The following is a 69,910-nucleotide window of genomic DNA, read 5'->3' as shown; positions in this document are numbered from 1 at the left end:
TGATGGACTTGTGACAGAGCATCATAAAGGTATACAGTAGATTCAACCTTTTAACCATTTGCCCCTGGACATATATTTAGAGGTTCATGTTATATCTCGATGCTTATAATTCCCACAACCAACTATTATTAGGAACATTTTAATTTTTAATCTCAGTTTAACTTTAATTAGATATAAACACTATGAAATAAAAACATTACAGCCTGCTTCATGACTGCTGAACACACAATCAAATAAGCAACTTAGAGTGCAATTGATGATGGTAATCTGAACTGAAAGAGTGAAATTTATAATGGTAATAGGACTGAATTGAGTCCAATTTGGTCTTTAATCATACGAGTGATTAACAAAATCAGACAACTGAGAAGTGGGAGTCCAATTTGTTAATTACAAGTATGATTACAGACACGATTGGATAACACAAAGTCCTGTTACCAATTAATCAAAATTATGACAAAATTTGTGAAAGAAACTAGACAGCAAGTCCACCTTTTCATAAAAAAAAACAACAGTTAACTCAGCAAAATGCGAGACAACAGCATGTGCACATGACACGTTCTGTCCACTTACACAAGCATGACATGTTAACTGCCCCTTTAACTGTCCTATTACACTGTCCAATTACAAGCATGACATGTACACTATCCTATTAGTGCTTAAATCAGGTAATTTAGTGTTAACAACTGAGTTGAAAATGTAAATTAGCCACCGTAAAGGATAAAAAAGCTGACGTTTTGAGCGTTAGCCCTTCATCAGAGCAATAGAAAATCAGACAACTTCAGTGCTTAAATCAGGCTGGTGATAACCAATCGCGTTGGAGAATTTTTTCATAGTTTTGGTTAGGTCGGAAATCGTATACCTGATTTCAAAATCAAATGAGCACACAGTGCAAATTTGATTTGAAATCACAAAATGATTTCTGGCCAAAATTGCCTGGCATAAAGCTCAAGTACCAATTTGTTACATCCATTTGGAAATCACAATATTTAATCACCCAAATGAAGGATATTAGTCAGAACAATATTTCATGCTTCCTACGTTGCCTCCTTGCCACCATTGAAAACAACTATTGTGACATGTGAGAGGAAACTCCAAAATTATAAATGATTATTATAATAATTGTAATACCTTTGACAAGGTTAACTTTGACTCACCTTGCTTAGCCCATCAAATACATCATTAAAGAATGGCAACACTGAGCCTCTTGCAACCTTTGCAATGTTATAAAGTGCCTCGCAGGCATAGTAACGAACTCGACTGTCTTGATCATAGAAACAGGTTAACACTGGTGGAATAAGACTTTTCAAATATAGACCAGCATCCTAGAAAGAACATTACAAAACACTTCACATTAGCATTATAATCAAAATACAAGGTTAACAAATGTGAAAATTAATAACCGATATGTCTTCCATCACATATCTTTGAAAATGTCTGAGTTGAAATATTTTACTTTAATGCATTGAGAAATCTTTGCACGAGCCTTCTTAAGGGTCTTCATTACAAAGTGTTGTAGAAGGTGAATAGAAAGAAGAATGTTTTCCATAATTGGCTAAAAGTAGCTCAGATCATTGAAATTCAGGAGGAGAATTCTGGGCAGTACATACAAGTTTCTTCTATCTTTGTTGCCTGCTGAACATGGACACAATTGCAAATATGACAATTATTCATTTAAGTGTGAGTGCTGGATACTTGCCAAGCAGCAAAGCTGTGAGGTAAATATCCACCACTTCCAACAAGGCTAATGAGATTAATTGTTTTAGAATACAACACATAAAAACCAAAATATTTGTTTGTTTCTGTCAATATACTAAAAACTGTTGGAAATTAAATTCTTGATGTATGATTTTGTCTCTTAGGCTGTTCAGAGGTACTTGCTAATCACTAGCCAAGCAGCACCTGCAAAAAAGCACTATTCATTGCGTGGTGTATACCAGAAATGAATGTCATTGTTCGTGCTTGTCACTGTTCTTATTATTGTTGTAATCTTTGCTACTAAGGGGTAAAATGAGACCAGTACATGAAACTTCCTTGAACATAAACTGACTTCCAATAACAGTTACAGTAGTGTTTAAGTGCTTGACAATTAACAAACACAAACATCAATCACACATCCGTTAGGAGAAAGCAAATATGGTCACCTTTCCCAGAGCTATAGCTGTGGCAGCGAGTCCAATAAGACCTCCTTTTCTCGAGTGATTATTGTGTGAAACTGCAAATTCGTCAGCGAGCACAGCAGTCAGTCGTTTTATTTGCCTCACGTCGTTACTAGCCACAAATTCTTTTACCATTCTAAAGTAATCAAACAGAAAATTTCAAGACGAGGAAGCAAAGAAAACACAAACATTTCAACACGTGTGAATCGTACTTCATTTACAAACATTTTAGTGCAGTGTCTAATCTGATAGGCGAACTTAGGTTTGGTTTATTACGACTTTTCGCTTTGAAGAAGTATACAGCACATAAATAAACGAAAATAGAGCAGGAGATCTCCAAAAATAATAAAGCGATTTGACGACTCGCAACAAGATCACACGTACGAGTACTTGTTCCGGAAAACAGGTCATGACTTTACATACTTACCGCTCAATTTCCAAAGCCGCTGTTTTACGTTTTTCGTAAAGCTTATCATTCAATCCACGAACAACATTCTGTGTCAACGGTAGAAAGTCCTTTTCCGCCATTACAGCGAGGAATCGGACCACATCTAGGCGATTTCTCCCGCTGAGAAATTGAGATTGAAAGAGAAATTACCCTGTGGCGAATGCTCGCCCCAGTCTTATTTTGTTTTTGGGTCATTTTAACCCGCATACGGTGTCCTCGTGCATTTTCGAGCCTAAGACCTTTTCGATGTACTCGTATTTTATGATATTCGTCTTTAAGATTTCTTTTAATTCTATTTTTTGGATATCTTCAACTAGTTTTAGAGATAAAATAAGCGTTTAATTTTGCATTCAACGATTTTCTCCTTGCGTGACTTAGCGTCAGGTCGATGGCAAAGCATACATGCAATGTTTTGGAGTATTGCGCCAGAAGCACAGATAAAATCAGTTAGTATGCAAGTTTCCTCTCTTGAAAGAGTTAAATTTCAAGCTAATTATAGCGGGTAAAAATTACAGGAAAAAGAGTTCCGCCAAGTTGGAAGCAGCTGTTCAGGATAGGGGTGAATCCGCCTAGTTTTTGTATTCATATGCAAAAAGGTTTGGTTTTGAAGTTTTTCTGTTTAGAATCAGTCTGGATTGATGGATTATAAACCTTACTGTCTCATACTATCCATAAGAAAATTTTGTCCAATTCTCTCGTCTCTCTATTGCGGACGCAGTTTCTCCAAAACGTGGTATACAACGGACAGATTAAAAGTTTATAACCTTAGAGAAAATCTGGATAAGGAACCACGAAAAAGTCTTGCAACATCTGGAAAAATCTACACAACAACAACCTCTCAGTTGCAACAACAAACTTCAAAAGTAACAATGTGCAAAGACAAGAATGAGTTGGCCAGGAAAAGCCCCTCCCCCCCCCCTCCCCCTCTCCATTCCCCTCCCTCCTTTCCATCCCCTTCTTTCTTCCTGATTTCTCAGCATTGAATTGGAGGTCATTATAGGTTTTATAGTTTGTTGAAAATGTTTATTTTTAAGTACATACGGGAAGAATTAAGAGAAAGTGTGGGGTGGGGGGACTTATATTTGTAGAACGAAAGGTGACTTTCCGGGTGGGTCTATGATAAAAATTTGACTTTTTCACTTCCCCTCGACTTATTCGAAGACAAATTTAGTCGATCATCTAATATCCGCGGTAAGATCGAGTTTGTAATGGCATCTCAATGATGACCGATCGGAATACGTCGAATCAGGAAATTCATGAATATACTAAGAATACTACATTGCTTACAGATGCGCAACGCTTTTAGTAAAAATAAGAAAATCAATAAACAATAAATTTTAGCTTTAAGCGGAAGAGGTTCATTGTTCTACCGCCCACGCACATAACCTTTTTGAAACCTCTTCTACAGAGATAGGCCGATATTTGAACTAATCATTAACCACAAACTTAGCAAGAGGACTGCGGTTTGCATGCGGCTCTTACGTTTCGCTTTGTTCTCTTTGCTCCGTTATAAAAGTTGTATCTTGTAGGGGCCACAGCGATCGAAATTCTGGGCTGCACGCGCTTGGAGATATATACATATCCGAACTTGCTCAGTTCAATTTTTGCCGACGGGCTATTTCACTCCCCCCAGCTAACAGCTTCCTAGTGTAAATTTTGGACTCTAAACAACAATTTAAAAAACTCATGACAATATTGCGAGTTCACAAACATTTGTTATCCTTTCCTAACCGCATGGTTCATCGATAAAAGAGATAAATATAGAAAAAAAACTTCTAAAAATTAGCCGCTGAGCAATTCTTCAGCACAAAATTTACTTTTTCCAAGAATCATACATGAAGTGGTTTGAATATAGCGAAATTGATCATGTTATTTTTCTTAAAAAAAAGAGCTTTGTTTTCTTTGTTAAAAGCTCTGCAGGTTAAGCCTGGCCCCTAATTCAATTATCACCTCTTGACTAATGCTTAATTTATTGTAATTGACACTTGTTGAAATTCGCAAACGTGACAATACCAAATATCCATTATTTTCGTCTGAGTGAGCCAATGGCTTCCTATTGTACACAACAGGCCAAGTAGTACGCCAATATCACCCAGTCACGCAAACTTCTCGAGGCCAATACTGACGCGGCAGAACTCTAAGGCACCTCGTACAGCGAAACTCTTTATTTCGCGCGCAGCATTTGATTTTAAGCGAATTTTCCTCGGAAACATTGCACAGAAATGGCTGACTGTCCTATCATGCAGATTGACGAAGACTCTCCTGCTGTACCGATGTCAAATTGGGAAGCCGAAGCGGTCCATGATTATGGAAAAACGTACGCGCAGAAATATTCCGACCTCAGGGATGATCAAGCCACTGTTTGGACGAGCATGTACGAGAAAAACCTTGGGAGGAAGGTCAGTCGCTTACCGCCATGGGAAGTCTCTGAGACCGGTCGAAAAGAGAGTACAGAAATGCACTTCGGTGACCCTACCAAGAAAGACTTCGCTTCGGTCATGTTAGAGAGAGCAGCAGAAGCCGGTGCACTGACCCACAAGAAACATTTCGAGACTGCGGAGCAACGGAGGGAGAGGAGAAAAGGAAAGAAAACTAAAAGCGAAAGTGAATCCAGTAGAGAAGGAGAGGAAGAGAAAAAAGACAAGGAGGGGAACGCAAGGACGTCCTCGCTTTGCCAACATGACGATGAAAACGCTGAAAACGCCACCGGAAAAGAATAACATAACCTGAACCAACACAATACATACAGACCTCTAATGTTCTCCCCGCTGTCCTTGAACTCGGAAATTAAGGTATTTGAGCCTGATTAAAACTACCACAAATACTTGATCTTGGTTGCTGAATGCACATGACTGAGTTTGAATCTTCATTCCGACGACAAAGCTATTTAAAATTGGGTTAATTCACGAACGTTTCATCACAAATACTGGGCGGGAGAATCGATTTGAACTTTTGCTCGAGAAAAAGCGTATGATAGTGTTTAAATTGGCAACATGATGTCTTCATTCAATGTACATTTTTATTTGTTTCTAAAAGCTTTTGAAGGATCTAGATAGTTACTCGTTGTGAAGAAGATGTTATTCATTTCTCGATAAGTTGCTGTATTTAATAAAACCTGATGGATAATTTGATCCACTTCGCGTTACGTGTAAAACAGCCGAAGTGACCTTTATGTCAAAACAAAAGCTTTCAGAGTACTTAGTAAACACCTGCAGAATTTTCATATTTGAGAGAAGTAAAAAGTTTTCTTTCTTAAGTACCTCAATGCAAATATATTTGTCAATATTTCCGTAGCGTGACTGTAGTGTGTTATTTTGCCTTCAGAGCAATAAATGAGGTAGAATATGATGAGATTATTTCAATTTTCGCGATAAACCTTGTAAATGGAGAATTAGTTGTAAATTGATTAGACACATTAGTGTTGTATTAATTCGAAGCTGTACCGAGCACGTTGATTGCTTTCAAAGCTTGACGACTCCACAACCCTGCGATTGCTCTAGTTTCCATTGAAACTAAACGCTGTTTTGGAAACTCTTAGCTCAAAAGCGCTCAAATGCATTCTAATACATTATGCCAGTTCACTCAATTACAATTTCATTAAGTCTCTACTATTACAATAATTCCCGAACTTCGTTGTTGTTGCCTAAATTCAGGAAAGGGCTTGTTTAAAATTTAGCAAAAAGCTTTGTTTAACGGGAAGACTTTGCTATTATTCGTGATAGCTTCTTGAACGGAGCTTCGACGTGAGAAGACTTTTCAAAGCTTGTTTCAACACGCTTTGAATCGATGGACTTGTTTTGATCGCAGTGGCGTACGAACCACTCAAAAAACCCTGTCATCCCCTATTTACACGTACTAAGTTTAATCAAGGGCCACTTTTCATTTCAAACAGTATTCGAAATAATATTGCCTAAGGGGTGCGTTTTGCAAACAACATGTAAGTGCCTTTAAGTTTAATTATGCAATACCTAAATATAGGTCAAGACAGATCCAACCTTTATCAAGACGCACATAAAATCTGTTGAGTGCCGCTCTCGCTAAAAGCAGTCCTCTCGACTTCCCGTCGAAAAAAAGTTTTCTTTTATTTTTGCCCACGAAAAGGGGTTAGGACACAGGTTTCAAAAACAGTTTAGTTGTTCTCCGATTCTCCTTTTTTGCGTCGCCACGGGCCAAAAATGATATTTGGCTAGACCACCCGTGTGGACAGCGATCGAAAAGTGTAAAATTTCACAGATTTTGTCCAGCGCCCAGCGACTGCAATAATATAGCTCACTAAAGTCAAGAGGACCGATCTTAGCGACAGCGGCCCGAAATTGCCTCAACTTCCCGTTAAAACGTGAAGTCCTTGCTCTAGGTTGCCATATTTTAGAAGGATAAACGGACAAATTGCGTAAACAGGATGTGGATCGTAGTCAAGAAAGTTCGCAATTCAATAGCCATTTAATTTTTAGCCGTTCATGCGAGATCGATCGAGCAAAAGGTTAATTGACCGGGGAGACTTAACTCTTTCTGTTCATCAGCAACTCGACCAAAAGCCACCTTTGACAAAAAAATCAGAAACAATCTACAACAAACATTGCACACACCGTAATAAGACATCAGGATGGGAAGACTGTCTCTCTTGTACGTGGGAGTAACAGGCATGCGCATGCTTATCACTTTACTTTCAGCCATTATCATTGTTAGCTATCGTTTGGCGAAAGCAAAGTATGGACTTTAGATTGCGGATCACGGATCATGAACTTTAATATGATAAAAAAAATTTAAGACTGCGCAATAGTTTAAAACGTCATAAGCTTGTTATTCAGAACCAGCTTCTGAGAAATTTATGTGACTTGATTATTTTCGTTTGGTTGATTGTGTGGTTCTTTATTTTTTTTTTTTTTTTAGCAAAATTCTGCTATTATTAAGTCCTTATTGCGAAATAATTTGACACGAAGCCATGACTGATCGTAATTCGTGGTTGTTGAAGGTGCTGCGTCAAGGCTAGGAGATAACTCCGGTTGTATCTATTGAACTAACCAAATTACTAACAAACACTCGACTGAGAAGCCCGTTACATATTTATCATAAAAATCGGTTACCTCTTGTATGGGCAGTCTTAACCTAAAAAAAACTCAAGTTATAATCACAGCTTATACATGATAGATGCACAAATATTGAAACACTAAATTGGCCATAAAATCACGATAGAGAAAACTCCAATAGATATTTATTACAATGTTTGAATTTGGAACGGTCAACAATGATTCTGAAGGTATTATTAATTGGTAAGTTTCTTTTTTGAAATGATAATTACAGTATTCAGGGGGTAATTTTGCCATGCAATAATTTTTCGTTTCACAGCAGGAGGGTGTCTTGCTTTTCTCTGGAACACTCAGAGATCTCCTCACTGATTTAGAGTCCAGTACAAAGAGAAGGAAGTAATTAGGCTCTTACTTGTAATTAGTCTTGGTACAAAAAATAGAACCAAAAATCTCACGCAGAAAATTCGAGAGGTCTGTTTGTCTTCTAATATCTTCCCGCGAAATAGCTCTTGCTTTCATGCAAAATTTCCTCCATAGAAATTAGGAAAGTTAGAAGGTAACGAGTTCGGGTGAATGTTCTTTCTAGTACAGGCGAAATTTTATTCAAAGCTAAACAAAGGCTGTTTTATTAATTTCATATTCGTAAAAAAATGAAAGCAAATTAAATATTTAAAGCAAGTAGTTTTTCAACCAGTCACGTGGTCCTTTGAACACAGCCGATAGATTTCCAGCTATTGGTTCGAAGTGATCTGAACCAGCGCTTCATCAAATGAAAAACCAAGAATTGAAACATGCATGCTGTTATCTCAATCGATTAAAGCTCTAATCTACAATTATTCAAGTTTGAAATTCATCTTCAGGGGCTTTGACTTGTAACATTAACCTTGGGAACAGTTAGAAAGGGAAGCATTTGACACGTGCTTAAAAATCCGCCATGAAGTGACTGCTTTGCCGTCTTCTTTCATTCTGTCAATCCGAGTGCCTTCAATATCAATATTCTTCTCATGAGTAAGCACACCAGCTTTTTTCACCGAGCTAGCCAGTGTAACTCAGGATGACTAAAAGCTAATCAGTCCCCCTTCTTCAGGACATGTTCTAGTTCCAGTTACTACATTAAGAGAAAAGAAATTACGTTCCATTTTTTAATTTCGCTTATCTTTGCCATCCTTTTTTCTTAATCCCGTTCATCCTTATTGTCCCTTGGTTTCTTATTGCTGTATTGTGTTTTCTATCTTGAACTAATGTTTCAGTTGAACACTCCCTAAAAACTAGGACAGTTTCGCTTCTCACCGAACAGATACCAAAAATATCGCAACGCAGCTCTTTAAATTTTTGTTAAATTATCCTCAGTCTATGACAAATTTGGTTGAGCCAAGCCAATTTCTCCATCCTATACGATCGTAGTCCGCAAACATAAATATATAAATATATATATATATATATATATATATATATATATATATATATAAGGATAAGCAAAACATTTAAACAGCAGTTACTGCGTTGGTAGCGGCGAGCTCCACTGGGACAAGCGATGGTTTTATCATTGCCGTCGACATAACTCGTCGCTCAGCCCAATTGTTGATCCTTGTTTTCCCTCTTTCTGTTTGCATTGCACTGTAAGCTATCGTACCTGCCATGGCAAGCTCTACCAAGCGAAAGCTCGACTGAAAAGCCAGCCACGGCCAGGGAGAAGGATGGACGACTTTGCTGTACATACTGTAAACACCTAACATAGAATAAAACTGCAGCCCACACACTGCAAGGCCTAGGAAACTGGTACCAAGTGTAATCTTAGCCACTTTTGTTGTGCTGGCCTTGCTTGTCGTATTCAATGAAGGACGTACACTTCTCTCCATGGCAATAAGTTGCCGCTGAACATTCTCTACGCTGTTCATGACTCGGCATCCACTATAGATGAAGCTACCGGATAGAAACAAACCCCAGATAATGAAGAATGATTGGCACACGATCAGGAGAGGATCCAGTTCTGGTTTTATGGACGCTGATGTCTCTGCGGTGAAGACAATGATAAAATGTAGAACAATGACAGCAGATAAAAATTTCACATTCTGCAACTTGCTTGGGACGATCCGCATTTTAGTGACTTCAAGAAAAGCCAGATGAATTAGAGAAAATGCTGATGTTAGGCAAGGGTAAGCAACTCCAAAAAGAAGTAGTGTCAGCCATTTTGGATCTTCGATACCATTTTGTCTCGACTCGTAAGGATCTAACAACAGATACGCAGATCTAGTAGATCCCAGACCGAACAGCAACAGGTTGATGGCAAGGAACAAAGGCTTTGAGCCGAATCCTTTTCTGCGGTTAGCGAAAGCTACAGCAATAAATGCATGAATGGCGAGGAGGCCAAATAGGATTCCAAACCCAATCCAGTGTAGTTCCCATGCCTGACCCCAAATTTCCCGCGCAACTGGCCAATCAGGACCCGGTTCAGGCAAGGCTTCCGTGGGCAACTTACTGGGATTGTTTGTCACTGTGGAATTTGACATCACCTAAGAGAATATATTATTTTTTATTGAACTTTGAAGGAGTTCACTCAAACCGAAAAAAAATTAACAATCTAATATATCGTTTAATATATCGTAATTAAAAATCGTAACTGACTCAAGGGCAGTTGGGATAGCAAGTATTTTTGCGTGAACTTGCAGAAATTTCAAATACAACGGACGCAAAGAAGTGTCTAAAAGTAGCACAGTTTGGGCGTCTAGAAATGATTTCCTGCTTCTTCACAGCATTAAGAGTTGTTGCTGTAAGGTGCTGATTGGCATTATCTTCAACGTGAAGCCAGTCGGAAAATTCTTGTTTGATTGGGTAGAAAAACACCAAAATAGGATAGTAATACCAATACAGAAAAAGAATTCTGCGGGGATTAAAAAGATTGAGTACTCGCAAATCGGACAAACTTCCTCAATTGTTAAGAGAGCATGATGCAGCGTTTTCAAAAGGCGGATATCTTCAGCCACAAGCAGGTGAAAAAAATTCGTTATCCAATTTTCACGGCATTTTATCTAAGCAAAATAACGTCCGGATACTCCCCCAGCATGATCTTCGAGAAACGGTTCCTTAAGAAAAAAGATTTTTAATTGATTCAGAGCAGTATTTCATACTGCATGAATCATGCCGATCTTGACGCTACATCAAAGAAATACTAATATCTTTTAACACGAATTAGATTCATGTTACAGAAAAGCTATGTTTTCTGTCAGCATTCTAATAAGTAAAAGTAAAAAATTGCAGATTTTGGGTGAAGATCCGTGATTTTCTCTTAGCAAAGAACTCGCATCTTTAAAGAGCTTTGCTCAATTGCACTTCGTTGTAATCTTAGTTACGCTTACCTATCCTCTTTCCTTCATGTTCTAGAAATGCCTATCTTTCTTTATCTTAAAAAGTTTTTCAGAGGCTCAAAAAATGACCAAAAGCAAAGTTCAGCATGATGTTCATGGTAACAGCAAATGGCAAACCTTGAACCTCTTGCTGGCTGCTCTCAGCCGTTTGTACACTGCAGTGAGAGCTGATTTGCCTCAACTGTGAACGAGAAGTTTTTCTCAATTTTTCCACCGTAATTCGGAGGATTACAGGAAAGGTGAGTCTAATCAGAAATATTTTTTTTCCATTTACCTCAAGTGCGATTTTGTCCCCACAAGAACCGCTGTCTATGAGCAAATGAATCCGAAGAATACAGAAACTGTCTGAGTTCTCCTCTACACTTACCAACCATCAAAGTTCTGCGACTCTGACGTTTCCAAAGAGAAACCAGCTGACAGAGTGGTTGTTATTTAGGTTACTGATATCATTTACCAGGTGAGTCAGTTCCTATTTTAATCACATTTCTTCCCCAGCGGGATTTTGATGGGATGAAGCATCATGGGATGTAGGCCATGAATAAAGCATAAAGACAATGGTTTCGCATTTCAATTGAATATTTCACGGCCCATGTAGGATATCTCTTCCAAGAAAATGCATTATTACTTTAACAATTTAGGGCGGGGAAACAAGGAAAAGAGGTGACAATGAACAAGCTAACTAGATTTTCAAGACTTTAGTCTTTGTTATGCGAAAACAAAAAGACACGACATTTATTTTGATATTGACCCACTGCCTTCGCCCCATTACCTATCAACTTTGTTCCCTGCTTAATCAATTCGCCTCACGTCTCACTTGACTGTCATGCAATATAATGTTTTTTAGTGGGAGAGTTACAATCGTTAATTTTCGCATTGCATGTTACAATCACATGCAATAACAAAACTAAGAAATTACTTTAAAAATTCTTAACTGCTGTAGAATTTTCCTGAAACGATTTTTCCAATATACCTCTGAACAAGCCAAAACAGCAGCAGCAGTTGCACTTCTGATGGCTTGAAACCTTGTTCATGTTTATTATAAACGATACTGAAAAATTTCAATTAAGTTAAATCTTATCTCTCAAGTCACAGTCTAATTTCAAATCGTAGAAAGAGTCATTTTCTAGCAAAAACTCATTATCATATACAATATTCAAAAAGTCAAATTTCTTGGAACAGGTGCCATGTCAAATGTAATTTAGTAAATGAAACTTTCGTCAAATTATGACCGCTCAGTTTTGAATTGCGTCTTAAAATTAAGACGAGGAGACAAAGTTATTCTTCCAACAGAAATTTAATGGAAGGTTCTTCTTCGTAAGGTATGCCGATTGACATATTTTGCGTTTAAAGTACACGATTAAATTGTGTCAAATAAGATGATTGACTCCCGTGTCAAAAATGATATGGCTCATCACGTACTAGCGGAATAGTCTGGAATCCTTAATTACTACACAGCAGAATCTCACAATAACCTAAACCAAATGTTCCATTCGTATCTAAGACTCTGCAGGTATAGTATTTTACAAGGGGCCAGTAGATTATGAAGAAATAGCTACCATGGCAACAGTTCGAGCAAAGAAACTAATTGGCCGGAATTATACTTAAAAAGATCAGTCGTTGGTAGTTTCTGAAAATATTTGAGATTCTATGAAATGACATACATCTTAAAGTTAAAGATGATTTCTGGACTCAAGGTACATAAAATCATTACGCCTGGCAGGAAAGTAAGACTCAAAGAATGTTGCCAGCTTCCCCGTGGGGATTCCACCCACAACAATTTCGAATAATCTCACGTTCGGCTAAAGTACGAAATTAGCTGCAGGAAACTCTTTCACGAGCCAGGCTTTACTAGAATCAACAACTTCAAAAGCGTTCGTGTGGGTTTAGAGTTAAAATCTTGATAGTTTCGTACATATAAAGTGTTACTTTCATTCAAACGATGATCGGTTCAGAATTTTGTGGAAAATAAATACATAATATGTGATATAGAAGCTATTTTAACTAACCTACCTGACCTTCTCTTCGATGATGCAGATTAGAAATATTAGCGGAGGAATCCAGCGTTAAGCCTGTATTCGTATGAATGTATTAAGCAGATGAATTAGTTTGTCGTGGCTTATATGCACAATTTACTTAGTTGTGGACTCAGAATTCTGTATTTGCTTTGCTTAATGTAGTTTTTGACGGCCTTTGCGGGCTAACATAAACGACCGTTACTCAGTGTTTCCACGGACAAACATAAGAGCCCAAAATTGATTTCGACGTCGCTTTCAACGGAAGTCTCAACAAAATCTTCTATAGAAAAGGCAGTATTGAAGGACAGTGAGAAAAGGGATGTGGTTATAGAAGGCGGAGGCAAAGACGAGAGGGAATTTCAGGGTTTTTTCATTACGACCGGAGAGAAATGCTTTTCAGAGGAAGAAAACACGAAAGGGCAACTTGTTGAAATGACCGATGCTGCAACGGAGGAGAAGCAACTTTAACACTTCAGTACGAAAAAAAGAACAGCAATGAACAATTATTATCAGAAATGAACAAATATTTTATAGATAAAACATTCATCGTTCAGTTCTGTAAATTAAGAACTGGTTTCTTAAGACATTATGCTATCGTTACTTTGCTTCTTCTTTTTTGATTTAACTTAATTTATGACAGACTTCAGTTAATCGCTTGCAAACGCCATTCCTAGCTAATGGTCGATGATTAGAAGTTTTTGTTTCATCAAATGAGTCAAGTCTTACATTTCCATCGGCAGGCATTACGTTTCACCCCACAAAAATGAAGATGACGATTTTCTTCCCTTTGAAGACTGTTTTTTTACTCTCTGTTCGTTTCTTATAACCTCAAAAATTTCAGCAATGATTGTTTGAAAGGTTTGAAATTCCTTTGATCTCATGTTCTTGATCTACTTGATAACTATGGCTATGAAATGTGTGAAATATTTGTTCCGAACTGCTTCGCTTTTGACCGCATGAGCGGAAATGGACTGATAGGGACGAATATAGCTATCTACTACTAATACACCATGACACCAAAACATCATTATTTTGTGTCAGCAGAGAGTGCTTCAAATGAGCTTTAAGGGTGGCCCTTTGCTTGAAACGTCTGCTTTAAATTCAACTGTAACCCCAAAGCAGAAGTCTGCGTTAAGATAGACACATTCCTTGGAGAAGTTCCTTCCGTGCAGTCCCTTCGAGGCATTACTACTAATATTAACCAGAGCTAACGTTCACCAGTATTTTTCTGCACTTCACCAGTTTTTTAATAAAATATCAGATTGCTTTCCAGGTCTCGACACAATACCACATCACTTTGGTTGGTTCGCAGCCAACCAATCGTAAGCTGAACCTTGCAAGTCAAAAGCTAAGTTTATCACATGCTTAAATGCAGAGTCAACAGTCAGTTTTAATTCAGAAATCGGTATATTTTTTACTTAACATGTAATCGCTTGTGTCAGCGTTAGCATACACCTCAAATTGACAGCACCACTTGCATGACCAGTCAGCGGATACGGGTCGATCTTAGATGCCTCTCAGGCGAATGAATTCCATTTCTTAGATATTAAACCCACGCATTTCTTCTTGCGTGATGTTATTCTTATAAATGAAGCACGTTCCATTTGGATCAAAGAGATGATTCTGTTGTGGAAAGGTATCCCAAAGGACTGAGAGAGTGAGAGAGAAAGAGCTAGAGCTTGAGTGTTCTAAAATGTTTTTATTGAAGGCCTTAAGCGATTACTTAATTATTACAGGGTGCCCCTTTCGGAAAAGCTCAGAAATTTGTCACTTTTAATTTGTTTTTAGGGGAAGTTTTATTAACCTGTGCTAACCTATAAAGAGATGCTCGAAAAAGCGTGTGGGAGGGGCAAAAACTAGTCGCCCGCCTTTCCCGTTGCCTCCACTTAGCTTTTAGTCACTGACTCAGTTGACCAGTTTGCCTGCAGTTGTTGGACACGCATATAGTTCAACTAATGCTGTTGGTGTCATTGCTTACCGAAAAATATTAACCTCATATCGTGAGTTCAATGCAGTTACTTTGTCTTCTGAGCGTAGCTTCTATTTACGTAAAAAAACATAACTCCAGGAGTAGAGCTACGTGAGCTTTGTACAGTGTCGGTTCATCTTCTTTTCTTTGCCAGCCTCGTAAAAACCAGTAGAAGTCTCGGTTTATCCTCACATTATTTCATTTGTTTAGGTACCAAAGTAGAAATTTTCAGTGATACATTTCGATGCAATGTTCTGTGATTTCGAGTTATATTGCATTGCATGATTTCTCACCAAGCAATATCACAATGTCATGTCATGTCGTGTCGTGTAATGTTTATCATGTGGAATTTCAACATGGTTCACTTGGTGCAGTATTTGGACAACCCATTTTGGGCAACAGCTAATGATTGGAAACCATTTTGCATTTGAATTCATGACCCAGGGGCTTAGATAGGGTGGGAGGGGGGCCTGGGGTATCCGTGATTCACTCCCCCCCTCCCCCACAATTTGAAAGCCTTTTTAAAGTAAAACACGGAGTGAAGGTCGACATGACAATCTGGTGAGAACTCCCTGTTTTACATCGTGTGACCCCCCCTCCTTGAAAAATCCTCTTTACGCCCCTGTGTATGCTCAAATGAGAGTACTGCATTCTATTGTGGCTTAATTCTTGAGGACATATTCACTCCCTCGGTCCCACTCACAGCGTTATCTTTCTTCTTTCCACCTTCCCTTTGCATCACACTGTAGGCTATCGTGCCTGCCATGGCAAGCTCAACGAGGCGAAAGCCCGATTGAAAAGCTAGCCAGGGCCAAGGAGAGGGATGAACAACTTTGCTGTACAAACCGTATACGCCCACCATGGAATAGAAATTCAACGCACAAACAGCAATTCCCAGGATGCTCGTGCCAATGGTTATCTTAGCCACTTTAGTTGTGCCAGACTTTACTTTCTTGTTTCGCAGTCGCTCGTTTTTCTCAATCGAATTCAGTTGCTCGTGAACGTTTTCCACTCGCCTGATAACTTTGCATCCGCTGTAGATGAAGCTACCAGAAAGCAGTAAGCCCCAGAGAATGAAGAAAGACTGGCACACGATCAACAAGGGGTCCAGTTCTGGCTTCATGGAGGCGGAGGTCTCTGCGACCAATACAATGATGAAGTGGATCACAATGACAACAGAGATAAATTTCACATTCTGCAGCTTGTTTGGACCAACTTTCAGCTTAGTAACCTCCAGAAAAGCCAGATTTATCAAACAAAACGAGGAAGTTAGACATGGAAAAGCGATTCCAAAGAGAAGTAGTGTCATCCACTGTGGATCCTGCACGCCATTTTCTCTAGATTCGTACGGATCTAACAATAAATACACGGATCTGGTTAATCCGAGCACAAGGAGCATCACGTTTATGGCCACAAACAATGGCTTGCGAGCGAATCCTCTCCTATGATTCACCATTACTATGGCAACGAAGGAATGAACGGACACCAAGCCAAACAAGATACCGAACCCAACCCAGTGTAGCTCCCATGCCAAGCCCCAAATTTTCTTCGCAACTGGCCAATCAGGGCCCGGTTCGGCTACGGCTGCAGTTGTCGGCTGTTCAACGGATTTACTTGTAAAACTCGACATTAGTGATAAAGGTCTGCAAATCAAACATAAGAATGCTCATTTCTTTTATGCGTATTTTCATCGCGGGTGAAGCACTTTTCTGAATGGTGATTGTTTCCTGAGGACGAATTTACTTTTGATAGCGATTTCCATCACGATTACTTTATGAAATGATAGACAAAACTTTGTTCTGCATTTCATTTTCTATTTAACATAAGTTAGAATTTCTCAATTAAAAAGGCAATCTTTCTATGATTTTTTAAATCATTCGGAAACAGTCAAGATACATGGAGAAGAAGAAGGTAAGAGATAGACATGATAGTGGTGCCGATGGAAAATCAATAAAACTACACAAATAAGGCAATAACCACGGAAATGGACACAATTCATAATCCTAGTTTGAATATCGTCCATTACGGGTTAATTAGTATGCATTCTATCTCAGTTTTTTGATGCGTTTCCGCTAGTCTTTGATGCGCTCGTTTTTTTCAGTTAACAGGAACTATACAAACAAGACACTGGACGAGAAAATGTTATGCTAATAATGTAAGGTTTTAAACTCGATGCAAATTGACGATAGAAATTAATTGACCATGAGCATATCTCGAATTGCTTTACATTTATGTGAACGAGGCTGGACAAATGTGAATAAGTCTTCAAATGAAGGCCTGTGTTATGCAGATAAGGAAAAATTTTCCGTATACTAGTTTGGGCCTCACGAAAAGTGATAAAAATGCCAACTTAGGAAACCTCCCTTAACCTTATCTATCTCACCTCCTTGTTTCCTACTGGTTTTTTCGACTTGAACGCTTTCGAAAGGTCCTCCTCATCAACGATTGATTAAAATAGCGTCTAAGAGCAATATTTATTTGCCAAAAAGGATGAATGACGTCGTGGGCGGAATACATTCACAGCGTTAAAACTTGGGAAACTGTAATTTAGAGTTTGGATTGACATTTTCATTGGTGTCCACGAGATGAAACTGACCATGACGGAAATGACTAATGATGAAAACGTAATTATAACACCACAGGTGTCATATATGATCGACGTTTCATGCGCTTTGCCAAAACTACATATTTAAAGTGTGGGTTCGCATTTTGAAGTTAAAAGTTACTTTGTAGAATGCAGCCCGAGAGATATCAACGCCCTTCGTCAGTGTTTGTGCCTTAAAATGTAGGCCAGCTAGAACCACGAGGAAAAGGAACTTTACCGAGATGAACGGCACTTCCTTTTTTTTTTTCCTTCCTCTTCACGCTATTTGCATAAACATAAGATAAGCTCATATCACACCGACACTTGGCTTATAAATCATGTTTTCGTGTCTTCAGTTTTCGCTCTCAACTTCTTTCTTTTGAAACATATGAGCATCTAAAGCTTATAATTTCTTAACTTACGGCTCAGTATTGAAGATCATCCATTCAAAATTTTCTATTAATTCGTGCTTGACAAAGAACGTCAGCAACATAACTTTAATTTCCCTTAACAAACAACTCATGTTTCATTCAACAACTACCTCTAACACCGCCGAATGACTCTCGAATGACAAATTTCTGCTTTTGAGACTACCTTCTTTATTTTCAAATCTTATCTGAAAATGATGACTTAATGGAACTTTAACCAATCCCGCGTAAATTTCTAATTTTGTAATGGAATTTTCGGAATCACTTTTTAATAAAAGAGATGACGAATGTGCAATATCAATTAAGTAGTTCTTACGTTCTCAAGGTGGCTGTCACCGTAAGTTTTTCAATTGTCTAATCAACTTTCCAATCACTTCATAAAAATCAACCCACGCTTGGGCTTTCAATAAAGTGTGACAAAAGCTCTAGACAACAAATCCCAAGTTCACTCTTATACCTCAAGCTAGCAAAAGTTTTATTGACAAGAAAATTGAAATTAAACTGCGTTTTAAGTTTCGAAAAAAAAAAGAAAATTCAAATCAATTACAGATGTGATACACTTTTCATTTACTTTATTCTTTGTCAGCACGTACGTGTGCTATACTTTATGAATACCTTTAATAATTAATACTTGAAAACTGAGAAAAGGTAGGGGTATTTTTAATTAAAAAGGGATACAAATCCAGAAACCAAACTCATCCGTTATTTCGATTCTTTAGGGAAATATTTTTGAACGGAAGAATATGACATCTAAAATGGAGAAAGACCGTCGGTCTCGTGATCGTTATCAGTGCCAAAAGAGCTATCCTGAAAAATCTGTGTAGAAACTTGGCAAACAAGCTAAAAGAAGCAGGGATCATAAAAAAAGCTTCAAATTAGCTTAAACACCCACTTGAAAAGACCTCAGGGCAGTATTCAGCAGAGTTTGTGAATTAAAAATGAAATAGAATAAGAATTGATTGCATGAGTGTGGGCTGTCCACATAAAGCTGAATCCGTCGAAGGAAAGTGTTTTGAGATGAAGGCGCAGCGCATGAAAGAATTGACTCTAATAATCGATTAAAAGTGTTATCAGAAATCGATCTGTTTAAATCCTTTTTCTGATAACTCTCATGATGTGTGATTCATTCTGAAAGTAAGACAAATGGTAATCAGGTATCGTTTGAAGATTCAGTTCCATATTTAGAACAAAACCGTTTTCAAAAAAATCATATCTAATTTTCGAACTAATTGTTACTTGATATTGGTATAAAATGCGCATAAGTTCAAAAAGAATCTCGAAAATTGGATGCCTTCATTTTTAAATATTCTGGTATGTTTCAAAACTTCAAGACTTCCTTTTTTTAGTTCAGTAGGTTGAATGAAGTTCGGCTCGGCTCTTAGGCATTGGGGTGGTGCGATCGGTTTCAATCGGCGTTCTCTCGTTGGGCTGAGGAATAAAAGGAAAATTTGATTGGCAGATTTTGTTGTTAGTTATCTGAAGTTAGTGCAACTAAATTATTGGAGTTTGAAGTCACTGCCATGCTACAGTCAAGTAACCTAAGGATCAAATTCATTTCAGTTCGGTATTGGGGTAACACGATGTTTGTAAAGGGCTCAAGACTTCAGCCGATAGTTCACAGCGGTGATATTACCGTCACCGTGTCATGGTCCAAGGAATAAAGAGAGGGAATTAGGTGATAACAAGCTATAAAAAATACGATCAATACATACACAGGTTCTCGTGTAATGGAATATTTCCGTATCGTCAGTCTAAGTTTGAAAACGTGCGCTAAATAGGACAAAAAAAGGGCTCTAACACCCAAAGAATATTACACCGCAAAAAAGAATCGATCATTATTTAGATAAATTCCTCTTGTAGCCTTTGTTTCACTTTATAAATGATTCAGAGATTGCTACATTCATAAAACTGTCGGAGTCGGCATTTCGTCAATTTTTGTGCACGCATGATTTCGCTAATTTGCACTCACCAGCAGTGCGGCATACCAAGTCATCTTCATGTTACACTTCTACTCACCTGTTGCAAATCGGTGCGACTGTTGCTTAATCTAAAATGAATATCCAATTGCATGGTTCATGGTATAATTTAAGTCAGTTTTGACTACTTCTTTCAGGAAACGGTTTAAACAGTTTTATTGATAAATCACAGCTGCTGATAGTAACAACTATTTTTGGTGAGAGGAAGCAATCATTCGTCCTCATCATATTGGCATGGCCGGAGCAGTAACAGATTTATGAACCCCTTATGAATGACGAGTGAGCAGCCTTCCTCAAAAATCAAGATCTTATTTCAGGCAAAATCGCCTTTTTAAAATTAATTTGGATAACAAGATGAGGAAAATGGCCAAAGATAGTCTGTTCACCACAGGAAAATGCCATCCGGTGTCGTCAAAAACCCACGCGAACAAATATAAACTTGTCTTCATCACAATGACGCGATAAATCATGTTTGTATAAACTTGGTTTATCGCTGAAAACTTGTCAAAAAAGGCTAATACACCTTTGATAAGTATTTTTTTGAGATACTGATCAAAATCTGAACTGGGATTTAACACGCAAAAAAAAGCCAACGTTAGGGTTCGCCAATTTTAACATAATAGTTTCTCGGCTTTGAGGTTGTCCAAATACAAAACAACTAACGCTTATTTTTCTCTCTGAAAGATGCTGATGTCTCTTTCTCATCATTAGTTCAAGCTTGAATAAAGTTCTTTTCATCTACTCTCTATTGCGTTGTAAAAACTGACGTGATCTAATCCTGCATCCTAAACTTCGTTGCGTTTTTGCTCTCACCGAGAAGAACAGGATCAGCATAGCCAAGTTGTTTCTTTGATCCGAATTCCTTTTTTACAGTCGCACTTAATAACAGTGAACATTTAGCTTACATTTGATACAAGGACTGAACACGAGGTAAGTATTGACATCTTCCGAAGTAACTTGAAGAAATGTTATGTTATACTGATTGATAACACTTACCACCGTATTCAAGTTAGTTTCTTCAAAAGGAGCTCGTTGATTCAAGGAAAGAAATTAGGTGGGAAAAGAGAATGTGTTCTTTGTAAAACAGAAAAGAATCGACTTAAGGATGCAAGAGCCCAAGAGAGCTTCAATCTCGACCTCCTCTGAACTCGGCATTCGATACTTATCGTGCAATCAATTTCTTTCTTCCGGATAAAGCCTAGCCTTTGGTGTGGTCGTGAACATCACTTAATTGCAACAGGACAACTTTCTGATATATTAGGAGATGAATCATCGAAACGAAAAAGAGATAAGAGTTTGGATAAAACTTTGTAGACTCAGTTACGGCTGATGAATAAAGGGGTAAGTTTCTAAAGAAACTGTGGTGCTGCGTCGGTGGGAGAGTAAAGCAGGTAATTTAGTGTTAACAACAGGGTTGAAAACGTAAATTAGCTACCGTAAAGGGTAAAAGAGCTGACGTTTCGAGCGTTAGCCCTTCGTCAGAGCGAAGATCATCGCTCTGACGAAGGGCTAACGCTCGAAACGTCAGCTTTTTTGCCCTTTACGGTGGCTAATTTACGTTTTCAACCCAGTTGTTAACACTAAATTATCAGTTACGGCTGCTCGACGATGAAAACTAAAAACGAGTGTATTTAGTCGCTTTCACTCAAACCCCCTTTCTGAAGATCTCTATCTCCATTGTTGATTCAATTTTTTTTAAAAAAAAGGGAATAATTTCCCAGCTTCTGTAGTCTGCGCAACACCATTTTGCTTAATAATTTCATGATAATTTCGTATTCCAATGCAATAATTTGTTCTTGCCGAAGATAGTAACTATAAGCTTTCTTGAATTTGCAAAATATATTTCGACTGATAGATTGAAATTTTGTTTTTTTTGTTTGCATTATACATATTCTAATAGTGCGAGCGATTTTAAGTGCGGCGTTACTTACCAGTGAATTCAACTTTTCTTGAAAACTTTCTCGTTCCTGAATGGACACTGTGTGATAACTAAGTGATCCTTACCGCTAGTTGTAATAAAAGATGAATGATTATGGAGAAAATTTCAGTGTTCTCGCGGACGATCCAATAATATTGTCGGGACGCGATTACAATTGGAAATTATCCAGAGCTTCTGTTTTAAATTATGTCCAAAATATGGTCCTGATTGTTCTCAAAAATGAAACATCGCTAACGAAAGGACACGTTTTTCTTGCCAGTGTAATTCAACATGCGAGGGTTCACTTGGGTGTGTTTTGTTGCCAAGAAGGGTGAAAAAAAAAATAACAACGTCAGGTAAATTTGACAAAAGGTTTGAGAGACTGTGCAAAGCTAACCAATGACGTTATTTGGTGGAAAATGTCAAAACAGAAGGCTTCCTGACGCATGTTAATTGGTCTGTCGCTGAAACAACAGGAACTTAAAGATATTAAATAGCAGGAATAACGTAGTCTGAATATGATTGACACTAAGCTTCTAAAGAAGCTAAGCACTGCAATTAGAACATATACAAACGACTGAAAATTTACAGAGAAGCAATTTATGGCGGCTTAAGATCCTCACCGTATGGCTATCAATAAGTCTGGTTAAGACGTAACTGCTAATGAAAGTACATTTAATAACTTTGATTTGCATATCTCTTAATCCTACCACTCGTGTTTGCAACTGAAGAAATTGGTTTTAACATGTACACTGCTGTCAATAAACTTAATCAGTTGGAACGTAACTGCAAATACACAATCAATCTAATTTATTATTTTTTAATCTTTGCAGTCCGTTTTGTAATTTACCAACATCGAAATACGAAAATGTTTTTGTAGCTGAAGAGACTTAAAACAAGCTGAAAAGAGTTTTTCAAATGCAATTGTCGTTTTGTAACAGCTCTTACTTTTACGAGGAAACTCCTTGAAGGGTTGTTGAAATATAAATGATTGACGTACAGGAATAAAACCTAATTAATTCACAGAGTACATTATTGAAGAAAAGGGCTGGCGGTCAGAAAAAGGATTTTCACTGCCTTCAAGCATGCAGGGAAAAGGCAGGTGGCTAATTTAAACGCGCAGTTTCCTTGGAAAAGTCTTCCAAATAAAACAACGGCAACGGACGTTGCTTTTGCTGAAAAAAGCTTTCATCAGCACCATTTCCATTTCTCACCGCTAATAACTCAGATAAGACTGAAATTCAGAGAATGCGAGTAGTCAGGATTCACTAGGCCGAAGGCACAAACTGATGACATATACTGGGGAGGAGTTGTAACAATCAAGTCGGAGGGGGTTGCTCAATGCTTTGCTTCGTCCTTCAGCCTGGTTCACACGTACGATGCAAATGCAAACGCATGTGCGAATGCAAGGATTTACACGTGTGAACTACTCCAACGCAAATGAAAATGCAAATGCAAGCGTCGAGGCATGGAATGAAAAACTTTTCATTTTCTTGAGCTTGTGTTTGCGTTTGCGTTTGCGTTTGCGTTTGCGTTTGCTTCCCCTACGTGTGAACTGGGCCGACAAAAATGCAATTGGGAACTCAAGGCGAAGAACACAGGTTCCATCAGTGTATGCCATCACGGCACAATTCGAAAAAAAAAGATGACGTCGACGTCTTCTACCACTACGGAAGAAAAACTTGGGAGAGCGTAAGAAAATTTCCTGTGTCGGTCATCCACGGCGCTTGCGCATCTAACTTTCCTTGCGTTTGCGTTGGACGCGTGAACTCACTTGAATTCGCATTTTCGTTTGCATTTACATCGCCATGTGAACCAGGGGAATGGACCAACATATTCAAATGAACGCCTTGGGTACCAGCAGGCAAGAGAAGGCTACGAAAACCACGTGAGACGTGACGAAAGATCATTAAAGGGGAGCCTTGAGAGTGGAGGCTGAGAACTTGGACTGAGCAGCCATGGCGGCAGAAGATAGAGCAGTCAGGAGAGTGGAAGGGAGAGGCACTGTTTTCCAAAAGGGGAGCAAGGAAACATGATGATAATATGAATAATTCAGTTTGCTTATAGAGCCTCATCAAGAAAGTCTCTTTAATTATGCTAAACATGGCAATTATCCGGGTCCTCCTTCCTTAATACGTGTAATGATAATCTGAAATTTGTAACCAACGTATTTCAAAGGTGGCTTGAGGTATTGAAGACATTATGATACGTTACAGCGGTATATGCAGTTATTCATACTCTTTTGAATCTTTGCTCTATGTAATTTGATGATCGTATCATTCTAGGGACTGCCGCTCTGTCTTGTCTTCACTAGATTTGATACTTTATCTATTTTCTTTCTATAATCAGCTATACGTCGCGATTTTGGAATATCCCGAAAGATTTGTGACTTTTAATTAAGTAGCAGTGACGAATTCTTCTTCAAATATGAACGCCGTTCCTTGAAGCATCATGGAAGATTTACTGCTAACAATATACACCAAACCGCCCCAATAATTCGGTGTGGTAGTGTAGCCTCCTTATCGTGAGGTAGTTGGTTAAAATTTCTGCACAGCCCCATGCTCTTGTAGAACATAGCTGCTGTCCCAACGGCAATCTTTTGTTTTCGCCTTTGTTATCTTTATCCAAGAACCCGGCGCTTGAATAATGAAATATAGGACTATAGATGAAAATCTTGCCACTCGTGCTCTCAAATACGATTAACGAAAGGGATAAAATTCAGTCTACATTTAAGTAACTGAGCAGAAGCCAAAATGCATAAGTTATACTGCATGCACGAATTTAATTTACTAAGTAAACTTAAGCAGGTTTTGCCCAAACATATGAACGGACCAGTGGTTCTCTGTAACACATTGAGATGGAGGAGAGAAAACTGTATATGATTTTTCATGTGTTTTATGCTGAATTATTTGGTCCAAAATAACTCATTAGGATCCAACTTGTGAATTCATCGACCACCAGCAGTGATCACGCGAAGAAAGATAATTGTTTATCAAAAGAAGGCGTGATAAATTCACCCTTCGGCTAACCTCACGGAAAATGAAACATGCACCTGACAAATTAAAACGCTTGCTTTCATAACTGTAACAAGCCCACAGAATAATCGTTCTTTGTATCTTTCGTAACAAGCCCACAGAATAATCGTTCTTTGTATCTTTCATACTAGGCGCGGCACTTAAAAGACGTCAAAATCTGATTACAGTTTACCTTGCAAGGTTCTAAAAATATTATTTATTAAACCTTATGGTGCTCTATTTTGGGAACTCTCCAATACATTAATAAGTAGAGTCATAGGTCTGATTATTTAAACAAAGTCTGGCTGTTTTTTGACAAAATCGCGTCCTAAAGAATCCTCGAATAAGCTGAACCTTAAATCCGAATATTTGTTTTTGGGAACAGCGTCAAGAGCCAAAAGCCAACAGTGGAAGGACATTTATTTAATGAAATAAACCTTCTTAAAGAGAAAGCCTGAGGCCCACTGATTGCATAAAACCATGGTTTAGGTTAGTCTTCGTGTAAATAACCGCCCCATATAGCTATTTGCTCCACTCGCCAGTAAGGCAAAATAAACCAGAGAAAATTACCTTACCTGATCGCTGTTGTATCACCAAGATTAACGAGATGTTCTATTCTCACTCTACAACATTTTGGGTAAGTTATTTTCTTGCACAAAAGAGGAAAGAAATTAAAGTAACTCACCACCAAGTTCGCTCCTCGCTGGAACTTAACAAAAGCTTTCGTGAGAGACTCCTAGTTACTTAGACAAGGCTTCCTTTTACAGAATTTTTATTTTTATTTGAATAATAATAGACTCCATGACTGGCATTCAATGATGATAATGGCTTTGTTTGTTAGCAGCAGGTTTCCATTAAGGTGTCCAAAAGAATTGGTTTACGAAGAATAATTACAGCTTGTAGCCCAGCGTGCTATGCTGATCATTGTTAGTTTTTCGACAAGAGGTCCAAAATACCTTTATTTTGAAAAGGTTGATAGTAAATTAGGTTTTGAATTCAGCAACACTTGGATGTGAAGAAAAAGACTTTATATGTTTCCCAGGTAAATAGCTTAATTTCAGTGACTGAAAGACAAGATGAAAAGGTTGAAAAGGTTTCCGTGAAGACCGGTGTAAAAATGCTTTGCTATTAACAAGTTGGACCATCTCTCAATGGGCCATTTCAGGATCATTCACTCATTTTCTTAATGAAAAAGCTTTCAAAAAAAAAATTCAGTTGATTTGCATGAGAATGACCATGAATGAAAATTAGATTTTTCGTTATAACCATGCACCTTTTCGGATCGCAAATGCAGGCTTGGTCAATTCCTTTATTCACAACTTCGTTAATCTCAACATTTTGCTATCGTGCAATGCTAACCCTTCCAAAATTAATTTTACGTTTATTCGTTTATAGGGGACGAATAAACGTAATAATACTCTGTCCTTATGATTGATCGTTTCCCCTATGAAGTAAATTTTATTAATTTGATTGTCAAAAGAAATCTACTGGAAGTGTCCGTCTTTCTCTAAGTATGACTTGCAAGATGATTATGTGCTAAAAATAGCCAGTAACCGTTTGAATCTTTCTATCTTCAGCCACACTTCACGGGGTGTATCATACATGTACTAGTATCTTTTTAATTAACGTCCTTCTACGAGCGCGGGAGCCCGAAGCCATCTTCTTAGATATTCCATACTCATGACAGAGGCCCAATAAAACCGATATTGTTATCTATTGCTGGTTTTCACGTGACGTCACTTAATTTCAGACTTCAGAACTATTGATCCTCCTGAGATTTTACTTTCATGATGTATTAGAGCAGCTAAAAACTAATATTCAGACAAATTTTCACTCCAAATGGGTTCTTGGTTTAGTGATAGACTACTCTTGAATTTCTAAGCTTTTGCGTGACGTGGCCTTTACATGACGAGCGAGAGAGCTGTTATGTTGGTTTAAAAGGTGACTTATTTAGGGAAATTCAGCTATCTGAACAGTTCTTGTATTAGAATAAAGTATTATTGTTACGTTTATGAGTTCTTAGAGAGATAAATTCACGCTTTTGTAGCAAAACTCAGTGACAGATGTTTCTGCTGGTTTCCGGCCGCCATGTTGGTGCCCATCTAGGTGGGCACCAGCATGGCGGCTCCATACAAATCTCTATAAATTTGGGAAAAACGTTTCTCCTCATATCTTCCGTAAGAAAAATTGCTGTGACCTGAATCTTGGCGAGAGTCTTTACATATCTAGCTTCTTTCTATTTCCAGATTCTAGACTAAAGCGATTGAACGGTTTTTTATTTTTTATTTTGATCTATTTTGAATGGCGTGACACTGAAAACCAGCAATAGCAACTGTCGCGGCTTATAGTCTGCTTTTTTCATTAAATAATTTGTTTATAGAAGGAAGCTGGCATCATTATTGTTGTCATCTTTGTGTACATTCTGCGGCAGCAACTTTATTTTTTTATGATTGCAAAAGCGTCATATCTTTGCACTACACCTTGTTGCTACGACAACATTTCCCAGGACCATTTGTATCAACTGCATATTCACTGTATAATCAACACGCGACTCAGATATATCGTTCTCTTCATGGCAGATAACCTCAAGAATATTTTCTTGGGGAATAACTGTGATCCTGGATAGATAAGAAAGGTTACAATACCACGATCGCCAGATTACGTGACATCTTATCATTGAAGTCATCTCAATTCATATATATCAGTAGTGTGCCCCGGCAGTATGGAGGAGAGCCAATGAGGGCGTGGCCTGAAGGTCACGCGATAAAGAGGGGGTGTGGTTAGGGGGTGTGGCCTAGGGAAGAGACATACCCTAAAACGAGAAAAGACGCACGTCCCCCTCTTTATTACGTGACCTTTAGGTCACGCCCTAATTGGCTCTCCTCCATACTGCCAGGGTATACTACTTATATCAAATCAAACTACAATATTTACCATTATAATAAAGTTCGGATATAACACGCGCTGTCATTGGTTGAAAGAGCATGCTCTATGAGAGTATAGAGCATAGAACTGAGCTAAAGCTGTCACGCCATCTGCCAAATTGTACTATGTTCGACCTTTCTGGGACTTCTTTTTAGCTTTTTTCCGATAATTGAAAGTAAAATTTCGGAACAAGCGAGCCGGCAAGTAGCAACAGAAGAACCAAACCAAGGGCGAGTTTTGCGGCGCTGTCATCCCGAGCGATCTTCATGTCCCGGTGAATTCGGCTGTAGTTCATTTAAGAAACACTCGCCTTGAACAGTTTGTTTTCTACCTTATAATGTGAAAAAACTCGCGTGTTTTTTATGAGCCATAATTCGGCTGAAGTTCACTGAACATTTCACTTGAAGATTATGTATTAAAAACTTCAGGCAAAAGCGTTAAAATAGACCTGCCGAACTATTTCAGTTTTTAAACTATCGCAGATTGTGAACTTTGATGGTTTTTTAACTTTGATGGTTTGACACTTTTGACAGCTTTTGTCTTGTAGAGCCAATTAGATTATTCGAACCATTCTAACAGGGATTCTGATTGGCTTATTGTAGCGTGCTCTATGAGAGTATAGAGCATGCTGACGACATTGTTGTTCGCTTTGGAAATAAAATTTGTTTTGAAAATTGGAAGTAATGCATGGGGAATTTGACGGATTCTTTATTATAAAACAAATAGAGAAGCCTTGACTGTGTTCTGTTCTGTTATAAAGCACGCAGGAAGCGGCTAGAGCACTCAAGAAGTGGGGAGAAACACTCGACTACGTCTCGTGTTTCTCCCTACACTTCTTTCGTGCTCTAGCCGCTTCCTGCGTGCTTTATAACAGAACAGAGCACAGTCAAGGCTTCTCTATTTGTTAAATAAAGACGGGTTGACCTGGTATATCACTTAGCGGGTTAGTCGAAGGTTCCCTCTTTTATATTCTAGCTCATGTCAGCTCCATTTGTTTAATTGATAACATGTTTAAATGCGCGATGGCACTTTAACAAAGACTGCTGCATTCCCTGTGACTTTTTCGTTGTATCGACTGGAACGCTAACCACGGCTAAGGAGAAAGATGGACAGCGTTATTGTAAAAATTAGAAACGCATGCGGTTTCTTAAAATTTCAAATTAAATTTGATGCAGTTTCTTTAAAATTCAGATTACTCCAAACGCCAAATGAAACATTACAACTCGAAAATAACCATTAAGCAACCTCGTTCCCTGACTCTCGCGAGGATGGGATGAAGAGAGACTCTGGTGACCAGGTTGCTCATTCGATCTCTCTTAGGCTGATCTTCTCTTTCAAAAGGGCCATCATTCATTTGGCGGATATATTGCGTAGCAACCGAATATATCTCTAAAATTATTTGCCTTTATGTTACAAAATAGATGGATTGTCATTTGCTTAAAGGAGACGAGAGTTAAAAAGGAATTTTTGAAAACGCCGACTGGGAAAAGTCTCCATGACTATGAGACATACTTCAAAAGATTGACAGGCAATAAACTGTATTCAGTATTTAGCTAAATGAAAATCACGTTGGCGCGCGCACGCTAAACTCAGGTTTCCATTTCCAACCGGAAAACTTGAGGAAAGTAAACATGCGTGAAAGTGTAAATGAAACTCAATACAAGATATGAAAGGCCCGTCTAATGGATTTTTCTGAAAATCAATTATTTGACATGCCTTCTTAATGAACATTGATTCATTATCTTAACATTAAAAATAAAAATTTAACCCATCTACTTCACGCCGTTTGAGTTTAGCTCAAAAGATAAGAGAGATTGTACACTAAATTTGTGTCGCTCGTATTTCAAACTTAATGTCTTTTTACTTACATTTAATTCACGCAGCATAATGAGATATCTATTATTTTAATGTCCCTTAAGAGTTCCATTTTAAATTAACTATTTTGCAAATCCAAGAGTTTTCTCGATATCTGGAGGTCTCTCGCTATTGTGAGTTTGCGCTCTACTACCTCCACCCGTTCTTGACGGGTTCGCCCTCACATTTACCCGTTCGCCTCAAAGTCTTTTCTGACAATGTCATAATTTATTTGGAGGAAGTGCAAATTGATTACCAAACCCTAACCAATTTCGACCAATGTAGATATTCCTGGCTGTGTTATTATTCAGTTAGCTCAGATGTGATAGCTCGAATGATGCAAAGCTACCATGTCAAACCGGTCCTTATGTAACTGATTTGACAGCAAATTTGAAAGACTTGTTAATTTTCTCATTTGAAAAGCGCTGATCGACACACTTATCTGAAAACCATAGCCACTGCTGGGTTTTCCACAAGGATAACATATCGTCCGAAACGCTGTCGCAGAAAGTTCAGTACAGACTGTGTGTGCAGATGGTGACTTCTCCCCAAGTTTCTTGTTCTCTTTGCGGCCTACTCGCCTGATGGGTAATAAGTTGCAGTGCGAGCAAACTTAACAGTTCCCAGGCTTGATTATATCTTTGCTGATGTCGTTGCTGTGATTGTTGGTTTTGCTTATTTCTCTTACTGAGGAACGTTGCATAACACTGTAGGCTATGGTGCAAGCCATGAAGAATTCCACAAGTCTAAAACACGTTTGATATGTCCACCACGGCCAGGGAGCTGGGTTTACAATTTTGCTATATAAGCTGTACACGCCAAAGAGGGAATATAGCTGCAGTCCACAGCATGCAAATCCTAAAATACTTGTTGCCAGGGTGATCTTTGCAACTTTAATGGTTCCTGTTGCTTGTCTTGGTCGACCCACCCTATCAGCCGTTCCGATCTGAACCATTTGGAGTTCTCTCTGAACGGTAAGATCGTGTTGAATTACTTTTAATCCGCTGTAAATAAAGCTTGTCGAGAGGAGGAAGCCCCAAAGAATGAATAGCGACTGGCATACAATAATCAATGGTGTAAGCTCGGCTTTTATAGCGGTTACTGTTTCTGCCGTTACGACGATCGCAAAGTGAATTGTGATAACCACGCTTAAGAAGGACACACTTTGAAGTTTTTTGGATCCTATTTGGACCTTAGAGACTTCAATAAATGCTAAGTGTATAAGGCAGAAGGAGGAAGTCAAACAGGGAAATGTGATACCGTACAATAAATTCGTCAGCCAAGGTGGGACCTTTAAACCATTTGTCCTTGACTCGTAAGGATCCAAAAACAAAAACAAGGCTCGTGTCACTCCTTGTGTCAGAACCAATACATTGATAGCGACGACCAAAGGCTTTCTACCAAATCCTTCCCTCTTTCTGACTTGCGCTAGGGCGATGAGTGAGCGCAGAGCTAACATGCTGAAAATGATCCCGAATCCAGCCCAGTGCACCTGCCAAGCTACTCCCCAAATCTGTGTTGCTACTTCCCAGTCAGGGCCTGGCTCAGGATGAGGGTCAGCATGTGGTTCGGCAGTGGCCTGTGAGGATGTTGTGCTCTTGGTCGACGGAGGATTAGGCATAATTAAAAGAAACTGTACTGAACTAGCACGCTTACGATTAAGAGACTTAGAGATAAATGAAATAAGCGCAGTCTTAAAATCCACTTTACTCTCCTAGAAATGCTTATTACCCAAAGCTGTGTAAATGTTATACGAATTCGCAAAGACAGTATTTTACTATTTTGTTTGTTGCCTTGGAGATAAGCAAATATTAGTAACAAACGCTTGACACACCATGGACTTAACTCGATGTTGCAGATACCTTCTTGAACCACTTTAGTCTAATAAATTAGCGACTTATGTCTTAATGTGCCAGACTTCTTGAAGTCGATCGAGGAACCTTTGAGAGCTGTAGCCGTCAATATAAACCAGCTTTCTTAAGACGCAGAAACAAAATCGTCACAAAGACACTAAACACGGATTGAATTTGGACACGCCAGTCTTCACGGAGGAAAACCGTATCCAGCCCTTTGTGCTGACCTCTTGTGCAGTCCTGAGCAGGCGCAGTCGCCCAGAATCTTTCAAAAAGCCACTTTGCATTCGCTCATCCTTTAGTTCAGAATACCGCAAAAGTGTTTTCCAGGGCCATGGCAGCCTTGAAGGCGATAAAATAAATAAAATTAATACTTTGAATACAGCTTAAAATCAAATGAAAGGTGCAGTTTTAACCGAATCACCTACTTCTTACCGATATTGGCACTGAAAGATGCAGATTAAGGAGACTTGGAGTGGTCTGTTCGAAGATAATTCCAATTAATCTGGTTAGTCACCGCCAAGCCATACAATTAACGACAAAACTGCTTTGCTTTGAGTTGAAAATATGCTTTTTCCATGATGGACTTGCCCACGCAAAACCAAATGCTAAAAAGAAATGAGGAACAAAAACTGTCAAAAGCTAGTTTGCACAGTTTTGTTTCTAAGTAAATATCGCATATAATTTCCAACCGGTTTCAAAACCTTTTGTAAATAGGCAAACCTTGAGTAACGACTAACTGCAAGCTGCGAAATGACTTTGTCGTAATTGATATTTCCCACCTGCTTCTTAAATTAATACCCCTAATGGAAATAAGGTCATTATACAAAAAATTTAGGACGCGGTTTGAACAATTTCCATTGCCATTGAAAATTGTCGTCAAAGCACGATCGGCTAAGAATTATCGGTCGACTAATGAATTACAATGACATGCACAGGTTAATTATAAGAAAGCTAAGACTCTTGAGGAGAAAATGAGAGTTAAAGCTATGATTGACCTTAAGCCAAAAAAAAATTGTGCCTGCCTGCGACACTTTAAACTTCCGTTTCAAATTGATGAATTAAAAAAAACTAATTTAAATAGATAAGTTGAAATTATTACTTATCTAAAATGAAAAATATCCTTAAAATTAGGAAATTGATGAAGGGTCGGTCACAAATATTACTTTTGCTCGTAAATTGTTTCTGAAAATGTTTTAGAAGATTCAGGATAGCTTTTAGTCGTCAAATCTCGAGTTACATCTATTTCTAATAACATAAGCCTCATCCAAGAAATTTCATTACCAGTAATAATTGGTGAGTGAAAAGATAAGGAAAACTGAAGAATTGAAAAAGAAAAACAGGAATGATAAATTACAGTAATAAAAGGCCGAACACAACTAGAAATTATAAATTGGACTCCTTTGTGCCCTTTAAAATCAAGGAAGCTTCTTGCTGAGGCAAAATCAAATTATTCTTGACAGACTTAAGTGATAATGACTGACCAGGATATGACTCAATCAAATCAGAGAAAATGACATTATCTATGCTAATTGCGTATTGTTCAAAACCATACCAGGTAACTGATCCTGAATACACAAAAAAAAGCCATTTTGAGAATAGTCTTTGGTGAAAAAAAGTGTGAAATAGAAAGGGTCACTCTAATTGAAATAATCATTTTTACTTTGATAGCTGTCACAGCCTTGCAAAAGAGACAGCTGAAAACACTGACTCACAATGCCGACGCCACCCATGAGTTTAGAATTGAAAAGCAACACAAGTTAATGATATCCTTGTAAAGTGGCGCAGTGTCAATGGAGTCTAATTTATCTACCCACACGTTATCGTTAAAAGTTAGGCATGCGAATCAGTAATCATTGAAAAGACTTTCCTCTATGCGTTCTGTGCAATGAGAAAGTTGCATGAACCCACTCACCCACATAAGTGGGGAAGAAGAAATGAGCTGGGGGGAGGGGAGGGGAGGGAGAAGAATTGACGGTCTTAAAAAATTTAGCTCTGATTTGTTCAAATTCATCGTCTCTAAGCACTTGCAAGTTCTGCTAAGACAATTGACAATTGTACATTTGTTTATTGGCTCTTCCTGGGCACTTCGGGTGAAATCGAGGCCATATCCCTCAGTTGCATTCAGCGTTGGGACGACGCATACCAATCGTGTCAATTCTTTCTGGATGCTGTTTGATCTCAAAGTTTGGGCGCCATCCTGGAATGGCTGACCACTCGCCTCGATTTCATGCGAAACCTTTGAATCTCGCTGGCAAAGTGTGATCCCGCGGGTTGGCCCGCTTCGGTCTGGACGTCATGGGAAGACACGTAGAAAAATTGCAATTTAACTTTTGATTTTGTTTACGCTCAGTCAAATATATTAATTCCTAAGTTTGACCAAACGTACTTTACTAATCCATGATTATCACAAGTCTATAACTTTCTCAATTCTCGAAAGAGTATGGAACGATTTTTTTTGGCGGAGATCTCGAATAATCCTAGCATTTTTAGGCTAATTCTGTTCTTCTTCGCCATGGCCAAACATTCTGTCAGACTGTCCCTCTCAAGAAAAGGTAAAAACAGGTGAAACATTCAGCCAAAATTTATTTAAGTGCGCCGTCTGAAATCCATGTTAAGATTCTTGTACCTTGCCAAGGTAAATACCAAAGATGGCATCCTTATTATTTTTGGTTTCTTCTTTGATATTTACCTCATTGATCTAGCGATATATTTTCAGCTTTTAAGCTTCACAATGCCATGACGTATGTGAGACTGAAAAGGTGAAACTAAGAGACCGAAACGAACGCGAGTTACCTAAAAACACGCATTTTCATTGCTTAGCAAATGGGGAAATAAAGAAAAAGACTATATTACTATAGCCAACAGAGCTTCGTCGCAACTAATTCTTTTCTCAAATTGTATTGCATGCCGGCTTCCCAGACTTAGAGAATAACGATATTTATAGCAAGTGTCACACTTAGATCGCCCGCGGCGTTCAACGAATAAACTATTCTTTGTCGAAGCAACCCACTTGAAACAGCTCGGAGGCTTTCAAATTTCAGTCGTTTTAATAAACACCATCATAACATTACTTTTAGATTTATATGCCTCTTTTGAAGTCTTTAGCTAATTCGACTTCTTATTTTACGATCCTATGACTATAATTTTCATAACATCATTAAAGGAATGGTAACGTCACAGTTTTAATCATTTACATCCCATTCCTAGCCATGTTTTTTCCTTCATGCCATACTATTGCCTCCCAATGATTTTCTAACAGAACTAATATTTTTTCGTTCCCGATCGAGTTGACAGAAAGTTTGCCAAATCAGGAGAAGCATCTCTCCGTAACCCTTTCACCCCTGGAGAAGCTTTAGATTTTTTAACAAATTCTCCTCTTCTGTGCCTTAGGCAATGTATTGGGAACAGTATGGAGAATATGCATACTGATATTAGGGTGTAAAAGGGTTTAGTTTATAATCGCACGCGTGTCTTCACGTGTAATTCTGGTTATGCAAGCGAGACACGTCTTCTATTTTCCCTCCTATCAAAAAAACCCTAAGTATCAAACCAATGAAAAGTAATATTCGTTGCTACAGCTGTGTTAACATATTGACTCTATAAATTCAATAGCTCTCTCGGAAACAAAAGATTTCCTTCGCCGTCTACTCTAATTATGTTTGTCTTTACAAGTATAACAAAAGAGCAGGCGGGGAAGATACCTGGAGCATTTCCGGAAAAATACAGTTATTAAATATATTCGTTTCGCGGCATCCTGGCACCCTGCACGTGACACCGCAACAAGAGTTATGTAACATGAAAAACACTGGCCTATAATTTAAAAAAAAGATAAAAATAATAAAAAAAGGAAAAAAAATGAAGCAAAATTAAAGACAAAATAGAGTAAAAGAGAACAGATCCTGCCATTTGTAGAAAACTAGCTCTCTGCCTTCTCCACCTAATTTTTTCGAATTAGCGACCCGCCGCCATTTTGTCAGTAGGGAATAAATTTGCTACATTCAGTTTCCATAGTCTATAGTTGTTTGTGCTATCATAGAGTACACAGATGTTGTGTTTTTGATTTAGTTCGGGTAAAGGACAAACTGAGGTAATTGGAGAGTTTGACAAGGTACCGCTTTGGCCGATGTCAGCTTTGCCGGGCGAATGAGGTAAATATATTTCCGCTCTCTCTTTTTACGGTTGGGTAGATCCGTGGGAATAATTTATTTTCGGAAAAGCACTAGCGCACTTCAGTTTCCTTCGGTACGACTTTTAATTCACTTTGAGCTTTCCTTGGAAAACGTAAATCTTTCCAAATAAATCCCACATCTTGTGGATTACATGTAAGCTTGCTTCTCAAAGAGTTCTGGCGTCCTTACCATTCCTTTTCTATCTCGTCACACTGTTTCTGTCACTGTAAGTTTTCTTCTGACACTGGCGGAGCGTTTATTTTCGGAAGGTCTCCTTACACTGTATATGAGTGTGCAGGCCATGGCAATTTCAACAAGGCGAGCACAGGTTTGAAAAGTCCACCACATCCACGCATCAGGCTCCTGAATCTTAGCATAGAATTTGTAAACACTGACCAGCGAATATAATTGTAAAATGCTGCTCGCGATTCCTAAGATGCTTGTACCAATTGTGACTTTTGCAACTTTGGATGTATTCGCTCTGTTCTGTAGTTGTAGGCGTTTCTCGACATTTCTCACTTGATGTATAACTTTGAACCCACTGTAGATAAAGCTGGCGGAAAGAAGAAATCCCCAAACAATAATAAAAACTTGGCAAATGAGTAATAAAATGATAATATCGGCGTCCACTGCCGAGGCAATATCTCCAGCAAGGACTAAGGCAAAGTGAAACGTTATGATTGAACCGAGTAAGTAAATATTCTGTAACTTGTTCGGCACCAACTGCAATTTTGAAACTTCAAGAAAAGCCAAAAAGATCAAACTGAAAGACGAGGTCAGGCAAGGGAAAGCGATGTTAAAAAGGAATTGTAAAAACCATAATGGAACCTCGATACCATTCTGCTGTGATCCATAGGGATCTATCAAAAGGTAAGAAGCCCGCGTGACACCGAAAAACAACAACAAAGAGTTCACAGCGATCACGAAGGGCTTTCGTCCAAATCCTCTTTTCTTTCTGGCTTGGATCAAGGAAAAGAGAGAAAAAACTGCCAAGATACTGAATGCAAGACCAAATCCAATCCAGTGTAACTCCCATGCTATTCCCCAATGTTTCCTTCCTTTACGCCAATCAGGCGTAGGCTCAGACTGTAACATGTCGTCAACTGCACGCGTTGGCTCAGCCATCTTTGAATAGTTTTCGATTTTCCTTTGGTGATGGTGAGGCATTTTCTCATTTAATTCAGTACCAGAGGCGTTCACTTTCTTCGTCAAATGCTACGGACAGTTTTCCTTTTGCGTGTTAAAGTTTCCGGCTGTTGCTATTATCGGCGCATTACTCGTCTCAAAATGACAAGTCATTGTGGCTTTACTGCTATATTGGTGGTTACAGATAATTTATTATATCGTACGAGTTTTTTATGCGTTCTATCGCTATGGCTACAAAGAAATACAATCAACTTTGACAGGAACACTGAAACACCATATCAAGCAACCCAACCAAACACAAAAAACCACAAAATAGGAGAAAACAGATAATCGCGAATGACGAGCCATCCTTCTAGTTCCGGTTCATCGGTTCCGTTTTCAACTCCAACCCTTAATCAGAAGTAATAAATCTAACTTAGTGACGTGTTAGGATATATGGGACCGTTGGATGTTTTTGATAAAAACTCTTTAAATATCTTTACATGCAAGCGCAAACAAAAATCTCTTTAAACAATTGAAGTGGCCCTTACAGACATGATTTTAATGCCTTAGGGAAAATTTAAGTGAGTCTTCCATTTCGACTCATAAAAGTTTCATCGATGGATCACTAAAGAGATAAAAAATCCCATCAAGGCGCTGTTATGACACATATTATCGTGATGATGCAACGAATTATGTTTAAGAAAAAAAAATTATTGCCTGAGTTTAAAATAGACACGATTCCAAATTAAAATGACATATGATTTAATTTTCACTTAACTCGAGCTAAAATGACACGACAAATTTACCAAAGGTAAAATTTACTATAAAATGATACCTGTCGGATGAAGTTCTGCAGAAGTCGATATAAAATACAATCTTCAACACATAATTGAACTTTATTTCAGACAGCTTGAAATCAAACTGTTTTTCTCTTCACAACCTGCCTATGTTTGTGGGAAATTTACACATGTGCATATACAGTCCTTAGATCAATATCTGGACAACTGCCCACCCACCCCTCCCCTAACTCAACAACAGTCAATTGACAAGTTGAGGTTAATGTTGGGTTAGGGGAGGGGTAGGTGGGCAGTTGCCCAGATACTGATATTGATCCCAGTCCTTCAACTCCTTGTTTTTACAACTATACCATAATTTTTCTTTATTTTTGCGATATCAGGTGGTATTTTCGTTTATAGAAACTAATCAAAGTATCTAGGATTTCAGGTTTATCAATAATAGAATAACTTTGCAAACCCTCACCCGGAATTGCCATCTTGAACTCAGTCAATGTCAATCAAAGTAATGCATCTCAACTGTGATTGGACAAATATAGCGTAGTGTGTTGGTAACTAGGTAAAGAAGCTTTCGTATCAAAGCCAAACGTATGATTTCTGTCGAAGTTCGGACAGGAATAACAACAATTAACTGCTCGGCCTCAGATCTAAGGCTGTAAAGTGTGCGGTCACCGAAGGCACCTATTAACCTATTGCTTCTATCAGACCTTGGACAGATACATGTACATGTAACGGAGAAATTCTCGAGCAACATTCAAAGTACAGACGGCAAACCGTTAAGCGGAACACATTTTTTTAAACTTTACAAGTATTCACAGAAACCTTAAAGATGTAGAATATAGGCGACTAACGAAAGACTGGGCATGTTCCTAGCGCCAGTCTTATTTGAAGCATTACGTTACCGCTGGAAATTAAAGGGCTCACCATTACTTGCAACTAGTGGGCCAAACCAGTCAATATAAAAATGAACAGGCTTCTTATGGAAACGTGAAATTTCACTCGAAAGTAAAAATCCCTCCAAACATGAACTTGTCTAACGGGAGAGTTGTAACTGATTCTAGCCAGTCAGTTGAACTACTAAAAACGGCATAAGTGCTATCCATAATAATACCAGAATGCATAATGTCGCGCATTCACCAGCCACTGTAAACAATGATGTTCGCACGAGTTCGCTCTCCTTTCCTAACGAAGCTTTCGGTAGACGACATCTTCAGTTATAACGTTGGAAACTCTTGTTTAAATTTACTCAATATTAGAATGTTTAACTCTTCCGTTTTTTCTTGCGTGGAGATTCGTGTTTGCTACTAGGTTTTTTCCTCTTCTTTGATGGAGTTTCTTCTTGGCCCCTATCACGGTCGGCTGAGGAACATAAATGAAAACGAATCAGAACGGCGGACTTTGGCGCTGGTTCATTTAACCACTGTTTCATGTTACTGCGCCACTTTGGAGAACAGAAACATGTCGCAGGTTCCTAAACATGGCTGCGTCAAAAGCCAGTTGTCAAAATTCCAAGGCTATTACCGGACTGACAACAAAACATTTTTAAGAACAGACACGTACAAGATAACATGCAGCACCACCCTTACATACCATCCCGTCTTACTTGCCACCGCTCGTATCTTTTCAACAAATCAAACAAGATTGAAATTTGTACCACGGCCCTTACCAAACCAACGACCGCACACAAAAAAGGTTTAACTATGACTTCCACATTTTACTTTTCCGTGACTTCTCCGCCGCCAAATTTTTAATTTCCCTCACTCAAATTAAAATTCTCGACTTTTCTCTGACCTTGAGTTAATTTTTTTTCTAATTATTTCCATATTTGTGGCCACCACACACAGAGAAAATTCTAGTCTAAGAGGCAAAAATAGCGTGAATCAGCTGTTATCAGTTTTTCATAAAGAACCGAAGCAAAGGGCTCCGCATTATTTTGCCCACACACATCTTTCCTTATTTCGTTCTAAAACAGTTACCCACGCTTAAAAAAGCAGTCAAATCTCCTTTTCTCGCTGAGTTTCGTGCGCGAGGCCTAATTCTCATTCACGCATCAAGGTGATAAAGAAACGTTTTTTCCGGTCACTCTAAAAAGCGAAAAAAAAAAATTAGGGCACCATTGTGCAGTTTTTTTTACATGTCAAAAGAAGTCTTGCCTCCGCAGGAGAAAGTCACATGATATATTTGCCTGAGGTTATCAGAAACTTTATTCCCACGCCTAACCTTTGATAAACTAAACATTTATTTTTTAAACGACTGCGAAACGTATTGACAATTACAAGCAACTTGAAAGCTGAAGCGGCATGGTGACAACGCAGCACAAGGAAAGTACAATATTGCAAATATCAAAGGAAACGGCTCAAGCACCATTAAAGAAAAATCTAGAGCTCACCTTTGGCCGCTTCTTCTTCAAGTTCGGACCAGTCTTTTCCGCTTTCCTCTTCGCTGCCCATCTCTTCTTCGAATTCTTAGAAAAAAAGGAAACATTACTCAGCATATACAGTTATTAATACAATTTACAGTAATATTGCAAGCTGATTGTGGATTTGTTAATTCGCTATTGCGATTAGCGTACCCTCACCTGTAACCGTAGTTCAACAAGATAATAGAAAAACAAAAAAGAGAAGACTAACAGACTAAAAAGCTTTCCACTTTATAACAGGACACAAGAGGATGGGGAGGTTTCTTTAATGCTGTCCAGTTATTGTAAGAAAATAAGAAAACGTCAAAATCGCTTTCCACAAGTCACGGTAAAGACCTAATCGCCCGGGGGGGGTTTTGATGAAGGGTTTTAGCGATAACGAGAATGGTAAAAACTTTTACATATTTTGCAGGCCCTGTCCAGCCAATTTTCACGACAGTGAGCGCCCTGAGACAAAAACAAACAAACAAAAACGAACAAAACAACGCAAACAAACAAAAGACAACAAAAGTATCAATTGCAACAAAACCCATTAAACACATTTTTTCTGGTAATTTTACTCATGCTGAAGGAGCAACTGTCTTTTGCAGTTCATATGAACAATATATTTAACCAGTTCTCTGAATAATGCCCCTTTGCCGTTAAAAAGGATTTGTTAAATACAAACAAAAGAGCACAAGCAGCATAGTTTACCAAAAACTGGATACAAAAACAAGCAGGGCGCCGTTTGGATAGCCCTTGGTCATCTGGTGGATGCTATTGCGGCAAAACTAGCCAATCAAAAATTTTTTTCTTTCTTTGGCGTTATTTAGAAATGTGGATACAAACAAAAAAATTGCGAGTTACACGAGATTCCTGCGCGAAAGAGCGCTCATTTACAAACGAACAAGAACTGAACAAAAACAGAACGAAGTGACGCCTCCACGTTTCCCACAAATGATCACCACGAAACGTCACACACTCCAAAATGGACACAATCAAAATACTCCAAGTGCAACATAACTGAAAATTACTTCTTAATCTTTTCGTTCCTCATACTTAATTTCCATTTTCGCGACCAAATTTAAATTTACAGAATACTTCCAACTTGTTAACAGGTAGTTGTACCCGCAGTAGAGGTTTCACGAACATCATGGATCCCCTTCACTCCTTCCTTCTCCCCCGCCCCCCGTGAGCAGTGTCCTCACCTGAGCCTCACTCCTTCCTTCTCCCCCGCCCCCCGTGAGCAGTGTCCTCACCTGAGCCTCACTCCTCCCCCCTCCCCCGCCCCCCGTGAGCAGTGTCCTCACCTGAGCCTCACTCCTTCCCCCTCCCCCGCCCCCCGTGAGCAGTGTCCTCACCTGAGCCTCACTCCTTCCCCCTCCCCCGCCCCCCGTGAGCAGTGTCCTCACCTGAGCCTCACTCCTTCCCCCTCCCCCGCCCCCCGTGAGCAGTGTCCTCACCTGAGCCGTCTTCGCTCGTCTCCGTTTCAGAAGAATACTCTTCTTGTGACGATGACTCCTCTTCCTCTGATTCTGTCGGAGCGTACTCACTTTCCGCTTCCTCCTCGCTGTCTTCTCCTTCCTCACCCTGAGGTTGAAATGCACTTACTTAGGAACAAATCAAGCCGAGGGTCCTCGCTAAGTATTTCCATAGGAGTTTGGACAATAAATAGCCGGCAACTTTGCCACATGTCCTCCACGCCAGGGGAGTGAAACAATGCGGAGTGGTTACTTTTGCTCGCGAGAAATATAGAAAGGATATCTAGCAGAAGTAGTATTCGAGACTTGTGATTTTAAGGGATAAATATGTCTACACAAGCTGGATTTTTCTAACACATGATGTGTTTCCAAAGCGATGACATCTGATAGATATATTTACAACAATGTTTGGCAGAAGGAAACAAATTTAAACTTAATGCGATGAGTTATTATATTTCAAAAAGACAGCAATTGTTGGAAAAATCTTTCAGTAAATATTTCTGTGAAAAAGTACGCTATCTAACAAGAACCCAAGTGACTGGGGTAGACCACTTACACTGCTGTCAGGATCCAAGAAACTCCAGCCACCATTGTCGATAAACGCTTCAGGATCATCGTTGATGGTTTTCATAATCTTTGCCCAGTTTAAACTCTGGATTCCTTCAGTGTACTTAATGTCACATGAACTGCAAAGAAAACGAAGCGCACAAGAGGAAGCATTATCTTCACAGCATTTAGCTGCCACGTTTCTTCAAGGATCGGCAATCAAGCCAATCTCGCTCCCTTACTATCTTCTTCAAGAGCCCCTGGAGTGAGAAAAAGACTCTCCTTCTCTCTCGCTCCAAAGAGGCTGGGAAGGAGGTTGTCATCAAACGGTGTGTTTTCCGCGATAAAAGAATTAATAAAAGTCGATACACAAAAACACTATACTTGATAAAACGTCTGATTACGACTGAATGGTGAATTACGTAGAACCACGCAGGACCAAAGATGAAGGAAACCCAAAGTTTAATCAAAGCTCCTCTGAAATCCATTTTATAAGGGCGACTCACACTCTGGGAGTTTTCTTAGAAATAAATAACACATGCATGTGGAAATAAACTATACATGCATGTGGACGAAGTGGATACATACCGCAAGATACAGGTTATAAGCCTGTGACCCACTGGGAAACTCAGAAAACCGTGAAGACCGGGAATATTTGTGGAATGTTGTTGTGTCGAAGAAAACAATCAAATCCTAAGCGAGTAACGCGAAGTCTTCGCAGTATCTTGAATAAGCTTGTTTTTTGGTGGTTTACTTGCATACTATTATCGTTCTGTCCTTAGTGGTTACAATACGATAACGGTTTTCTGAGTTTGACCGTAAACATACCGTGCAAAGTTCTGTGTCGAAATATTGGCTAAGGAAAGCAGTATGGGAGGGGAGGGGGGTCTATAACCGGAATTTTACGTTTCAATGTTAACCCTTTGAGCCCTAAGAGAGATTAATATCTAATTTCTCCTTACAATATCACCCCTGAATCACACATTAAGGTCACAAGAATAAAGAGAATGGTCACAAAGTAAAGAAGCTCTTAATTGTTGAACAAATTTTCCTTGTAAGGTGCTTAAGAAATGTATACAGAACAATACAGAGAATATGCATACTGATTTTACCGTAAAGGGTTAATTAAAGAAAACTACAGTGACGTACTTCAGCCAGTCTTTGACAGAATCCAGTGACGTCATTGGTATAGCATTTACGTGTTCCACTTTACGTTTGTAGTCTTTGAACACAAATACCATGTCAAAATTCTTCAGATGAAACTGTAGCAAGGGAAAAAATAATGATCAACAAGCGGAAAAGTAAACTAAAAAATTTAAATCTCCCGTCATTGTCAACTTCACTTTCGACAAGCAGACTGGAAAGCAGAAGTATAATTTTTGAATAAAAGCACTCTTTTTGCATACCCGCCTAAAACCTCCCATTATTTTGCGTACATTTCGTGTGCGAGCGAAGAAAACTGATCGGGGCTTTCAAATGAGTGGGCCAATTCGGTGAGAACCAAGTCTCTGAATGCTACGAAGACAGCAAAGGGCAGTTTTGACAGACGTTGGCGACCCCTAATCAATATATCTGGTTAAACGGATTTACCTGCACTCGCTCGAAGTGAACAAGTTCTACTTCATCCAAAGTGATAATGAACGTTGGCTAAAGAAGAAGATATGATACGACGAGTCTTTAAGTCAGCAAAAAACACACAACAGGATTAAGAATTACATTGTGACTATTCTAAGGACTTAGAAAAGCAAAAGACAGAGCGGTCGACCGAAAACAGTCCAAATCACTGCTCTTATCAACAGCTGACGGAAGGCAGAGGACTTAAAGTTTGCTTGAAAGTACCTGCTCGGTAATGTTAACTAAACAATGCGTTGTGGGTTGAAGTAATACTGTGCTCCGAGATGGTACACCCATAAACCTGAAAGACAAAACAAACAAACGTCACCGAAGTAGTTTAAACAAATTTTAATGTAAAAGTCTGGGTCATACCCACGGAAAAAAATTGGAGAATAAAATAATAGTTACCCCAAAAAAGGAAAATACGACAAAAAAAAAAAACAGAAACAAAAACAAGTACAGATAATGCGATACAACGGGACAAAAAAGCTGATACGAATGTCTCTTTATGTCTGGTAAAGTGTCAAAAGTGACTCTTGGCGTTGAATTCAATTGTGCTTTGTCCATTCCACTTACCCGAGGTCTCTGAATGGAACATCAAACTCCACTTGCCCGTGAGTTATTCCTTCTACTTTGTCAATAAAATTCTTGAACACTGATTTTAACCTTTGCCTTAACTCTCTTTCGGCCTGTGAATGCAGAACAGATTAAACACAAAAGACTTAACCACCCAATGTACTTCGAAAATTTCTAGCGTTTTAAGAAAGTCCATAAAAACCCCTAAATATAAACCTTATTGAGAGACAAGCTCATGAAAGGAAAAGTTCGCTAAGCTCGTTGAGGTTGAATTTGTTTCATTCTATTTAAGACAACAGTTACGACAACATTACCTGCTCTGCTTGAAGATCGTCCCTGTCATGCATGTGTTGGTGTTTTCCTAAGTCTGTTGTGATTTCACCGACCTGTGAAAATTAGGCAGCAGTTTAAATCATGTGCTATATGATTAGACAAATAAAAAACCAGAAAACAGATTACTGAGGACCTTGACGCCAGCCACAGCATTGTAGAGCGCTTTTCAACTTGACTTTAGATCAAAACCAAAGTAATCGCTGTGGCCAATCAGGGTAACGAAGAATATCACAAAAGGCCAAAGAGAACTCAGAGAACAAACAAAGGAAAAAAAACTGATTGAAGTGCGGAAAAAGGGACACCAAGTCGTCAATGGTTTAACCCTATAAATCTGATTGGTTCAGAAGGCATCTCGAGTTTTCTAGACCAGTCACAGAGCAAAGTTAAGCAAACCCAAGGCAGTCCTGGATACTTTCGTCACTCAATTGAAAATTGCTTCATCGGGAAGTTATCGGTTTCCGCAGCGTGAAGCAATAAATAGAATAACTACTCCTCCTCCTGGGTGGGGCAGCACTCCAACTCATGTTTCCCCTTCTGGCCCTCCCCATTTCAGAATTCCCCTGACAGTTTGTTGAAACCCATTTAGTCCCAGACGGGCAAAGGTACTGTGAATGGCTTCTATTGGAGTTCCTAAATCAAAAATTTCCCACCCCCCATCCCCTCTTCCTTGAGTACTTTCTGGTTTCCGTGACATTTTACCAAAACCTAATCACAGGCTTGGGTGAAGAAAGGCACAGTAGGAGCTGACCCTTTTACTAACAAGATCTCATTAGCAATTTTCCCTACTGTCTGTCATACAATTCTTCTGACATCAGTTGGGAGAATTTGGTATTGGGTATTGGGATATAATCCCCTACTTCATATTTTTCTTTGTTGTCATTATTTATCTCTTTGACATGGTATTGATATTGTTAGGAGAAATTCTGTCCTACTATCGTGTAAGAAATTTTACTTGCACTTACTTCAGTGTAGAACTGTATGTCTCTGTATTTCTTTTTGCCAATGATTATAGGATGCTGAAGAAGAAAAGAGTCATATTTCATAAGCCATCGTCAAAATTTCCATGTCCGAAGACAGGGTAAGTATGAATTTTAACATTGGCTGTATCGACACCGAACATTAGTTATCTGTTCAGTGTTAAAATGGGAACATTTCATAATAAATCAGTAAGAGAATGGGCCAGACACGATTCCTCAGCCAAACAAACTCAAAAGAAACCAACAAACAAACAAACTAACAAATAAATAAATAAATAAACTAATAAAACAGACGTAACATATAGGTTGCCTTTCAATAGACAAAGAAAAGTTTGGGCTCAGCACATTCTTATACCCGTAAGTCTTGTTAAACAACAAAGCGACAAACCTTTAAGTGAAAATGAAGTAGAATGATCATTTCTCCATCGCAGGGCTGCAAAGCAAGTTAAAAAATTTAGATGTAATAGTAATGATTAACTAGTTAAAACAACCTGGGTCAATTGTGCCTGTTCTAGCCAGTAGAGTACGCGTAATTTTGGCGAGCGAGTAGTCAACATTTTCTTGGTGAAACTCCATCTTTGATTTCTACAGCAGCGGAAGGCTGGGAAGAGAAAAAAATTTGTACCCAGGGGTGGACGACGGTCACTCTAGCTCTAACTCCAACATGGCAGGTCGAATTAACTATCGTGTAACGTTAACTCGTCCTAAATAAGACGCCTACACAGCAGGCTATGACTATTCCTAATGTTATAGTTTCATAACCTCTAAACCTTTTTCAGACTGTACCTCGGAGGTTGACGATAGTATAGTGCAACGTTCACACGGACTCTGAATTGACCGCACCAATAAAGCAATCCCTAAAGCTCGAATAAAATTATTTTCAGCTATGCACCCATTAATCATTGTTCTCCACGCAAACTTGTATCAGATTAAATTCTACGTACTGCAGTCCGTCGATTGTTCAGATTCCAATTACACGCTATACGATTTGGCTACAAATAGTTTCATGAGAAGAACTTAACGCCTCCGAATGACAATCAAAACTTTATTTGGGCAAGAAAATAAAGCGATAATTTTACCTGGAAAAACGCATGTTTTACATTTCCATACAAAATGTCGACGTGTTCTCCGCGATACATTCCAAACCTAAAACCTTTAAATTAAGATTCGAACATCGGGTTAAGATCACCAGACACAACAAGTACAGATATAAATGAACAGTCTGCGTACTCACCGTTCGTATGCGCTTCTAAAGTGCCCTGAGAACATAAAAACGACAAAACAGAAGTGTAAACAAAAGAGCTAATAGACGACAAAAACGAAAATAAAAATTATCTCCATCTGCATGACTACAAATTGTTACAGTATTATAAATGTATACATTGTATTACTTTACAAAAAGAATGATACGGGATGGAGAAAAAATACAACATTCAAGTAATATTAACCTTAAATGATAATAGATTACTTCATAAATGAAAGCATGATAAAATCAACTTGGGTTTATTTGATGTCACCAAAATAACGGAATTTATAAATTCTGCGGTAGCGTTTCCTGTAAACAGTAGTTTGATATTTGATGGTAAAAACCAAGTAATAATGGCGCAAGGTTTAGGCAAAAGTTCCGAGAACATGACACATCAATTTTTTAAAGGAAAACGAAAGCGATAAAAATATCAAAAGTTAGCCAAGAGCCAAAAGTTGCAACCATTATGGACGTACCGGTGATCTTCTTTGAGTTATACTTGGTCTTATGTACAAATCTTTCAATTTTGGATTGCCTTTGTTAGGGTTTAGTATAAGGTTTCCCTGCTGGACCACGCCCTGTTGAGAAAATAATGACAACAAACGCTCATGTAACCCATTGACAAATATATCATCAGCAACAATGCTGCCTCACAACGAGGTAAGGCAAAGTCAGCAAGGGAGACGGACTCGCACAGCCGCCGAAGCATCTCCTAGTTTCTATTACATGGAGCTTCTTAGAGTCTTTCAACTTCTCCTAGATATTAGGATAGATATTGGGAGATATTAGTCTTTCAATGGCTACGCGTTCCACCGTGCTGGCATCCATTTATACTCAATGTTAGAAAGAGGCTCGGATAGGGAAGATTCTAACCCAAAAACAGACAACAAAGACCTTGGTCAGAGCTCGCACCAGGACCTCTCGATCCAGAATACCGCTCGCTGACCACTGGTCCACGTCCTCTAACAACCAACGAGGGAAACAAAGGCAAACTACAGAAAATAACCTCCTGGGGAACTTTCTTTAAAGTAAATTTAACATCTCACATCTAACAACAGGAGCGATACCTAGTAATAATTGTAAGGTTACAAAGAGCAGCGCACACACCTGTCTCTCTTTCTCTTCAGCCTCCCGTGTTTTGAATTTTTTCTGCACTTCTTTTATCAGACGAAACGCTGTGTTCAGATTGGACGCCGGTGGCTGAGATGCGCCATGAGGTCTGCTGTTCGAGCTTCGGTAATTTCTGTGTAAAGGAGAAAAAAACCTCATAAAAACCATTGACTACACCATGGTTAGAATCTTCAAAAGATTTGTGCACAGTGTCCCCAATTTTAGACGTGAATCAACTGTGTAGTGGACCATGCACTTCGCAGGGTCAAATTTTTGCTACGAGCGCACTTCGGGATGTGACGAAGGATGTAAGAAACGTCTGTCCTGTGTGTTGGATACACCTGATTGATAAATCGAAAATCACTAAGTCTCGATTTCGCGGTCAAATGCACCTCTAAGTGAGGTGCAAAGAATTCGTTGATGAGCTATGTGTAAGCCATAATTCGAATTTTCACCCGAAAAGTGTCCGACAAAATGCCATGAAAAGTAAAGTCGAAAGTGTGCAAAAAGGAGATAAAGAAAAGGTAAAAAAGGTGTCACCAGCGTAGAAAGAGTGTAATTTACGCACATAAAAAGCTACCACGCACTGGGGAGGTACTCCTGTCATCTTTAGTCACCATCACAAAACACAAACAAACACTACTCTGGTTTAATAATTAGTCACCAATACGAAAATAACTTCAACAACTAGTTTTCACGAAAGTTAAGACACTCAGATGTGCACCATTATCAATGATTAGATTTTCACTACAATTTTAAAGCACAAAACTTACACTTCTTTCACAAATGTAGCCTCGGGTTGAGCGAACAGACTTCCTTCAGAACGACCGACAGCACTGGAAAAAAAAAAAAAAAAAAGAATACAATCTCGTTGTAGTTGGACTCATGGAAAGAGCTTTAATCCAGCCAGAAAAGAGGATAAAATTAGAGGAATTTTCAATCGAGTCTCGAAAGTAATGCTGGATTGCTTTGATTTTGCTTAACTTTGTTTTGCGCTCAATCTGTTGATGAGACCAAATAACGACTGCGAGGCAGGCTGCACCGTGATTGGTTCAGCAAACAACCCGCGTCACCCTCTAAACCAATCAGACGCAAAGATTGAAACCAACTGCCTCGGCTTTTATCACACTTGCGTCAATCAACAGGTATACCTTCGCTGTGTCATTGGCTCATTGTGATACTATCCACGACTCTGATTGGCCATTGTATTCACTTTGATTTTCGTTGATAGACACCTAGTAAAATTTGCTAAAACCTTGGCTCATTACCTTCCAGGACAAAACAGATTAATTCGAAGGTAGGTATAACCGCCCTCATCGCTGGAACTGATGTTCTAAAAATACAAAAATAATATGAACAAAAATTACAGTCTGACCAAAGTTTACCTGGGACGCCATTCCGTAACTTATAAAGGTTCCCGACAAGTGTCTTCTTGCATCATGAATTCCAAAAGACAGAAAATTATCTGATTTGCCTGGAAAATGATTTAGTACAGAGCTCTCACGATCCCTACATGCCTATCAGTTGAAACGCTTCAGAGGTTCAAAATAATGTTTTAAAAGCTACAAATCCTTTACTGTTCATTGTTAAGATGTCATTTCTTATGAGTCGCAAAATGTCATTGATTACAAGAATGGACGCAATTTGAGGTCGACTGAACAAAATCTCACCACAACATAAGTGCAGTATCAGAAGCATTGCACAAAACTGTGCCACGGTTGTAACAAAATAGCCAAAAGATTAGGAAGTTAGGATACCAAGCCTAGAGAAGTGAAGGAAGCATTTGAAATAGCAAAAAGAAACGAAAACCTATCATCTCTCCATCTTCCCCTTGCTTCTCAACTAAAAAGGTTTGACTCTGGCGGCCACACGCGAACGCGCAGTGGGTAAGCAAATTTATACCTACCTTGATGGTAGATATGTGAAACGGTGTAGCTACCCCAAATAGCGGTAAAACAACTGCCTCGTATTTTTTGTCTAAAGAGAGAAAAAAACAGAGCCGAATTTAAAAAGAGAAAGAACTAAGCGTACACAAGCAGCGCTTTTTTTAAATTTGGGAGTCTTGATTCATCAATATAAATTGTTACTTCTTCCACAGTGAGGGAAGTGGGTAAGCTGACCCTCTGACCCACTCTCCCTCCCTCCCCCCTCGATAAATGCACTAGCCGATTCATGCCCTAAAATGGAACGAATTAGAATTACGGTTTTCTTTCGAACGGAAATGAACTAAAAACTACTTCAAAACATTGGAAATTCAAAAAAACCATAAATTATTTGACAAAATCAATAGCAATTAATGTTCATTGTTGTGTAAAGGTTATGCAAACAAATTACGATGTTTTTCCCCACATTTCCGACGAAATATCGCCTGAAAAGAAATTTCTGCGAAACTTCCGCGAATTTTCGGCGCGACTATACTGTTTAGGTCCTTCCGAACTTTCGCGGATTAATTTACTGGGGACGTTAGTGAGTCTCGTAATTTCGAGAGAAAATTTGGCCCTTCCGAAAATTCGCGGTGAACTTTTCAGAGAAACTGTAGCAACAATGGTTTCTTGATAAGGTTTTCCCAAAAGAAAGAGCCACATGTAAATATATATACAAGAACTTGCTAACCAACAAAAATCTTGTGTTCTCTGACATCATTATCTCTCGGAACAATTGTAGGATGTTTGTAGGCTACATTGGATGGTTTCAACCTGAAAATAATTCCACGTTAAGACAAAAAACAGAAGTAAACCCTCATCTGTACTGCCCCATGATAAAAGACAACAAGGTTAGAAACACAACAAGTTGTCATTGACAAAGATAACACAATAATGACACAAGCTTGTAACACAAGAATCACTGGCTTTTACCAAAATGTTCTAGAATTCAAAAGCACTTACTTAGTAGTCGCATCTGTATCCCCTTTGGACTCGAGAAGACGTCTCTGCGAGAATTATAAAACAATCAGCCTTGTAATTTTATCGTCAAGTTGCCATGTTCTGCTGGTAGCACATATTCTACTCGTTTTAAAAGAAAAGATGTGTTCCCTCTCCTAACCAGCAAACTCATTTATTTCAGGAAACAAAAGAAAACATTTCATCTTCATCATTAAAGATGGGCGAGGTTCCATCAGGTTCAAGACGGTAAGACGGCAAGTTCTGAGCTGGCTACTGGAATCAAGAAGGTTGATACTCGTCTATTCCCGAGCGTGAGCAAAAAAATGCCTATCTTTAAAAACTGTTATCATTACAATAGAGAAATTTCAACCCTTTAAAGAGTGACTAGTATCAAACTTCCCCCTACAATAACACCCCCGAATCATACAATAACGTCACGAGAATAAGGAAATAATCATCAACGAAAGAAGCTTTTGATTGGTAAACGAATTCTCCTTACCAGCACCTTAAGAAATTTATCAAGAGCAGTATGGAGAATATATAGACTGATTTTAGGGTGTAAAGAGTTAATTGAGTGTTGAAAAAGTAACCCGGGAAAGTTTGTTTAACTTTGTTCTGTGATTGGTCAAGAAAACCCACAATATCCTCTTGACCAACCACATGCAGAACTAAAGCATTTGTGATTTGGTCATTCGCGTTTTCCCGCGCCTCAAGTAGTCTGCTTGTTTTCTCTTTGAGTTCTCATTGGCTAATGATCATGTAAACCTTTGTTGTGATAGTTCATTTGGTTTTGCTGTAACAGTAATTATCAATAAGTATCATTAACAGCCCTTTCACCTTTGCTTCTTCGTGCAACTGCTCCTTTAGTTCAAGTTGATGTTTTTTTCGTCTTTCCTCTGCTGTCATTTCAGTCTAAATCAAGCAGTACAAATGATCACTAATATGTAACACTTAAAGAAACTAACATCACTTTCAAAACTAACAAAACTTTGTGATGATTAAAGATTCCAGTGAGTGAAAGGTTGAAGCTCAAGAGAGTAAAGCCTCTATTTCTTACTTCTCATTTATTTTTAGCCATTTATTTTGAAACCAGGAAACGACTATAATTTAGCATTTAATACACATACTAGCAGTCAAATAGATTTAACAGATCAAGTAGAGTAAAGCTGTACAGTGAATGTCTAATTGTACAGTATGGCCATAAAACAAGTGACTTTAAATGCCTTCATGAGAATTTAAACCAAAAAAGTTATCAACGAAATCAAAAGTTAAAGAAAAGTCAATGCAGAAGATCTGAATGATTATTTTGATACACATATTATTTCACTTGTGTTCTTAAATTAAGCTATGATAAGTTTTTGTAGAGTTAATTTACAAAAGTGTGAAATTTAACAAAAACTTTTGACCTAAAACGTATTCTGATTAAAGTATTCAACATTTATTGCTTTAAGTTAGACAATGGAATTCTATTCAGACTCATTCATGGGTGCATACATAGGTGCATACATGAATTGCTTTTGTGATATGTAAGCTTTGAATAATCAGAACACTTGTCAGCATGCAAGCAGAGCTTGCTTTTACTTGGTGAATGTCACTCTGTAATTCTTCCAATTAATTTTTTGGTAACCTTGCAAAAAAAAAAATTAATCACCTCAAAAATAAATTACATAAAGCAATTCATAAGGTATGAAAAGGGCAGTAATTGAACCATTTCAATTATTGAATGAAAGAAGGTCTTAAGGGATGAGCAATCAACATCACCCTAGAACTATGAAGTTCCAAAAATTTGCCTGATTCTTTGAAAATCACATATTATGTTCAAGTTTGTCAGATACTCTTACACTGGAAACACCTCATTACAAGTTAAAGATAAAGAAAAGGTGTCTAAGTGAGTGTTATAACAATTTACAATTTTAAAATACTGCGTTTCCTTAACAAGCATCCACGCTCTGATAAGTGCCCTTCCCAGAATAAGCACCCATCCCCCAAGCCACTATGGTTTTAATTGTACACTTTTAAAAATTAATTCCCATTTTTGACCATTTTTTAGTTATAATATTATAATATTATCTTAAGTACACTGTAAAAAGCTTACAGTGGTCCCTGAAGTTCTCAGCTCAGAATACTGCAGAAAAAACATGACATTAGAACATTCATCACACAATTTCTTAATTGACGTGGAAATAATAAAAATTTTAAATTAAATTTACAACTGTATGTTTAAAATATTTAGTGATACAAAGTGGATTTAGTGTGGAGAATTTTCAAATTGGTCAAAATTATACTAAACAACCAATGAAACTGTTTCAAACAATCAAACGGCCTTAAAGAGAAAAATAAGTTTACATTTACATTCCAGGCCATAAAAAGGATGGCACTCTTTCAACACATGAAGTATCTTTGATGGTTGTTGTTGTATTTGGTTGAAACAGTACAGTAAACAGTACAGTCAACTAAATCAATCATGTGCAAAAATAAATGACTGAAATACAGTTAAAGCTTAATAAGAACCTTCATTTTTCCTTTAGGGATAAAATACAATCATCAACTCACTCTTGTTCTGCTTTCAAGTAATGCCCCTTTCCCCTCTCGACCCAAAAGAAGATCCTCTTCAGCCTGCAAATAAGTAGAAAGAACGTACAGTCAAGTTATTGAAGGCTTTGCAATTTAATTTCATACTGCAATTGACAACTACAGGGCAAAAGAAAATAACTGGAGAGAAAGCTGCCATTTGCAACTAAGGATATGACATTCTGAATCTTTGAAATCTCACAGTTGTTTCTAAAGAGTTCCGCAATATGATTAACCACAGCATATGGAGAACCATATCCAACTTCATAGTTCCCATGTTGAGGGGCAGAATAATGCCAAAAATCCTATCTATTCCAGAGGAAATGATAGTATGATATATCAATGCATGAGCTACAAAAATTGCAGTGCATGTACCTCTCCATTTTCTTGCTGATCTTGTCCTTCATCTTCCTCATCCTGTGAGAAAAGAGAAAATTAAGGCAAGCTATACATAATCCCACCACAAATACCTGTCTAACACCTTACAATCCCAGGAGTGACCAAGAAGTAAATTCTCCATACTGTATAAATACACTGACAAACAGACAGATGGCAAGAGTAAGAAAAATATCAATGAGGAAATATCATTTGATTAAAAACCAATGTAAACCTAAGAAATGTACACAGTAAGGAAAATCACTTTTAAAATCTTGGGAATAAGAGGGTTACATTGTAAGTTTTCAGCAAGAAAGAAAGTAAAGATCAACCAACCTTGAGAAAGATGCCAATATTAGAGATCTTTTTCTTGGCTGATGTTAATATAGAGGCTGGAGAGTCCTGAAGCAAACAAACAAACTTATCACCAAAAGATAAATAATAAAAGGACAACAAATGCAATATTAGTCCCAGACACAAGAAAAAAAGAGATACCCAATGTAAAATGTTAACAGACACAAAAAAGTACAGGAAACATGGGGAATATAACAAACAGGTTATAACCAAACTGCATGCCTTTGAAAAAGTCAAATAGCTTATGGACACTGTAACACCTCACAGGTATAAACACACCATAATTATGCACTTACTAATAATGATAATACTACTACTAATGATAATAATAAATAATAGAAAACATGTGGTATGGCACATGACTGCCAAGTAAATAGATATGCCATCAAAATGAGGGCTTCCATATCAATTAAAGTTGCCAAATTGTGTCCACTTGCCACGGCTTGGAGCACTTTTATTACTGAGGAGGATGCACAAACCTTGCATATGAGATTAGGAGGATACAAATGACTCACAACCACTGCTTGTTTTATTGGTTTTTCTGTTTCACATATACATGTATCTAACCACTCCTGGCCAAAAATTGAGTTCTGTACACACATACCTCATTAACTAACACAGTATCTCCAATAAAAAGGGCATAGTTTTTACCCTCACTGTCCTCTGCATTATCATTAACCAGGCCTGAGAAACCTGCATTTATATTGAAAACCATCCCTAAAGCAAGACAATTATACAAATCAATTTGTAAATTCCAGGTTGATCATATATATACATTTTTGTGTACACCATGTTATCCTTACTTTGTGTTTTACAACAAATATAGAGGGAGCCAGTTACCTTGGTAGCACTTTATGTACAGTTGTACATGTACACTCAGTAACACTGATGATATCTATTTTTGTAGGTTTCTATATCTCAACCAATGCAGTTTCATTGTTACTTTCCTTTTGCTTGGATTATGATACTAAATAAAAGGAAAAATAAATTTACCTTTCTTTGCCACATGATTGTTTTTAGAAGTTATGAGTAAAGAACCTTCCCTAAATTCAATTCCCATCCCAAACCTGAAAACAGTCAGAGAAAACTACAGATTACAAGCTTTGAACAAATATTTGTTACTTATAAACAGATGATAAATTAAATCTGGTTAAAAAACAAAACAAAACAAAAAGCATAATCTAACAACAATTAAGTTCTTTGAAACTTTTAACCCTTTAACTCTCAAGATCTGAAATTTAATTCTCTTCTCTAGCTGCTATATATTTCCTTGTAAACTTGTTACAAGAATTTGGTAAATTGGATCTAGATGACAACTTCTACCTGATAAGTTTGAGTATTCTCATTACCTGTTTGCTGGTAAAACATTACCCAGGACAAAAACTAATAAATATCCCAATGTAAGCTAATGTATACTGAAAATAAACTACATGTAAATGTAAAATGCCATTTATTTACTCAATCACTTACCCAACATTTTTCACAAAATTAGCCTGAAAATCAGGTTTCTTTTCTGTAACATGTTCAAGGGCAGCATTGTAAACATCACAAAGTTTCACTCCTAAGAGTAAACATTACATTGTCCATAAAAATTTGCATTTTGAAATTTGGCTATGATCAGCAATTTTTTATTGATAATTAACACTAAATAATTCGACAAACCATGTCTCAACTTGTCCATAATAACATCCACAGTTGTCAGAAGCAGATCATAGTTTTCTTGTTGCTCCTAGACAACAACACAGTATTTCATGAGTACAAAGGCCTCAATGTAAAAACACTAGGCATTTATGCACTGAGATGGAATAAACTTTTTCCAGTTTCTGTAAAGTGACTCAACTTGGAGCAATTGCCACTTCATTTATATTGGTGTAGCTAGTCCATTGCAGATACCTGCAGCCTTTCTTCAAGTTTCCGCAAAAATTTACAAGAAAATCCCAGATTGAAGATTAAAATACAGCTCTAACTTAACTGTAGGGGAAAAAAATCTCACCTGCGATGGCTCATATAACATTGTGCGAACAATGTTGGAACAGTAGAACTTGTATCGAACACCAAGGGAGCAGATTATTGTACCATAGTGAAGCTTTTCATCATTACTACAAAATGTTTAAACAAGATTGTCAAATTGAGTCATTAGTCATTATTTAATGATGCCACTGCAGCTGTAACTATTTAGGTCAGGTGTAAGCTAAGTTAATGCATTGGGTACATCAATGCGATGAAATGTTTGAGGGGAAAGTGCCTTGTTATTTCACCCAATTTGCTCTGCTTCATTTGTACATATAGATAAGGCTGGTAATCACAGTCTGAGTTATCAACTTCCTTCAAGATATTCTTACCTTACTGTACTGAACTTAAGTGTGAATTTTCCCCCACTCTGAATAATGGGAGAGTAACACATCTCAACCTTTAAAGAGGAATGAACAGAAATTAATAGATGTACACAAAACGTTTTCCAGTTTCCAGAGGGGACCAAGAGCATTGCTTCTTCCCCTGGATGGGATGCTATTCTGTCATATCTTGTTTCTTTTTCTTGTCTCTTTTGCACTTTGTCCAGTTTCCTGATAGTTTTTTTACACTCTTTTATACTCCGGGGTGGAGATTAACAGCATGAGAGTAGAGAATCTTGCCAAAGAACACAGAACAATGACCCTGGCTAGAATATGAACCTTGGAATTTGATCCAGACTTCCACAGCTCAACCAATACCACTGTGACTTTCACGAAAAAGCATTTATTTTCACTAATGCTTCTGCTTGATGGAACAATAAATTTTGTTGATTACATTTAATCAAGAACTCTGGAGGAACAACTCTGCAGCTGATATCATTTAACTGGATCAATCACGATGAAAATAGAAAGTGATCCTCACTTGTTCAGAATCCATTCCAGGTTGCAAAAATTTCTTTGATTCCAAAGCTCCTTCTATTCCATCTGCAATTTTTGAATGTTTCACCCTCTGCAGAATAGATAATAACTTGAAAAATTAATTTTTTTTTTTCGAAAATCATAGCACGGAACTCCAAGATGTCACACCTGATAGGCAATTTGAAACTTGCCTTGTGCAGGTGGGGAATTTGAACCAGAGATGCCAAGTCTTTCCAGCCATTCCAGTGAGATACAAGTGTTTTCTCTTTCAATAAAGAGGTGCTTAAACATACATAATTCACTTTTGCATTCAAATGACTGGAAAATAAGGTGTACAAGGTTTAGGTTTTAATGCTTAAGTACCAGTCGCAGATTTGGCCTTTGCAAAAGAAAAATTGGGTAGGAATTTGAACACAATTTTTGCCCCAAAGGCAGGAAATTTTAATATTGATCAAGGCATATCGTTGTGATATTGAAACAAAAATGGATGACTCTGGGAAAGTTTTCAAACAGCTAACCCAATATGTGCATGTCATTTTAATGTCTGATCACATGAACCAACTTTGCAAGTGATAATCTTATAAATAATTGACCACATTCTAAAAAGTCATTAGTTTCTGCCACTCAACAATACTTTCCTGATTTGGAGTTGTTAAAAAAAAAAATACAACCCAACTACTGTAGATTTTAAAAAAATTGACTTTGCTCATAGTTCCACCTTTTCATCATCTACAATTTCCATGACTTGTTTCTTGAAGTATTTGACAAAAATATCTGAGGAAACTTGTGCAGCTTTCTACAGAAGGAAAAAAAAATGTCTTAGATGGCACTACTGCCTCTACTGTAAAACACAAATGACTGAACAGGAAACTGGTTGTTAACCATTTCCACATGTATGAACATTCTCTATACTGGGCTCTTAACATATCCTATAATAAGGAAAATTTGTTTTACCATCAAAAGATTCTCAAGATGAAGATCATTTCCTATATTCTCTTTACCTTGACCCCTTAACTTCCAGAAGTGATTAACATGTAACTTCTCCCTATAATATCCCTACATTATCCAGCAAACAGGTAATGAGAATACTCAAACTTATCATGTGGAAGTTATTATTTTAATCTAACAGCATATTCTCATAACTACTGTAATTTCAAGGAAATGTGTAGCAGCTAGATGGTAGAATTAACAGTCAGATCTTGGGTGTTAAGGGTTAAAGGTTGATTCAGAGATGATATTGAGAGGAGAAATTACAATTTTCTTTTGGTTTACTTTGGAGGCTTTTGTTATCCACTACAGCTAAAAAAAAAAGAGGCAGTTGAGAAGACAGTAATAAAGAAAGTTTGAAGAATGTGAAATGCAGCACTGCCTCAATTTCAGTTACAACTATAACTTGCAAATCTACCCTTTTACATCTGAGATCTTAAAATAAATCTTCCACGATATTGTGCCTAATAACACCAAGAATTGGTATCAAATCAAACAATATCTCATTGCAAATGTTTTTGGTTCTTCTTGCCACTATTAAAATTCATTAAAACAGAATTCTTCTTTGATCACCTCTGGTTAGAGAAAGCCCTAGTTCAGTGACATTAGGGTTACAAGATAAATCCCTGCTTATACCTTGACATGAGTGAGCTCTTGGTCCTCTCTGACTGACATCACATACGCCACTGCACTGCTAATGTCAACCTGCAAAACATCACATCAGCACTCAGCCACGACTACTCACATGATCAACACACAAATATGTACAAACTGTTTTATTTAACATCAAAGAAAGATAACAAAAACTAGAATGGTGATCAGCTTGTAAAATGGTCACACAAAATATGAAAAGGAAAAACAATCCATGCATTACTGTCACTAGCATATAACAAACTGTCAACTTTTAGCTAAAGTTTAAAGCATATTAATAAATTGTGTTGGTACAAATGTTACCAATGATAAAAACTCTCAGTAGTTAATAAATTTGAAGGTTGTAAATTCTTCAGACCTTTTCAAAGGACTCCTTTTCAAATACATTTTTCCACTCATCAACAAATTGTCCCTGAAAATTATCTTTCTGAAAAACACCCACAGTCTTTCCCTGTAAAAGAGAGCATAAAGTCAAGTAAAGATTACAAATACATTTGCATTACCAGCTTGCTTCATCAAGAATTGAAAATCAAAGACATGCACTCTCAAAGGGGATAGAAACACAAATGTATTTCTCTACTAACAAATGCACTATAAATCATTTCAACATTATACTAGTCTCATTGTGGTTAAATTAAGTAAATAACCTTAAGCTCACAAGTCTCATACTTACAGATTTACTTTCTCTCATAGAGTTAATCAGTTTTTGGAAATTCTCCTTGTCTTGGTCAGTCTGTAAAAAGCAGGGATACATTAACAACTGTAACCCTTAAACCCCTGAGTGACCAGCACTTAATTTCTCTTTACGATATAACCCCTGAATCGACCAATTAAGGTTATGAGAATAAAGGAAACAATCACCAACAAAAGAAGATCTTGATTGGACAATGAATTCTCCTTTTCAGTACCAAAGGAAATATAAAGAGAACAGAAGGGAGAACATGGAAAATAATTTTAGGGTGAAAAGGGTTATCTTCAATAAGCTGCATTCCAAGCTCAACTTTTTCAGAGATACAGATCAACCTCAAATCAAAAAGGGTTGGCAGAAAAAAAGATTGGGCAGTATCACAACTTACTAAACCACTGACTATACCACTTGACTTAAGAGTATGCAGTGGGGCTGATATGCATTTTTGGAGACTTTACACCATAAAACTAGGTTAAATGTTCTGACTTGCTACATGACTGCTGGAGTCCCTGATGCAAATAAAAAAAAAAACACCCAAAGAGCACCTGGCAGTAAGATGTTCAGGATGTGATGAAGAATTGGGGCCACACCTATATCACACTCAAAATACTGGCCCAGAAGTGGACAAGGTAGGAGAGGGAAATCTTTGCTGGCCCATGCTTATTAACACAGGAGGTAAGGACATACATGTACCTACTAAATACATGGCAAATGCCACCAAACTTGGCAACTTGTATTGTTAATTCAGTTGCCAAAGTTTATTCTATTCTATTCTAGGTGCTATGGTTACCAAAACAGTGGCAGCTTGGGGCACTGATAATACTACCTATAAAATAACATGATATATAAAAAGAGTAAAGTATATTTTCTATTTGTGGTTTACATTTATCTCCAGTTTAAATGCTACTTTCCTTTACTTCAAACTTTTTCCAAAACATTATCCAATCACTATTTAATGTTAACAAAAGTCAAGCTAAGGTTGGAATAAAACTAAATATAGGAAATGGCATTTGCAAAAATCCTTCCTACCTTGTTTCTCAAGTGAAGTTGTATTGATGGTGAAGTGTTGGATTTCACTTGCATATCTTGTAATGGTTTCAGAAAATCATATTTCTTTTTACTGGCAAGAAAGTGAACTGATCCCTCACACAGCACTGTTACAGTATCAGCCAGTTCATAACCAAACAACCATTGCTGAAGAAACAAAAACCACCAAAAACTTAACAAGCATGATTCAATTCAATCTCAGTCCTCTTCACAGGTACAACACAATAAAAAATTTCAGTGGCAGATGGCACAAAAATTCCTCAGTGAACAGCTAATGGAAGTTTTAATTGTTATTCTAACACTGTTAATTTCAGAGAAAGTAACCAGTGGATGGGAATTTTGCCAGTACCTAGTTTTATGTACTAATAAACAGTGTGGAAGGGGCAAATGGGAAAATATTAAATCTGTAGCTCCCAAGATCTGATTATCAAGTCTCCCCTTTAGCAGCTACACGTTTCCATGTGCATTAGTGTCAAGAATTTGATATAAGATTACGACTTCTATCTGAAAAGTTTAAGTAATCTCATTACATGTTTATTGGATAATGTATGGATATTATAGGGAGAAGTTACATTTTCAGCACTTCAGGAGTTAAAGGGTTATGCTGAAGGTTGCGACACAGAGACCAACCACAGAAATGTTTTCCTGTTCTGTTCATTTGCAGAAAGAGGAAGAGAAGCATTCATTCTTAATTTGATTGACCACAAATTTTCAAAAAGCCAATATACAGTGCCCTAGTTTCCATTCCATTGTAATAATAAAAAAAGAGTACAATTCAAATCTCACAAGGCATTCTTTAATCAATAAAGGGAAGCAATTAGTGTTTTATCACGGTTCTCAGTTCCATTGTGGATTATAAAGGACATCAATTTTTTCAAGGCAGCAGAGAATTTCAGTTTCATGTCAACTTCCACATCTGAGTTATTTACTGGGAAAGATTTGTTGAGATACTGATATTGGAAGAGTGATTGAACCCATAACAGCTTAAATTACAAATTACTCATGTAGCTACGTGATTCCGAAAATTATTTAATTAATGATTAATATTTATTAGTATTAATAATATTTAGTAAATGTTTTTAGTAGAATTAGCACAAGTTACATGTAAACAATGATCACAACGACTTGATATAGGTATCGTAGGAATGGAATGCATTTTGACAGTGTTATAAATCGATCAAATCCGTTTCATTTCGCTCCAGATAATGCACTCATGTACATCAGAAATTTAAATAATCGACAGCACAATTGAGGCCATGTGACCGCCGATAACCGACACTGTAAAAACATTTTGTACCTGTATTGCTGTCGATTTACTGTAAATGACGTCTTCGTCCTGCCCGACTGCAATCACCACTGTGTCGACACTTGGAAAAGCAGCCCCATTATCTTCCGTGCTGTCTTCCTTCTGAAATTAACATCATATGCTTATTAAATATTTGTCATACGTGCAAAATCTAAGTCCCATCGCTAAGTCAAACTTGTCCTTCAATGACCCCAAAACACGTCAAAATTTTTACCTTCCAGGCGTCGTAAATCCTTTTGATTCGCCGAAAAAAGGCGTCTTTGTCGAGAGAAATTTTTGATGCTGCCATGCTTTCCTAATGGAGGAAAGTAGCACAAATGTTCGAACTCACGAAGACTCAAAATGGCGGGAATCAAATCCTACGCCATGACGTCACATTACCGCAACCAATCAAAGCCGCGCTTATACTTTATTTCTTGAGGTAAACCGCTGATGTGATGTGCGCTGATTCCGGCTGGATAAGTTGAGCTGTTAACACCAGGGTCGAGAGTTGTATAAAGTCCAACGGATAAATCACTATCCAGGGGATAACTGTTAACAAAACGTACTGCGCTATCCACCGGATAGAGATTTATCCATTCGATAGCTTTCTCCATGCTTCGAACAACCGGGGCCAGTAGTATACTTGTAATGGAAGTTTATGGGATTAATGAACTAAATACACTGACATTAACGATTGCCAAGGATTCTTTTAAGCTGTCTCTTTCCTGCAGCAATTCTTTGATTATTTTGGTGCTAACTTGTTTAGCGCTATATAAACAGAGATCAGTACAGTCATCTTGTTTTCTCCTGCTTGCTAGACTCCTTCCAACCTTCAACAGCTTGTCGAACGCGGAGGATTTGTCATCAAATAAATATTTTAGCGCTCTTTCATTTCTATTTTCGAGCTTGTCTTGGATTCTTTTCCCATTGCGAAGCCATTCTCCCGAGCAGTATAGGAAGCGCAATGAAATGAAGGCTCGATACCTGTGAATAGATTTGAGCGCGCGCAGTTATCGAGCGCGCTCATGTTGTGTTTATGATATCACAATACTTGCTCCAGTTGCAAAAACCAGTTCAGTTGAGGACACTGTGTTAATTTTGCGTTGAATTTTCTATCGAAGTTTTACTCAAGTATTTACGACAATGGGTATTTTTGGAAGCTTGAAACGTTTTAACTGCTTTGGATCCGCTAAAGGACAGAAATCCAGGCAAGAACCGTAACAAAGGACTATCCGCTTATTGTCTTTCAACCTTCGTTCTTGTCTCATGATAATGGAAATTTTTTTCCTCTTCACAGACGAAACATTACAAAAGAACTCAGCAATATGCAAGAAACAGTCAGCATACTCCAAGCACAAATTCAAACCAAAAGGTATGAATTATGATTCAACTGGTGTTATAATAAGACTTAATTATTTTGAAGTGTTTTATCGGTTATCGCAATCTACACAGGGGCGTAGCCAGCCTACTGCCCCGTAGGCCCGGGCGTGAAGGTTTTTTCCGCCCGCTTAACTTTTACGATATGACTCTTGCAAAGTTGGAACAAAAATTTGACTTTCCTTACAGCATATTTTCGAGCAACAAAAAAAATTCTCGTAACATGAAAGCACTAGGTTAGCACGCTTCTAAATCTCTGAAAATAGTGCCTACAACACGTTGAAAAGGTGGATACGCCTCTGCTAGTAATGTCCACTTCGAAAGGAAATTACAACCCACTATAACACATTTTTATTTTTTATTGGAACTTAAAAGCTTAAGATTTACTAAGAACAAAAGTTTCTGTTATTCGCTTTACACAGAAGAGTCCTTGAGTTGTGCAAGGAACGTCAAAGAGTTGAAGAAGAGAAACAGGAGATAATGAAAAACACCCGAAGCCACCTGTTGGCTCAAACAGAACAGATTGAGAGCAGACTTAAGCGAGCTTTATTAAAAAGTCAGCAATCGATGTCTGATATGATGTGAGTATGGAGAGCTTTTTTATTAAGTGTCATTAATTTGGGTTATGCAGTTTCACTGCGTCTATTAGTAGAAACAATTGTTTTCGAGTAGACAACTCTGTACTCTTAGTTTCCAGAAAACTTCGATACATATCTTCGTGTAAAATAAAGACAAAAGTATCGATCCCAGGTACAAAAAATTTTTTATTAGTAAAATCCTAGGTTTACTGCATATATAGATACGTGTCCTCAATAACGACGATTTTTTTTAATAGTAAAACACTTGATATGGAAAGGAAAGCCATCGTTTTCTGGAACAATTTGAATAACTCAGCCAAAGACTTGGGAAAAGTCGCCGACACGTGGAAACCTGGGAAATTGCGGCGTGTGCGCGCATTAAACGACCTGAGTACCAGCCGAGAAGAGATTTTTGATGATGAGTTTGCAACATGTGAGTTCCCTGGTGACTTGTCCGATGATGATGCATTAACAGAAATACTGAGAAATGAGAAGTTTGAGGGAAGTCTCAGTATAATGGAACCTTTCTTTTAAAGACGTTCTATGCTTTTCATGTACGAAAAATTTTCAACGTGTTTTGCGATCAGTTTTCAGAGTTGTTTAATAAAGGCAAAACTGACTCTGTATCAGCACAAAGAATAATATGTATTAAAAGGGTGTTTCACTGCTTTCATTTCAGTCTTTAATAATTTTTTGGTCCTGTGTCAATCTCACCATTACTCTTAAGCAAAAACACTGTACTAAGAGCTCATCTTTACAAGGCCAGCCTCTATCCACGTATACACATATCCGACAAAATGTTGACGTGTTGTCTGCAGCTCAGTCAATGGTTCAATTATCTCTTTGCTTTAGTAATTTCAAGGGAAGTTTTTTCTAAGGAACTACAGGAGCTTGTGAAAGTCATTTTTCTTTCATGTACGGGTAGGAAACAATAAAGGGCCAGGATTCAGAGGACCGGGTGGCACACCTCTAATAAGAATTCCGAGAGGCTAACGGCCGTGACTTTCTTAGTAATTTGCCATGAAACTGCCATTTCATTCATTCATCCATTCAATTGTTTTCACTTTCATTTTTTCTTTTCGTGACAGCGGAAACCAATTTTATGACATTAACGATGACAAGTGTTTTTGCTGGCCCTATTTAATTACGTCAAAGCCATTTGCAACCTCTCTTATTAGGCAGACCTTAACCGACTTCTTTCAAGGGCATGAAGGACATTTATTCTCTCTCGACGCTGTCAATTTATACTATACAATTAAATATCGTTGAAAAGAACCGACAACAATAACCCTAGCTTTCTTCTCTTAAATTCTGTTATACTCCTAGAATGAGCGATTCAAAGACCTCGAAGTCGGTATTCTAACGGGCGTACTGGGTTTGAAGCCCTGCGGCATATTATATGCAATATACCTGCTCTTAATCCTGGCATCCTCATGGTATATATTATAGGATTTATCAGAGAATTGCCCATGAAAAACGTACCTTTTATCATATCAATATCAAATGATGATTGGCGATAAAAGCTACGATACATGCCCATGTTGAAACTGGCGACACCGTGAGATACCAACATCGGCAGTACTGTAAATAACGATACCAAGGAGACGAGACACAATGTCGTTGTTAGTTTTCTGTCCCTCTGACCGGTTGCACCGTGATGTTGAGGATGGAGAGCACAACGAACCTTGATATATATGGCAATATAGCTAACGCATATTACGAAAACAAGGAAAAAATAATAAGAAAACTGGACCGGATTACGATTAAAGCGGGGGAAACGGCGCTGAAGTGCTATTCCTACCCCGTGCATGGCTAAGGGCACCAACCAAGTGGCTGTTATTAGCACTCCATAAACCCATTTCCTAATGTAACGATGCTTTAAAGGACGGAATGTTGCGTGGGCACGTTCTAATGAAATAACAGCGAGATTAAAAAAAGAGAGGAGGGGAAGTACGACCCCCAAATGAATTGTTAGTATGTTTATCCAATCAACATCAGGCCAATTGTATTTCCATAAATCACATCTGCTGCTCCCTGTCCTTACAATGAATAAAGGCCCCACAGACCCAACCAGCATGTCGACTATGGTCAGATTGATAATCAAGTATGTACTCCTCCGCTGTAGCTGGCGCTGCTTCACAAACACAAGCATGATGATAATATTGAGACTGACTATGACCAGGTATTCAGCCATGCGGAAAATGAGCCATGGGAGGCAACGCAATGCGGGAACCGGCATCCACTGATCCTCACTGCTCATTCTGTTGGTGGTGTTCATAGCCATTACGTTTCTGCTGAAATTCGAAGTACACCCTTGAAATCACATTTAAATGAATGGAAACGTACTTGGCAATGACATACCCTTTTCGGTTTGATCAATTATCAAACGTTTTTTCCTTTCCTTCAGCTTTTTGTAGAGTTCATTTAAAAAATTCATGGCTGAGTACCCAAATTAAACTTGGAGACACCTGCTAAACGTTTCGCTTTAACAACCTAATTACTCAGCATAATTGCTAAGTGGTGCGTGACTCAGCCCGCGTCTCTTTCGATAAGCTGATATTGCATATAAATACCTTGCTACAAAAAGCTAATATCAAAGTACACGCAATGAAACTCTAAAGGCCGTAAAGCTTCCATTTGCTAAAATTATGCTTGTGTGTTTCGTTAATAATCCACCATCGTGAAGTTTTATTCGACTGCACTACTGATTTTTTTTTACTTCCGATTTTGATCATGAAGTATTTTTTGTTTATCAAGCACAAATCCTTTCCTGTTTTTGAAACCCATAGCTTTTTTCCCTTTTTCATTTTTCCTCGATATTTTCAAAAAGCCCCGCAGGCTATGATTAGAGACGCATGCAAGGAACTTAAGTTTTGGTTAAGAAAATGTTACTTAAAGAAGCAACTATCGAAAAATATTATTATCATTTCCACAGTCTTACTGAGTATTAAAATCGCTGTTTATTTGTTTCTTCGCCGCGTGTACTCAAAGATGGTGTTACTCTTGCATGATAATTTACGTGGAACGAAAACTTTACACCTATACATCATTCCCTTGATAGAACAGACTACTTGACAAAAGAGATAAACACTGAGTCGAAGGTCACCGCCGCACAAATTAGTTCTACAAGGGTATAAGAACCTTTTTTTATGACTGTTGTTTTGAATGGCCAGTTATTCAATTTCCGTGGAAAAATTCCTGACTCAAAAGAGCTGGGGGTAAACTTTGAATAACCTACCTCGATCGAAGACTAAGAGAGTACTTGCAATCACAACAAGCTAACTTGAGATTCTGTTGTTTGTGTTTATGCAAGATAAGTTTCCAGCCAGGAGAGCTTGGCAGTCCTTGGTTAAGCGATGATAAAAGAAAATGAATTAACTAGTCGAAAAACTTCATTATATATAATGTTCCTTATGATTCTCACATTAAAACCAAAGATTAGTTTATTAGCCTATGGCAGCTGAACTGGGAAAATAAATAACTAACTTGCGGAAGCGGACTTTGGATAAGTATTTGTGGGTTAAGCCATCAGAGTTTTAAAATATTTTTCTGAAAAGTACCGGACTAGCTATCCATATCAGACATTCTTAAATAAACATCCCATTAAATTACACCGAGCTCAATTTCGACACTGTTGCACGCAGAGTGGCTATTTATTACCCGTGTTCGAGAACCGGAAACATGAACCTGACAAATGTAGGTAGAGAATATTAAAAACTTGAAACCGGAAAATAAAACACGTCCTACTTTAAGGCATGTAACGTGTTTTTTTTTTTTAATAAAAACATTTTATTTTGTAGTCAGCTTTTTCAAACTTGAAGAGAATTCTTGCCTTTCCTTGACACATAGTCTTTGAAAAAGATTAATAAAAGATTTTGCTTTCATTCCAATCAATTCTTCCTCGTGTCTGCGACATATTTTATCTTTAATTTGGGCTCAAAAAACTGGTCATTATATCAAAGGATCCCAAAAGAATATCCGCTGTTTTATATAATTCTACTATAATCCAACAAATATTTTTCTGGAGCGCGATTGGTAAAAACGCATCGCGTGACCAAATATCCCCCAACTAAAACGGGGGGATACCCGCGAATATACCCCGGTGATATTCCCTAATTTTCAAACCTTATGTCCAACGCGTAAAACTTTGCGTTTAAAATTTGATTTAAGATTAGGAAGTGTTGTCCGTGGTGTGTTTTTTTGTATTGATAAAATCGTATCAGAGAACACCGAAAAGTGAACAAGGAAAAGTAAACACCCCACGCCATAAACGGTAGGCTGTTCGTAAACATTTTCCCCAAGCTTTTTTTTTTTTTTTTTTTTTATTGGTAAAATCGTATCAGAGAACACCGAAAAGTGAGCATCCCAAGCCGTAAAAGGTAGGCTGTTCATAAACATTATTCCCACGCGTTTGAAAATATTTGAAGAGTAATTAACACAGTAGCTTCAATTTGACGCGAAAATATGCTATTTTATTTGTCCTTAGACATTATCTGCTGTTCCTCGAAGTTCACAATTTTCCTCGAGCTTTGCAAGCCCTCGGAAAAAGCTGTTCGCATTCGGACAGATAATGTCTACGGATAAATATCCGGGCATATTTTCATGCCAAACTGAGGCTATTGGTTATGTAACCTACCTTTTTGGCGATATATTGATATTGTAAGGATTAATTACCTGTCGCGTGAAAGTGAAAGGGCCAATAACTAAAAGCACTATGATAGAAAAGTCGAAAGGGTTGAAATAGCTGGAATTCTATAAAATTTTCATGTTCGTAATCCTATAGTATGATGAACGCAGAATTTACAACCGAGTTAATCTATACAAATGACAATTATCTATTAAGGCTCGGGAAAGCTTCCGAAAGCATTACTCCCTGTGTTAGCCAAATATTTATTTATATCGCACGCTTTCAGGCAAAAATAGATATGATTTGATTTCCCATAACAATTTAATCATTCCTTTGTTTAAAGATATGACAAGATTGTACGAGTAGTAATCCATAAACATCAGGAAACATTTCCACAAGTGCATTTTAGCTGGATTTCTTTCAATATCATTCATAACTTGCATTAGTATAATTGGTCCGGTGATTATAAAGATGCATGCGTCAGTGATTGGTCGAGGATGCGTCATATCTCGCGATGGTCACCTCGCGAGGGTTGATTTTAGCAGGAGCGCTAAATTTCAAAATGGCCGCCTCGCGTTTCGTCAGTGTTAGACCGAGGAAGTGATGGAGAAATTTCAAATCCGAAGAGCATTAAAGATGCTCATAAGTTTGAAGTAACACTTTTTGAAAGATAGATATTAAGTTTTTGCTGATTGAATTGAATAAACCTATCAAATTCTTGCGGACACTGGCACTTGTACAACAAGCAACGAGTTTTTATATCGATTTAAAATTATATCGGTGCTTATGGCGCTAGTCAGATCCATCATACAAGCTTATCGTGTCATTTACATAAATGTGTTTTGAACGCGTGTAGATAAAAAAGTGCCTTTTCTCGTTGCTTAAACATTTTATTGCATTATCATCTTAAAAGCACTTTTAATGGACTGCGACTTGCTCCCACGCAAACAGATGCGATAAGTACTCGACTTATACGCTTTTTAGGAAAAAAACTCCAAGCACGGAATTTACTTGGAGTGTACATCTCATCGATATGCTAAAAATACCGAAGCCGACTACGACGGAAGCCTCCCCAATTCTGGTCGGTGCACCTACAGTGGAACTGTATATTGAGTGACACCTCCGATTGCTTCGAAAGGAGAAGTGATTTTTTAATTTTTCTCTCGCCGATCGATGTTTTAATAATGCTGTTTTAATTAATTAATTAATCTGATTCAATTTATTAATTTAATTAATTAGAATAATGCTTTTAATTTCCCGATTATCAATGCTTGTTGTATGGTTCGAAGCTAACTTAAGTTGCCGTGCATTTTCAATGTCGCAAATCGATAGCCTCGACATAAGTTGCATGCAACACCTAGTAATCACATTATTTTAACGTATGCCCCTTTTCCTTTTTGAACACACGCTATCCATTTTGCTCTATGTTTAACTTTTACTACATTACTAATTTTGAAACTTCTCTACGTATTATTGCAAACACCAGAATTATTCGAAAATACTCCTGCCTATCCCTATCTTGATTAGTTGATCATTACCTTTAACAATTCCCTTGAGCATGCGTTCACTTTTTCCTCCCAAAGCTTACCTTTTATTTCTTTGATCCGCCTCTAATAAGGACTCTCAGAGGAATGCTGAAAAGCCGCTAAATTTCAATAGATTTTGTTTGTGGTTTTGAATGATTCAACCCGTGTATATTGAAGCATAT

At 37.9% G+C, this 69,910-nt stretch overlaps 9 protein-coding genes across 13 annotated transcripts in view; 2 read left to right on the top strand and 7 right to left on the bottom strand.

Moving 5' to 3' along the window:
* Window positions 1-2,776, bottom strand: part of LOC113675057 (protein VAC14 homolog) — a 9,768-nt gene extending 6,992 nt beyond the window's left edge. Inside the window, exons 1-3 of the mRNA XM_089200160.1 lie at window positions 2,584-2,776; window positions 2,142-2,292; window positions 1,155-1,322 (exon numbers count right to left, since the gene is read on the bottom strand). Coding sequence (XP_089056286.1) covers window positions 1,155-1,322; window positions 2,142-2,292; window positions 2,584-2,684 — 420 coding nt within the window. The 5' untranslated portion in view covers window positions 2,685-2,776. The remainder of the gene's footprint in view (window positions 1-1,154; window positions 1,323-2,141; window positions 2,293-2,583) is intronic.
* Window positions 2,777-4,627: 1,851 nt separating this feature from the next.
* Window positions 4,628-8,305, top strand: LOC113675053 (uncharacterized). The gene has a single exon (XM_089200159.1). The coding sequence runs from the start codon at window positions 4,827-4,829 to the stop codon at window positions 5,322-5,324; it is 498 nt and encodes a 165-aa protein (XP_089056285.1). The 5' UTR covers window positions 4,628-4,826; the 3' UTR covers window positions 5,325-8,305.
* On the bottom strand, window positions 8,211-11,764 carry LOC113675052 (proline-rich transmembrane protein 4). 3 transcript variants are annotated; one of them, XM_089200157.1, is made up of 3 exons: window positions 11,271-11,764; window positions 10,988-11,177; window positions 8,211-10,144 (listed from the first exon to the last, which is right to left on the bottom strand). In XM_089200157.1, the coding sequence occupies exon 3, from the start codon at window positions 10,139-10,141 to the stop codon at window positions 9,116-9,118; it is 1,026 nt and encodes a 341-aa protein (XP_089056283.1). In that variant the 5' UTR covers window positions 10,142-10,144; window positions 10,988-11,177; window positions 11,271-11,764; the 3' UTR covers window positions 8,211-9,115. The 3 variants fall into 3 exon arrangements, with proteins under 3 accessions (XP_089056283.1, XP_027047384.2, XP_027047383.2); XM_027191583.2 differs by lacking the exon at window positions 10,988-11,177 and having other exon boundaries at window positions 11,364-11,763; XM_027191582.2 differs by lacking the exon at window positions 10,988-11,177 and having other exon boundaries at window positions 11,271-11,759.
* Window positions 11,765-14,696: 2,932 nt separating this feature from the next.
* Window positions 14,697-25,603, bottom strand: LOC113675061 (proline-rich transmembrane protein 4). Its single transcript, XM_089200156.1, has 3 exons — window positions 25,476-25,603; window positions 21,900-24,524; window positions 14,697-16,623 (listed from the first exon to the last, which is right to left on the bottom strand). The coding sequence occupies exon 3, from the start codon at window positions 16,608-16,610 to the stop codon at window positions 15,633-15,635; it is 978 nt and encodes a 325-aa protein (XP_089056282.1). The 5' UTR covers window positions 16,611-16,623; window positions 21,900-24,524; window positions 25,476-25,603; the 3' UTR covers window positions 14,697-15,632.
* A 3,880-nt stretch (window positions 25,604-29,483) lies between these two features.
* LOC113675030 (proline-rich transmembrane protein 4-like) lies at window positions 29,484-32,406 on the bottom strand. 2 transcript variants are annotated; one of them, XM_027191541.2, is made up of 3 exons: window positions 32,256-32,301; window positions 31,968-32,140; window positions 29,484-31,874 (listed from the first exon to the last, which is right to left on the bottom strand). In XM_027191541.2, the coding sequence occupies exon 3, from the start codon at window positions 31,298-31,300 to the stop codon at window positions 30,293-30,295; it is 1,008 nt and encodes a 335-aa protein (XP_027047342.2). In that variant the 5' UTR covers window positions 31,301-31,874; window positions 31,968-32,140; window positions 32,256-32,301; the 3' UTR covers window positions 29,484-30,292. The 2 variants fall into 2 exon arrangements, with proteins under 2 accessions (XP_027047342.2, XP_089055519.1); XM_089199393.1 differs by having other exon boundaries at window positions 31,961-32,406.
* A 2,157-nt stretch (window positions 32,407-34,563) lies between these two features.
* On the bottom strand, window positions 34,564-37,002 carry LOC113675039 (proline-rich transmembrane protein 4). The gene has a single exon (XM_027191553.2). The coding sequence runs from the start codon at window positions 36,869-36,871 to the stop codon at window positions 35,912-35,914; it is 960 nt and encodes a 319-aa protein (XP_027047354.2). The 5' UTR covers window positions 36,872-37,002; the 3' UTR covers window positions 34,564-35,911.
* Window positions 37,003-37,709: 707 nt separating this feature from the next.
* On the bottom strand, window positions 37,710-62,019 carry LOC113675038 (FACT complex subunit SPT16). Of its 2 annotated transcripts, XM_027191550.2 has the most exons (39): window positions 61,853-62,005; window positions 61,630-61,740; window positions 60,315-60,479; window positions 59,271-59,330; window positions 58,956-59,048; window positions 58,583-58,651; window positions 57,678-57,755; window positions 56,964-57,050; window positions 56,432-56,499; window positions 56,083-56,188; window positions 55,752-55,818; window positions 55,560-55,650; window positions 55,083-55,156; window positions 54,694-54,806; window positions 54,072-54,137; window positions 53,736-53,777; window positions 53,343-53,405; window positions 52,885-52,914; window positions 51,627-51,701; window positions 50,793-50,836; window positions 50,521-50,603; window positions 49,814-49,884; window positions 49,176-49,240; window positions 48,681-48,743; window positions 47,905-48,040; window positions 47,274-47,375; window positions 46,786-46,810; window positions 46,631-46,704; window positions 45,940-45,984; window positions 45,537-45,590; window positions 44,556-44,627; window positions 44,242-44,354; window positions 43,891-43,966; window positions 43,642-43,698; window positions 43,201-43,313; window positions 42,062-42,191; window positions 41,488-41,614; window positions 40,016-40,090; window positions 37,710-38,985 (listed from the first exon to the last, which is right to left on the bottom strand). In XM_027191550.2, exons 1-39 carry the CDS (start codon window positions 61,925-61,927, stop codon window positions 38,888-38,890), a joined length of 3,156 nt encoding a protein of 1,051 aa, XP_027047351.2. In that variant the 5' UTR covers window positions 61,928-62,005; the 3' UTR covers window positions 37,710-38,887. The 2 variants fall into 2 exon arrangements, with proteins under 2 accessions (XP_027047351.2, XP_027047353.2); XM_027191552.2 differs by lacking the exon at window positions 52,885-52,914 and having other exon boundaries at window positions 61,853-62,019.
* Window positions 62,020-62,691: 672 nt separating this feature from the next.
* Window positions 62,692-64,248, top strand: LOC113675063 (uncharacterized). The gene is made up of 3 exons (XM_027191594.2): window positions 62,692-62,992; window positions 63,420-63,578; window positions 63,833-64,248. The coding sequence occupies exons 1-3, from the start codon at window positions 62,946-62,948 to the stop codon at window positions 64,107-64,109; spliced, it is 483 nt and encodes a 160-aa protein (XP_027047395.2). The 5' UTR covers window positions 62,692-62,945; the 3' UTR covers window positions 64,110-64,248.
* A 129-nt stretch (window positions 64,249-64,377) lies between these two features.
* LOC149048006 (sphingosine 1-phosphate receptor 2-like) lies at window positions 64,378-67,188 on the bottom strand. The gene is made up of 2 exons (XM_089199145.1): window positions 66,814-67,188; window positions 64,378-65,869 (listed from the first exon to the last, which is right to left on the bottom strand). The coding sequence occupies exon 2, from the start codon at window positions 65,857-65,859 to the stop codon at window positions 64,912-64,914; it is 948 nt and encodes a 315-aa protein (XP_089055271.1). The 5' UTR covers window positions 65,860-65,869; window positions 66,814-67,188; the 3' UTR covers window positions 64,378-64,911.
* Between the last annotated feature and the right edge of the window lie 2,722 nt (window positions 67,189-69,910).

Source organism: Pocillopora damicornis, chromosome 3 (assembly GCF_964200805.1).
Source record: "Pocillopora damicornis chromosome 3, jaPocDami1.2, whole genome shotgun sequence".
Classification (NCBI taxonomy): Eukaryota; Metazoa; Cnidaria; class Anthozoa; order Scleractinia; family Pocilloporidae; genus Pocillopora; species Pocillopora damicornis.
This window is presented reverse-complemented; position numbering and strand designations above follow the sequence as displayed.

Excerpts from the sequence above, each read along its gene's own strand:
- LOC113675061 (XM_089200156.1), bottom strand. The coding sequence starts at position 16,610 with ATGTCGAGTTTTACAAGTAAATCCGTTGAACAGCCGACAACTGCAGCC.
- LOC149048006 (XM_089199145.1), bottom strand. The coding sequence starts at position 65,859 with ATGGCTATGAACACCACCAACAGAATGAGCAGTGAGGATCAGTGGATG.
- LOC113675039 (XM_027191553.2), bottom strand. The coding sequence starts at position 36,871 with ATGCCTCACCATCACCAAAGGAAAATCGAAAACTATTCAAAGATGGCT.
- LOC113675053 (XM_089200159.1), top strand. The coding sequence starts at position 4,827 with ATGGCTGACTGTCCTATCATGCAGATTGACGAAGACTCTCCTGCTGTA.
- LOC113675052 (XM_089200157.1), bottom strand. The coding sequence starts at position 10,141 with ATGTCAAATTCCACAGTGACAAACAATCCCAGTAAGTTGCCCACGGAA.
- LOC113675063 (XM_027191594.2), top strand. The coding sequence starts at position 62,946 with ATGCAAGAAACAGTCAGCATACTCCAAGCACAAATTCAAACCAAAAG. Across the intron at positions 62,993-63,419 it reads GCACAAATTCAAACCAAAAG|AAGAGTCCTTGAGTTGTGCA; the intron begins GTATGAATTATG and ends CGCTTTACACAG. Across the intron at positions 63,579-63,832 it reads CAATCGATGTCTGATATGAT|TAAAACACTTGATATGGAAA; the intron begins GTGAGTATGGAG and ends TTTTTTTAATAG.
- LOC113675030 (XM_089199393.1), bottom strand. The coding sequence starts at position 31,300 with ATGCCTAATCCTCCGTCGACCAAGAGCACAACATCCTCACAGGCCACT.
- LOC113675038 (XM_027191550.2), bottom strand. The coding sequence starts at position 61,927 with ATGGCAGCATCAAAAATTTCTCTCGACAAAGACGCCTTTTTTCGGCGA. Across the intron at positions 55,651-55,751 it reads TATGGACAAGTTGAGACATG|GAGTGAAACTTTGTGATGTT; the intron begins GTTTGTCGAATT and ends GTTTACTCTTAG. Across the intron at positions 48,744-49,175 it reads AATCTGTTTTGTCCTGGAAG|TGCTGTCGGTCGTTCTGAAG; the intron begins GTAATGAGCCAA and ends TTTTTTTTCCAG.